A 72089-nucleotide genomic window follows, 5' to 3' on the forward strand; every position below is an offset into this window, starting at 1 on the left:
TTAATTTTGAGGTGAAAAGATGACAAGTGTCATTAGGAGTTATCGTTTCACATGAAGGAACCAAATCTGATCTACTGAGAAGAATAGCACAGACCACAGAAGCACTTACAAAACTCAAAACAATCTGGAAAAACAAAGGCATATACAGTTCTGTCGCAAGGTTACAAAATTTCAGCTTCCATTATTACGACTGCGTCGTTCTAAATAAGTGGCTAACGTCTTTGTTCATGGACCCCGCTCGCTACAAGCTGCCAGAGGCATTGCTGATCAACTCCAGCCACGGGATCTCTGATGACGGCTCCCAAAATTTAATCCTGTAATTATATATTCACTTAATGATGTATTGGAATGTAGATTTTCTTATACATTATTATATTATTTTATATTCTTTCTCTAAAACTTTTAAGAAATTAAATTGTAAAAGCTTTTCGAGGAAGTGTTCAATTCTACTTATCTTATCTTTGGCATTAGGAAACATAATCTTCTAGAGTTTCGGGAGGGGGGGGAGGGGGGAGAAGAAAGAGGAAGGGAAACTACACATTTGGCGCTATTAATTCTGACCAATGGAATTCTAAAATTTGTCACTATGGTAGCACAGCCTTGTTTTGGATTATTGGTGTATTTAAGCAAGATTTTTGCGTGAGGGTGAAGCTCCAAGTTAAAAAACAAACAACTTCAGATCTATACGATAAATTTATTACTTATCAACATATAGGAGAGCAATGTTTTATTTATTGACATCCCTAATAATAGCAAGTAAGTAGGTAACTTTTAAAGATTAGCTAAAATCTAGCTCTCTCTAATCCTCTCTCTCTCTCTCTCTCTCTCTCTCTCTCTCGTAAATTTATCTACGTTTCCATCTCTAGATCTCTAGCATTTATAAACGTGTATATGTACAAGAAGTCTTTAGACCAAATTTGTTGTTCAACATTGTGGATATTAAAATATTTTTAAAAATGCATTCATGTCCTTAATGTATTTCTTGTCTTCTGCCTGTATTTGTTCTGTACTATGTTGTACATTTAGTCTGTCCTGCTGTGGATGGTGCTACGTGTGTCACGAAGCCGACATGCGAACAGACTAGCTTCACATTATCAACATGCATCAGTGGTACCTGCAGCTGTCTCAACACTAGCTACGTACCCGTGCGCTCTGGTTGCGCTTGTAAGTAACTGTTTTGATAGAGTTTGGATGAATTAGGTCATAACTAAATTTTGTTTTATGTACGATTTCCATGAAAACAACAACAAAAACTAAAATAAATAATAATATTAATACTAATACTAATTATAAAAATAATAGAAATAAAGAAACATTTGCTATAAGACACATATAATCATTTCTAATGTATTTATCATCAAATTCATAGTAATTGTTTTTATTAATTACCAATTTGTAACAAATGTACACATTTCTTTGGTGTTTATTGACAACTCGAAATGCCAAGGTCCTAAAAAAAAATTGACGTTTCGCTATTTAATTGAGTCACGTTACAATTTCTCGAAATGTAGATATTTATTATAGAGGTGGTCGTTTATATTTTTATATTTTGTTTTTTGACTTAAGTTCTATTACCTGATAGCGGAAAATGTGCCTCTAAAATTATGGCTAATGCCGTGGTTGTTCACTGACCTATATTATATTGTGGGTGGAATGACTTATTGTTACTATGGTTTTGGCGTATGACAAAAGCCTATTGTAAGGCTAAAAATGATGACCCCCATATGCTATTGAGACCCGGGGATACTAAAATTGGCGAAGAACGAAGGGAATTCCTCTTTGTGTAGTTGAATAATTTAATTCTCTAAGTTGAATTTATATAACTAGAGAACACACATTGTATTTCATATAATAACACACATTGTAATCACAATTCAATAATACATTTACAGTTGTAGACTTAGCAGGAAGCTTGAAGTTTATTGATTCAATAAACTGATTGTCCATTAACACAAGCTTGTCTTATTTATTTGCCTTTTTTCCTACCTCAAAATCAAAAGTTTTTAAATTTCTGGTTACCGGAAATCGTCACCTCAGCTGAGGGTGGGCGGGCGCTGAGTGGTTAAGCGCTTGGCATCCGAACCTGGGTTCTTGGGTTTGAATCTCGGTGAAGACTGGGATTTTGAATTTCGGGATTTCTAGGACGCCCCTGAGTCCACCCAACTTTAATGTGTACCTGACTTTAGTTGAGTTAAGTATAAGGAGGTTGGTCGCTGTGTTGGTCACGTGGCTCTTTAACTTTTGGCCAAAGAAACAGATGACCTCCAATAGATGGCAAGGTCTGAAGGGGGAAACGTTACTTTTTACTACCTCAGCGTGGCGCCTCCCTGGAAACGTCTGAAAGCAGAATCGGACAGGCGAATAAAGAAACCGAACCTCCAGGGAGTTACCACAATACTTCTGGCGAACAAACATTGCATGTGGTGAAGATGTAATAATCGTTCACTAAACATACGTCACACCGTTCCCCATCGGGGTGATACGGTTGGCGATATTCCTCCCACGGAACGTGACGGTACATCTCCGTATCATGTCGTTAGTCGAACTAATAATACAACAGTACCGCAACACTTTCCACACGAGCACGTCTCATCTTTTTGAATGGATGGAAATAGAGTTGTAGTTGTTGATAGTTTCTGATATTCTTTCTGGAAACATTGAAACCTGCTTTTTTTTTTTTTTACCTTCCTGAGCGGACCACTTTGGGGGCTGGTGATCGAATACAATTCAGGTGGAATTGGGACTAGAGTGGAAATTGAGACCCCGGATACATATTCAATGGTTTGAGCCACTGTTTAGGCCAGTGTGACACAAATGGTTAATAATTATTTTCACTTTTATTGTCAAGGAGAATTAATTTCCTATAAGAAAGTGACAAGAGGGACAATAAGGGTAGCTCCTTTTTTTGTCAATAAGAGTTATTTCCCTTTAGTACTTGATTTAAGTCCCTGTTAACTGTTTACAATTGCCACTCTCTCTTTCTCTTGTGTCCTTGAGCTGACCAGTGTATTTTGAACTAAGTCCCCATAATGTGTAACTAATATTGTGTTGTTGTGCTCAAACTGTATTACTCAAGAGGAGTGTGTCACTGTTATGGGAAGAGTGTTTCGATAATGAGCTAAGTAGACTTGATTTATTTGTTATTAACAAGTTGATTTATGTAAATAGTATAGCCTACTTAGTCTCTTATCCACCCCTTTATATTTTGTTTTGTAAAAGACATATTTTGTTTTGACACGAGACTGTAGTGTGTCTCATGGATGATGTCATTTAATTGTCATGACATGTATTATATTATTGTAAATGTAAACATAGAGTTGAAGCTAGGTGCTGAAACAAATGATACATACATATATTAAACATAAATGAATGACAGCACCAAAACGATGGCTCTATCTAATTGTTTAATTTATCTAATGGGACCAAGTTTTTAAGAGAGAAAGTAGTGAATTGAAATGCTACGAAAATAAGGGCATGCGCCGACCGAGGCTCGACTTGGTCCCTGGTGCTGTCATTCATTTATGTTTAATATATGTATGTATCATTTGTTTCAGCACCTAGCTTCAACTCTATGTTTACATTTACAGCATTATTGCTCGTACCCACTGAAGCTTCTATATGTAATGTGTTTATGTTGTCCACTTGTCTTTGTGAGAGATAAACAATTAGATAGAGCCATCGTTTGTCTAATACATGCCTAACGGCTGTCTGTGTCGGCTCTATCGAAGTTGTTAGTGAACGGATGCTGCGAGGGTGGGGGAGGGGCTAGCTGGAGCTTGTGACCTTTGACCACTGGGGTGGTAATTTGCATACGGGCGAAATGACTCTGGATCAGAAGAATGTTTTTTTGGACATTCCGATGGTCTAGAGGCTAGTTTCGCTTGGTGCGTTATCGCTAGGCGGTGGTGTCGAATCCAGTGTCACAGGTTCGAGCCTCGGTCGGCGCATGCCCTTATTTTCGTAGCATTTTAATTCACTACTTTCTCTCTTAAAAACTTGGTCCCTGGTGCTGTCATTCATTTATGTTTAATATATGTATGTATTATATTATTGTAAACCATCGTTTTGGTTTTTGAGATGAGACACTATTGTTCCTCTGTGATGCTGGTTCTTTGATTATTTTGAACTGAACCTGTCCTACTATTTTGATTTGTTTCATTATTTCATTTTCTTTTGTTAGCCTTTATTTCCATTTATACATTCCATGATCTTTTCTTTTGTTTCTAAATAAACTCTTTTTTTTTTTGTTGCAACTGACATCTCAGTATTATTACTTGTCTGTCTCAGTAATTTTGTATATCTAGAGGCTATAGTTAATAGCCTAGATAATATAATTTGGGACCATAAAGTACCACTGGACTAACTTGCCAGTACAGCAGAAGTCACTGGTCTTATGACCTATCCTAATACTAGGTCACAAAGTCCATGTAGACTGTGGACCAGTCCCACTTTCTCCGTGAGTGTTGAGCAGATCACTAGACATTACTTTCGTCTTCTTGTTTTTTTTTACTTAAGTTGAGTTTTGTCAAACCTTTGCTTCAGATTATTTTCTTTCTATAACAAATGAGTTTACCTTAAGATCATTTAGTTTGGTATACTGCTGCAGATCGTTTCATTTTTAGGCCTATAAAGCATAAAGCTCTTTCTTATGTATTTGTTTTTAATATCCTTTTTGTAAACAAAATCCTTTATAATTTGTTAACGTGTGACTAGGATGAGTCAATTATTTGTATTGCCAGTTACTAGATAACAAATCAACCTAACTGATCTTAAGACCCAATATTAGCTTTAGGTTACATCATTCAGACAAACATCCATCATAAAGAGACGTCATTCGAAAGATACATAGAGGCACGCACGTTACATTCCATTCAGTAAACTTGACGTTCTGCTCATAAAATAGTTCACGAAATTTATTTTACATTTTACACATACAGTTAAAATGGACAAGCCAGTGATCACTTCTGGACAAGGACGGTCAAACGAAGTTCTTTTAGGCGAACGTTTGACACTGACTTGTTTTGTGGATGGAGCTGAATCATTCGAGTGGTACCTGGATGATAAGCTGCTAAATGGCTTTAATGAAATGTCGTACAATGAAGAAGCTAGCGCTTCTAATGTTGGATCATTTACGTAAGTTTTTCTAGACATTAAATCAATTAACTTGTGCATTGGCTATTTTCATACATGGAAGTAAAGTGACAGCCCAACCCTCAAGCTTAAAAGTGTATTCAGTTGACAAAACACGGAAGTTTTAATTTGTGAAGTATTTTTATAACTGGTATTATCACATCTTTAATTATTTCGCTTGTGGACAAAATAATGATAACTAGTCGACCCTCAGCGTAGCATACGCCGCTTCCTAATGGCCATGATCCAAAGGACCTCTAAATAGCAGGGGTATGGAGAGAGGTTGACCCGGATTGTAAACTAGAGGAGGGTCATGCGGACGTTCTCGGAAGTGTATAGTGATAGTAACGGGAAGTATTTAAGAAATCGCCACAATTTCAGTCTCGCCACAATAAACGCAGGAAGTATTCATGTAGGCAGCGTATTGTCGAGCAGAGTGTATGACTGTGCTTCCTTAAGAACAACGAACAAGGAGTCGCCATGGTTATCCCAATGTTTGCAAACAAAGCTTACAGCCATCTTGCGAAGTTCGAGAGCAAACGTTTCGTCGATGACATTTTTCTAGAAATATGCGACTGATAGAAATAAACAGTTACCTGGTGCAGGAATCTTGACTACATTGAAAGACCTGTTGACTGAACGAAGTATATTTAAAGCGGTGGCCATGATTAGGAAACGAATGGCAATACGAATGGGCAAAATTAAAACAAAGCTACAGAAAAAAACATGCTACTATTTTTTGACACCAGATATTGACCTGTGTAAAAAAAATACACACATAAATGTAGAAAAATATAGAATGTATAAAGAGAAAGATTATGAGCTCTATGTCGCCACGAAAGCTACATGGCTAACTCTAGTCTGACTTGCAGAAATAAAAGAGTTATCTTTTCATGACTTTTGGGACCAACCCACGGAGCCTCGCTCTCTGTTACCGCGAAAGTTACGTGGGGTAACTCTAGTCCGACTTGCAGAAATAACAGTGTTATCTTTCCATGACTTTTTCATCGTTGTGTACCCATGGTTGGGCCACGAAGATAATTATATATATAATATAATTTATTAGGCAATAGTCATCTTTCACTATGGAATCCTAAACATTGTTTATTTTTGTCAATTCACTCTAAAATCTTTCACAATGTTTTCATTTCCTAACGTCCTCCTGTAGTTCCCTTCACTAAGACTCCTAACTGAATTCCAGTGGTGCCAACTTAAAAGAAAGGATGGATCTATAACGCAAATAATATCTCAAAGCATAACTCTTATGGATACTTGACTTCAGTTGGGAAAAGTAAAGGCGGTTGGTCGTTGTGCAGGCCACGGTTTAACACCCTAGTCTTTAACCATTGGCCGCCAAAGAAACAGATAATCTTAGCATCATCTGCCCCATAGTTCACAAGGTCTGAAAGGGGAAACCATACTTACTTTTTTTAAATGATTCAATGTATGAATTTTATTCCTTCATTGGAAATCCCAATTTTGAATTAACTGCTAATCTTATTCTAGTTGCAGAGGAATTGGGTCAAAGGGTGACCTCAAGTCAGATAGAAGTGATGCATTTAACGTGGTGCTGTTGGGAACTGGTGAACAAGGTCAGCTAAATATTTTTTTTTTAACGAAAATGAACCTTTCACATATTTTCTATTGCTCTGTTAACAAAGATGGTGTGGACTTAAGGCTCTAAAAGAACATAAAAAATACATAAACACTAGAGGTATAAGGCAAACTAATCTAAAAAATAAGTCTTAGGTGGATGGGTCTTCGTTTACTATTTGTGTTGATAGTCTATGAATTTATAATACACATTAGACATGGGGTAAATAGCATGGTAAATAAACTGTAATAATATTAATGTTCGTCCTAGAGGCAAGTTCGTCTATTTGAAGCATTTTCTTTATCTAAACTATGAGTCGGACTTAGATAATTAGAGGTCCTAGGCGAAGTGAATTAGCTGGTCCAAAATGAAATAGAAAAATAAATAATAAACAACGAAAGAAATAAGTGTACAATAACAATGGGATCAAGTTTCGCTATTTCTTCACTTTCAAAAGTGTTTAAAGTGCTGTGCGAGGCCCACACCAATTAGAGGCCCTAGTCCGCTGCCTAGTTTACCAATGCTTAAACATGACTGTTAAACATGACTTTAAGAACTAATCAGCAAGTTAAATATTGAAATCGTTAACGTTTAGCGCTTTTGTAGTCGGATGTCCAAACATAGCGCGGCAGCATGTCAGAATTCAAAGCGAAATTGTTTCTTCAATATATATATTTCATCATGTTACCTGCTTTTAGAGCCTTAGAGAAATGTTACGGTTGGGGTGACGAATGGTTGTTTCATATAAGAAAACTATTAAAAAGTTAACTTTCTCAACCAAAGGACCTCGATATTCTTCACTGGAAAGACAACCCTGCATTTATAATCAAATATTTGCTTTTAATGAAACTAGAACGTAGAATATATACCTACTTAAATAAGACACCAAGAAAAAATGTGCGGACATTTTGATAGAAATGAGCTAAAGAAATGAGAACACTACAATGTGGGTATTGCCTTATTTAAAAATGTAAATAGAAATATAATGCTAAGAGCGGATACAATGAAGAGATCCCACCCCCCCTATACATATATATGATACGGCCAAAACCTATAACGAGGAGCAATTGTATGCATACTGCAAAAAATATCAATTATCGCTTCACATTGGCCGGCTAATGTGAATAATCTCGATGCCAAGAAATATTACACATGAATCTACAGCAATGATTCCCAAAGTGGTCTATATAGACCCCAAGGGGTCTACGAAGACTTCCAAGGGGTCTACGAAAGTTAAAAAGGGAATTGGGGGTCTATGAGATGTGCAAGGGGGTATACGATAAAGTATCTCAATTCAACATGTCTTGACTTTAATTTTGACAATTGGAATTTTTTTCATACACACATTTATGATTTGTACCTTAGAAAATCCTCAAAATTTTTATCCTACTGATTTAATGAAAAAAAATGTTTTATTTAATTTAATAACTATATTTAAATAGTGTAGTTATGTCAAGTTATAACTTTAACAAAAAGAAATGTATAACTGTACAGCGTTAAGTATTTGAAATTGAACTTCATTACTTCCTTGTCAATCAAGCGAGTGTTAATGTGCCTTTTTTATGATGCTATGAAACCAATTAAGCTGGAGGATCATTTGAGATGATGCCACCCTGATAAAAAGATAAAAGTTTGCAAAACTTTCAAACACTCAAAGATAAAGTTCAGAATACACCCACAAATCTCTCTTAGACCTGACATTGACAAGATGATTGTAGTAAAATACTGACAACCTGACACGATAGGAAATTATTGAGTTTACCACCCGTTGAAGAAATAGTAAAAACTCTTACACACGCTTATATCATTAAAAGAATTTCACGTTTGGGTTCTGTGGCCGGTGTCTTGTTTTGGGCCTCTTGATGAAGAATGCAATTTTGAAGACATGGTCGGCATTCTCTGATGACACTCCAAAAGGACAAATTTAAACGGTCCGAATTTTGAGCTTCCGGAACATATGTTTTCTCTTTATGATGTGTACGGTTCTGATGTGAAAAATTATAGGTGGTCGTATCGGGATAGTTTATTATAGGTGTCATCTTTCTTGTATATCGAATGAGAGCTTGTCCATTTCTTGTTTTTATAATTCACTATTAGTTTCGTCATTTTTTCCTGATAGAGTGCTATGTTCAAGTGTGTATTTGTTTTCTCACATTTGGCAAGTCAGTCAGCCTTCTATTTCCTTCTATTTAAACACTGGAGAACAGTGTTCTTGCTGTTGTTGAGCTTTACAAGGTCACACAGTATGTTTTGTACAAAATCTTTTGGATGTTCCTTCAGATTATGTGGATAAATAGCCCAAATCTCCCGACGGGAGATACGAGCAGGCAAGGTGACCACCGAACGTCAGTCCAGCATCATGAGTTGTTTATTTAGGAGGCATCAGAGTTTGTAAAGCTTTAAAGGACCATTTTTATATTGGTCAAGAAAAAATATAACTGTTTGGTGAATTTGGCTGATTGGCTAGCATGTTTGCTGTTAGCTCCAGTGCTCCTATTTCTTCTCTGTGGTTGTCATAGAGCTCATTAGTTACAATGAACTTATTTTTTAAATTATTTTTTCTCCATTGGGCCATTAAATGTGTATTCCAGCTCCTCCGTTTGTGGGGGCTTTCTGAGGACCATCCATGCAAACTCTGACTCATTGGTTGTTAGGGCAATGTATTTGTAGATTTCACTAAATTCTTGAGCTCTGTTGGAATGTAGTCAAATATTTCTTTCTTCTTTTGGAAGTCTTTGCAAACGACATATTTCTACAAACAACATATTTCTAGATACTGCTGGCTGAGTCAACCTTGTCTGGTAATGATGTATTTTTGTATTCAAATTATTGTGGCTAAAGAAATCCACGAAAAACTGCTCTTTGTGAAAACTTTTACAATGATACTTAAGGCACATTAATATTTAATGTTTTGAAGAACTACTTCATAAAATAACAAATCCCTATATGAAACATAATCTCCGTAGCACCCTTGTACCTTTAAAAACATAAAGTTTCCAATGTGTTTAGTGATTGTATGCTGTACGTGTTAACTGTGTTGAAATATGAATTTTGTTAATAAAAAAATATTTAAAAAAATATTTCAACTTAAAATGTAGTTTTAAATTACTTTTTCACTCCTCGTGTCACTGGTTAGAAATTATTTTAAAACAAAATGTGTAATTTGAAATTGGTGAATTTTCAAAAATTCAGTATAACTTAAGCAGGGGGTCTACGGAAAACCAGAAAATATGTCAAGGGGTCTACGAGACAAAAAAGTTTGGGAACCACTGATCTACAGCTACACCGCTTACCATGCACACCTGGCATCGGCCAGGGATCCCTTGACATTTCGTGGCTAGGCCGGCCAAAGTAGAATAAACAATTTTAATTTCATATACTTCGGATATTGGCCACACGGCCATGCCTTTTGGCGAAGGCTTTAGCCGTAACATATTCGTATATCAAAGCAGCACTAAAGAAACAGAGAGGGGCCATGGGGAACTTTTTTTTTTTCTATAATATTCTCTGTAATAAAAAAGTTGAAGCTAAGACATGGAGCCATAGGTGGCAAGCAACTTGCACCCCCCTCCCCCTGCAAAAAATCCTGCGGGCGCCCATGCAGACTTTTCACTTTTGAACTAATAAGCCTTCGTCAGTTTATGGATTAATCTAAACAGTAAACTTCATATAATCTGTGGGAGAGCTCTTACAACAATGTTAGCAATTTACATTTCAGCACAGTCTACTGAAAGTCCAAAAATTACAGTGCCAACGACTGCAGTATTCAGTGGATCATCTATTACACTATCCTGCGACAACATTCCCATGGGGTATCCAGAAGGATTAATTACATATACGGTTTGAACTTAAAGAGATATAGATTTGTTTATACTGTAAATTTTATACATTTTATAACATTATAATTAAAAATGCAAAAATCTTGTGTTTAAATAAAATTAAGCAATGATCTAATTGTATTGTCATCCCAAACGGGATCAATGGTCTAAAATTTACTTCTGATGTGTATCTATCTGTCTATCTATCTATCTATCTATCTATCTATCTATCTATCTATCTATCTATCTATCTATCTATCTATCTATCTATATCTATCTATCTATCTATCTATCTATCTATCTATCTATCTATCTATCTATCTATCTATCTATCTATCTATCTATCTATCTATCTGTCTGACTGATTAACTGTCTGTCTGTATGTCTGTCTGACTGTCTATCTATCTATAAAGAAAGAAAGAAAGACTGTCTAGAGGTTAAGTTCGCTTAGTGCGTTATCGCTAGGCGGTGGTGTCGGATCCAGAGTCACAGGTTCGAGCCTCGGTCTGCGCTATCCCTTATTTTCGTAGCATTTTCTCTCTCTCTCTCTTATTTTAACATCACATAGAAATATAGACACGTGTTGCCCCCCCCCCCTTCCCACCCCCACTATGCGTCTGCATAGCCCACAGACTTCATTTTTAAGTTCTTTAACATTCCATACATGAAACATCTTTTGTGTCAGCTTGCAAATACAAGCTGTCTTTCATGTATTATAACACCTAGGTATTTTGCGTTTTTAGTCTGTGTTACTTTGTTAGATGAATAAGGTATGTGGAATTAATTTAGCTTTTTTGTTACTCGTTTGTTTAGGTTGACGATAAATACTTATCTTATTCAAGAGTAACAATTGATGAGTCTACTGCTGGGAAAAACGTTGCATGCAATTTGACTAGTCCACATTTAGGTGTTACTTTTTCATACCCCACAAGTGCTGTCGGCAAACTGCCATCAATAGTCGGTAAGTAACTGTACAAATGTGAAATTTAGCAGTTAAATAATTCTCTGCTGCATAAAAAAGGTATCTGAGGGTGCTTTTTAAAATTATGTTTCCATGATTTTCGGAGTTACTGTCAAAGCTAGACTAGACTAGACTTAAATATGCATTGTCAGTGTACAAAGAAACTCTCCTCCCTTCTTTCTCTCTCTCTGTCACACACACACACACACACACAAATACACGCACTCTTTATATAGTAACAAAATAATGTTTTCCCTTTCGATTACTTACGTAGTGGATAGCTCAAAGTTGAAAATATAAATCTTCTCTTTGTTTCTACTTTGATTAGTATTCTCTCTAGCTCAGTGATGCTCCAAATATGGATCACGAAGCGAATCGTGGTGTTGTCTTGCCAGCCGAAGCATCATCAGACCAAAATGTAGAAAATCAAACAAGACAGGTCGATAAAATGTATCTATCCCTATGTTAGGGCTGTCAATCTTTCTACCTTGGATTTCATTCTATGCCATTCTTATATTCATTTTATTGATCTGTTCTCGTAAATAATAAAAGTGAATGTTTTAATTTGTACGTGACAGGAATCTACGGTTATATTTATCCTGTGAAATGTCCGCCGTGTCTTTAACTCTTTCTCTCCGTAATTATTTTTCCACGTTCCGATGGAATTTTTCATTTTGCTCATTTGTGTTTCACTACCCTGTTATGATTAAGCTTCAATAACTTTTTTGTTTGTTATCAGAAAATGTTATATTTGGTATTGAATTATAGGAGAATGCCTGCTCTTTTTATATAACAAAAATTAAAGTTTGTAAAACCAAAAATTAATTTCATTTAATGGGGTCAAATCAACGTTGGTATCGTCAGTTAGGAGAGAAAGAGTTAACGTAAAAAAAAAAGGTGCTTGCTATCAGTAATGGAAGAAATGTGTCAGGAAAAGAAGAATGCTGTTGAAGTCGTCACACTTTCTCGCTACACAATTAGAGGGCGCAAAAAAAAAATATAACAATAAAAAATATCCATTGAAAACTTACATCCATAACGTTTTCTGTTACCTCCGACACATATCTCTCAACTCTTTGAGCGGCACAAACATCAAGTTTTAAATCACAACAGTGCTGAGAGTACATAGTGGGTCCACCACTGGTGAACACCTGTTCAAAAAAAGTTTAATTCATCATTTGAGGATCTTTTTTTTCTTTGCGAGAAATTAGTGGGAGTGACCAATGAAGCTGTCAGAAATGTGGTGGGATGACACAGCGAACAGGCAGCAAGAGTTTAGAAAAGTTGCCAGTTCATTTCCTGTGGTAATGTGCTGAGGTTTTTGAAGTTCCCATTAAAGTTGATTTTCACTTCTGATAGAATTTCATTCTTATATTCTTCTGTAAATATTGAAACCTGCTTTTTTACCTGCCTGGGTGGACCACCTCGGGTGCCGATTTTGAGTTTGTGTTTAGACACAACCTATCTTAGTATCGTTGTTTTATTGTTATTTTTGCTGTTAGTATTATTAGTTATTGTTTATTAGTTAGTGATGAACTGTTTCATTTTGTTAAACTTGGTATTACATGACTTTTAAAGAGACATTTTGATACGATGTTTATACTTTGACAGATAGAATACAATATGTAACTGTTACTGGCAACGGTAATTATTTGGTATGCTCCACGACGCCAAAAATTGATTATGGACAAGCGTCTCATACCTACGCCTGGTTTGTAAGTTGCTTTTTTTCCTCTTAAACAAAACAGTAGACAAACTTATTGATTTCTTAATACAGTGTTTATCAAACTGGGGAATGCACAAGGGGCTGGGGGAGATTGACTTCATGCAAGGAGCGGGGTGAGAGGCCGGTCGATTCATTTAAATGTTTTATTGTTATTTTAACAATGAATCAATGTATTTTTAAAAAATCTAATGCAATGGCATTATTACACATATTTTTAAAAAATGCAGATATTTTTAGTTAGAAACGTTCTTTCATCTTCTAAAAAAGGACCTAATAAAATGTGTAAAGCTTGTCTTTTTTTTAGAGAGGTATCTACAACAATAATGACCCGGAGCTTTTTGAATTAGAAAAAAAGTTTGCCTTTCACTGGGACAGACCGAGGGCCTTTGTTCACTAGAAAATCATATTTGCTGTGTATTGATTCTTGTTTGTAAGTTAGCTGATACAAGGCAAAGTTAAGTCAATAAGAAAAACATTTTAAAAAAACATACTTTTTAAAACAACAAAGCTTTAATTAAGCGTTGTTTGGATCTGTCATGTCATTAAATTTGTAACAGATCAAGACAAACAATATTCAATCTTCGCGATTACAAATATTTTTACCAATTGTTTATGTTTAGCTAAATTTCATGCTTTTAGCTTTCTCAATACGGTGTGATCCTAATTACATGGCAGGAGCAGTTGGAGGGGGGGGGGGAAGAAGTGGGTATATGGGTGATTACTTCTTAACTATTCAGATGCATTTATTTTAAAAAGGTGACCTGAATTTGAACTCGAGGTCTAAGGCCTCCTCAGCTTCATCACGTCAATATTCCTCACCACTGTGCCAGGGAAATCGCCTATGAAAATAGTAGATTTTATAGTTATCTAATGTTTGTTTCAAACTTTTCTCTCTACAAAGTACAAAGGGGACAAATTCAACTGATACCTCTTGATCATTCAAGTACAATTTTTTTAATTGTTCGAGATACCAAACAAAATAAATAATTACCATTAGTTAATTAACTAATTGGTTAAATTGTTTTATTCTTGTGTTGTCAAGTAAAAGAAACAATTGTGCATAATTTCAGCTTGATCCGAGATTGGGTGCTGGAGAAATAAAGTGTACAAAACGTTTACCACATAGACAGACAAAATACAGACAGACAGAGTGAGTTAATATAAGTTTTGTATAAAGAATGTATAAGAGTCATCCAATTTACTTTTCAGGCAGATGGTCAAGTGCTTCTAGGTCAAACTAGCTCTAGCTACTCACCAGACTCCCAAGGAACTTCCATCTCGTGTTCTGTTCAACTATCTGGACAGCGGGCTGTTTCTTCTATCAATAAAATTATATCCATTGGTCAGTAGATTTTGTGATTCCTACAATGAGAAAAAAAAAAGCGATACAAAAAAATATAATTATAGGAGCCTAATAAAAAAAATGTAAAGATATATTTACATAAAATGAACGATCCTCGCATTGGAGGTAGTAGTTTAAAACATTATTTATCTACTTCCCTTGTCAAGCCAGGTCTTAGATGCGCAAAAATAAATAAAAATGTAAGAACTATAAATATTACATTACAAATGATAAAGAAGATTACAAAGAGACTAGGCTTATATCAAGTTTAGATCTAGACTATAGACTTATATATTATATCTAGACTGGAAACCGGAAATAAATTCTTATCCGCGATTGATAGATTCACAGACCTATACATTTATAGATTTTTATGTACGTAAACTTTTTTCAGGTTCTAAGGGGAGTCGCCCCAATCAAACTTTTCTGTCTTAGAAACGTAATGATCTTTTTTTTTAAAGTTTAGAAATAATGCAAAATCATTTCTTTTATATATATATATATGAAACAAAGCCATTTCCTGTTTGTTTCCATTAAGATAATGTTTCAAAATTCCTAGATGGAAATAATTCATGTTGATTTAAATCATCTTATGTACATTTAAATAGATGGATTACCTAGATCTTTCTAAATTATGTATCTAAAAATTTCAAAATAATAATTATGAAACGAGAGTACTCTTAATAGGGTTTGTTGGACTAGTCCGTTTCGTTTCTTTGATTAAAAAGTATTGGGCCGGAAGACGCTTTTTCCCTATATATCTTTGTATTTTTCAGTTCTCTTTTTTAATTAAACTGACATTATTATGCTATAATTTTAAGTGTACCTGATAGAGAAAAAAATTCTGCACAAAAATACGGGTAGTTGTGATCAAACCCGATAGAGGCTATAAAAAGAAAAGACCTGAAACTAGCGCGTGAAACTACACATTTACAGTACTTTATTTGATGAGTATTTTACCCAAGATCTGTGTTGTTTTTTTTAGGACTAGCTTATTTCATGTACCCGGCATTTTCCGATACACAATTTCATACACAAAATAATTGTTGAAAAAAAGTGTAGTGATTTTAAACTTTAAATGATTACTTAAAAAGGTGTTACTCTAATCAATTTTGAATATTGTTTTGTTATGAATGTCACTGTTTATTTTGTGTCTGTTCTAGTTTCTTAAATTTTTCTTGAGTAAAGGGGTCGTTTTTCTCCTAATGGGTATATCTGATTTCTCCAAGCAGCCTTTGTAAAATATTGGTCCTAAATAATGCTATGTTTATAAACGAAAAATCGCATGGCTGCATTGTGATGAATGTACGTGTTAGTTAAATATATTTTATATTACTAGGTAACTATAAATAACCGCATAAATAGACGTAAGTTTAATTTTTTTTCTGTTAGATAAAGTCAAATTTTTGTTTATATCCTAATTCTAAAAAGGAATAATAATAGAATTATACAGTAAAAATAATCACTAAGTTTTTCTTTTAATAGTTTTGAAAGTCTAAATGAGTTTGTGTTTTTGCAGATGCACACAAGCTACACTATGAGTCAGTCCATCTCTTCTAATTGTTTAGAAATTAGTGTAAAAATGTGGGCTTCGATATTTTTAGCCTGAATTTAAGAAGTTACAAACTTCAAACAACTAATATATTGCCTTCCATAAAACTTTGTACTTATAAAATAAATTTATCCAATGCTCGAAATCCTGCTTGTATACTTATGCCCTATTTAAACCGATCCGGTATCAATGTATTAAGTAGCAATAAAAAATTAAATGAAAGAAGATTGAGATATACATATATTTTTGTGACGGTACGCACCGGTACGGGTAACCGGCACCTTTTATTAATGTCGGGAAAAATGAGTACTTATCTTGTAATTCAACGTTAATTGTTAATTTATTATTAGTTGAAAGTTAGGCTATCTATCACTGAGTACCGAAGCCTCTTTTTTATTTTTACAAAAAAAAAAAAAAGCACTTTATATACTTTCAGCCGACATGCCGTATTATTAAAAACACCTCTATGTGAACTTCTCAATCATCTAGAGTCTTAGACAGTCATTATTTTAGACTAGATTTAAGTAGAGTCTAGATCTAGATTTAGTAGGCTTATTATTATAAAAAAAATAATTAGTCATTATAGACATCATTTTATTATTAGGTCTAGGCATTGAAAAGTAATTCTATTAATAAACTATAATGGATCTAAGTCTAAGTACTAACTTATTAAATAAGTCATTATAAGTAGAAGTATTATAATGAATATTGTATAGATCTAGATTATAGATAGATCTATAGATATATCTCTAGTTTAGTAGATTAAGTATAGAGTATAGTAAACGTATCATGGGCGTAGCCAGGATTTTTTTTCGGGGAGGGTTTTGGGGGGGGGGAATTCCCCATCCCGACCCCCCCCCTTCAGCGGAAAAAATTATATATATATATATATATATATATGTGTGTGTGTGTGTACATGATTAATCTTTATTACATTCTGACCCTTTCGGAAGACGTTTATTGTTTATTGTAGACTCCCCACCCTTGCTAGCAAGGGGGTCTGGGGGAGTTCGCAGCCCTCCCCCAGCGCGGGGCGAAGCCCCGCCGCCGAGCACTATTTCTGGTATTGAAAGCCAACAAAATGCATATTCTGAGGTATCTACAGTGCATTATCTTGCTATTAAAAAATTTTATTTCAAAAACCTAATGTGCTATTCTCACTGACTTAGAGCCTCTCGCGCCGTTCGGCGCATTTTCCGGCAAGCTGTTTCCGCAACTCTTATTTTGCGTAATTCATTTTGTGTGAGAACATGTCCCGCAAAAACCTCATGCGACGCTCTGTCACAACCTTACTAAGGATTCGACTCCCAGTTCGGCATATGATTTCTTTGATTTAGACCCGATCTCTATGACTGACTCCTAAAATCTGTCTTAGCCATCTTTGTTGAGACTATTCACACTTTATTAATGGAGCCCAAGCCACTGGTAGAAATTTGTAACCTTTCTTGACTACGCTCTTGGAATTACATGCCTGTATTTCGCTTTAGATTTTATATCGAAAAGGAAAGTTTTTTCGTCAAATCATCTGTTGAGGGGTTTTAAACTAAGAAATCTCTGGAGTTTTTTTGTTTTGTTTTTAATTCAAAACCCCATTTAGCTACGATCTTAGAATTTGGTGACTGTAGTTTGCTTTAAAATAATATTGAAGAGAGAGGTTTTCAACTCTAAACGCTCTGTATGGGAATTTTAAACTCAAAACCATCTGGAGGGGTTTTAAACCCCAACTGGAGGGGGTGGGGGGTTTAAACTCAAAACCCCTTTGGCTACGCTCATAGAATTTTGAGTGTGTAATTTGCTTTTTTTATATTGAAGATGGGGTTTATCGTAAATTTTGTAGGGGGTTTTTAAACTCAAAGCCCCCTGGTAGAGGGATTTGTATCTCAAAACCCCCTGATAGGGTTTTTTAAAATCTCAAAACCCCCTGGTAGGGGAATTTCAAATCAAAACCCCCTGGTAGAGGGTTTGTAACTCAAAACTGCATCGGCTGTGCTGTGGTAAGTGATGATTTAGTATTAAAATCTCACATAAAATAAACAAATGAAAGCAAAAATCAGTCACTTAATTCCGTCTCCCCCCCCCCTGAGGGGGGGGGATTTCATTTCGGGGGGGGTTTGAACCCCAAGAACCCCCCCCCCCCCTGGCTACGCCCATGAAACGTATTACAGTATTATTAGATCTATGTCTTATGTCTATATCTAATAATCTAATAATTAAAAAAACTTTAGTCTTTATTAATATCTAGACTTTTTTTCTAATAAAAACTGACTATAGGCATAGCATTGGCTAGACTCGGCAATCTAGTCTCAAGATAGAATCTATACTATTACTAGATCTATTCGATTTTTATATATGGATCTAGACTAGAATTAGATTATAGATCTAAATATACTAATGGAGAGATGATATGAGGTGTTAGATAATAGCGTTGCACAAGAAACAAACCTGGGTTTTTCTAAACTCTAATACTTGGTATGTAATAGTAAAACAGCACCTACCTAAATAAATCGTAACTAGCAATCAAAAACCTATATTTGTTGTAGTATATATAGGTCTGTGGTTGTATTTTATATAGCCTTCGTAACTTTTTCTATAGAGAAATGACTTTTGTAATTTCTTTTACTGAAAATTGGGCTATTCGCGTCTGACACATATGTAATTTTTATGTTCAGCAACAAACCCTATTTTGATGTTCAATTACTAGATCTAGATCTAAAAATTAAATTATATGTTACATAGGTTAGGGTTGAAAAAAACAACAACTTCACTTCTTATAACTACTTGACAAAACAACGCTTTGTTTCAACTTTAAAAAAAAAAGGTAAATTTTTTGTAGTGTTAAAGGAACCCTATGCACAGTCTAAATATAAGTATGTATAAGTCTATGCTCTATTCATTTAAGAGTTTAATAAATTAATGGTCAAGAACATTTTGCACATCATCATCTAAGTTTAGATCTAAGCTAAGCTATTATTAGGATGTTTAGTAGATTTATTCATTTGCTTAATGTGTGCGATAGGAAATATCTTTATTAATTGATTTCGTTTTGCGCAACTTTCTGGCTTAGAAAATGTGCTTATATTCCTTCAGGTAGGGCTGTGATTTCAACCAATATTAGAAAACCCTTAGTAAGCCAGCGTGTCATACTGACCTGTGCTGGCGTTAATTCTGGAACTGTCACATACAGATGGGAGAAAGACTCCAAACCTATTCCTCGTCAGTTTGACAGGAAACTTCAACTTGACAATATTCAAAAGGAAGAAAGTGGATATTACAGTTGTTATGCTAACAAGGATAATTACTATTCGTATAGCTCCTTATATATAGGTGTTTCAGGTAAGCATATTTATAAATAATTGCATTTTAGTTTTATAACAATATTTTAAAATTTGATAAAGATAAGACATTTATCAACAGTATGTAGTAAAAAAAAAACAACCTGCGATTCAAACTTTATTTTGACATTTTATTCTCTAAAACCAAGATATTGATGACATGATTTAATTCATTATATAAACAAACAACACATATAGATTTAAAAAAATGTTACATTAAATAACTCAAAGAATTTTAATTTGAAAACTCAAACAGCATGAAAACGTTAATTTTAAAGTTTCAAAAAATTAATTAAAACAAATAATTAAGTTTGGCTATTGATCTCATGTACTACGATTCTATAGGAAACATTTTTTTAAAGCAATTCATTTAGTGTAGAGTTCAATAAGTCAAAAAATTATTTTATTTTAGTTGTTTGTCTTCTGTTAATATATCTTAGATTCTATCACAAAACCAATTATCAATGTCATTGGCGAGTTTGGAACTGTCAATAGACTAGGTGAGAATGGCAACTATTGGCTAGCATGTTACAGTGAGTCTGCTTCCGACGGAATGACCTATGAGTGGACAGTGTAAGTAATGTCAGTTTGTATTTAAGTAGTAATCAGACATATTTTGGATAAAGAAATTACAATGTATTTTGTTTTGAGTATTTCGGATGTTCCTACAGACTTAAAGATAATTACATTCTAGCCCAAATCTCCCGCTTGACGGCGGAGGGGGGAGGGGATGGCGGCGGTCAATGCTCAATCACGGGACCATTGTGACCAGTCTAGCGCATATCACAAGACAGATAGAACATTAAAAAATGTTCAGATTTTAGCAGGAATGTTCTAATCACGGAGTGTTTACTACTAATAATTAATTAAACTTTTAAACATAATAAAAGGATATTTAAATTCAACTTATTCTATATTTAGGGTCAGGGCCGGTCCTAACAATTGCGGGGCCCTATGCGAAACTGATTGCGCGGGGCCTAGTCTGGGTGGGAATAAGGATAATAAGTGAAAATTAAGATTTTGTATTAGAACAAAATTCGACTTTGCATTTTATTCATTGTTTACTAAGTACAAAAATTGCGATCAAATTAACTTTACTTTACGAACCTTGCAACCTATGGCATATTTATTATATTTATATGCCATTGACTATAAAAGTAAATAAGGCATTGAAACTTTCGGTTTAGGTGAAAACTCGTCCGATTATTACATTTTATTACATAAAAACTGACGATTCCCTTTTTTTTATCGCACGTAGCATTGGCGTTTTCCGTAATAAATGACACCCACAAATGACAATTTTGTCAATTTTCAGGAGATTTTTATGAGTTTTCAGGAGATTTTAATAAATGCAGGACATTTCTAGGAATATTTCGTATATATTTTGCAATTTAATAATTACACAATGAATTAGCGCGGGACCTATGAAAGCGCGGGGCCCACAGCGAACGCATACGTTGCAATGGCGTAAGACCGGCCCTGTTTAGGGTCAAACTTTTACCTGCAATATATGTAGACTAAGCCTGTATTTACATTGGAAACAAAAAATGAAGCTCTGTTCATAAATTTGTTTTTCTTGTGAATTATATGACATTTGATTTTGAATGCAACTCTTAATTAAGACCTTTTTCCCCATTTCATTGATATTCTGAATGATCAAGTGATACACGTTTTCGATTTTGTATAGTAACGGAATAAAATCTTCCGTCACGGACAAGTTTTACAGCCTACCATCAGTATCTAGCTCTGACAACGGTGACTACGTGTGCAAAGCTAAATACAAATCTTTGACGAGTGATGACAGTGATCCCAAAACACTGACTGTCACAGGTACTTTGATGAAACTTCCAGATTATATCAAAGCTCATATTAACTCTGTCTGTCTGGTAAATCAAGCTGAAATTTTGCACAATTATTTATTTTATCTGAAAACACAAGAATACATAAACAATTTTAACGATTCGGTTAATTAACTATTGGTAATAAATTATTATGTTTGTATACCCGCCACATCAAATAGCTCAACTCCTTCCATTTACGCTGTCTAAGGTGCATTGGTCTGACCACATAGCAGATACTGAAATCCTACACTTGTCTAACATGATGAAAAGTATCCAAGCCACAGTAAAAAGATCACGCTTTTGCTGGATGGGATATAGAAGTGAAGCTAGGTGCTGAAACAAATGATGATATATACATATTAAACATAAATGAACAGCAGCACCAGGGACCAAGTTTTTAAATGACAGAAAGTAGTGAATTAAAATTAAAATGCGACAAAATTAAGGGACTGCGCCTACCAAGGCTCGAACCAGTGGCCCTGTAAACGACAACACTGCCTAGCGATAACGCACTAAGCGAACTTAACCTCTAGACCATCGGAATGTCCAAATAAAATTTTTCTGGTCCAGAGTCATTTAACTCGTATGCAAATTACCACCCCAATGGTCAATTGTCACATGCCCTAGCTAGCTCCTCCCCCACCTCACCACATCTGTTCACCAACAACTTCAATAGAGCCGACATAGACAGCCGTTAGGCATGTATTAGACAAACAATGGCTCTATTAAATGGTGTATCTCTCATAATGACATAACATTGCATTATGCAGGAAAGCGCTTCCAGGGGGGTCAATACAAGTGATATAAAGACACTCTGACCGAGCTCCTTCAAGGAGTGTGATATTGACATTTAAATTAGATTCTTTGTAGGTAGATAGCTGACGTCCTCTACTTAGTAAGAAAGTATTTCTTTGTTTCACTTTAAAAAGTTACAAAGTAACGTGATTGGTTTCAGCCCCTGGTATACTGTGTTATGAAGACAGTTTTTGCCTTTTCCCCTATGGTGGCTATACAGGCAAATGCGACGAAACTGAGAGATGTGAGTGCTCCGATGGCTACTCAAAGCGAGGGAACTTGTGTTCAGGTAACGCTAACTTTATTACCAATAAAAAGTATATGTAAGGGTTATGTCAAGACTTGTCAGTCAGTTGCTTATTAGATTTAAAATTAAATCATCAAATAGAGAGCTAAAATTAAGTCAACCCGCTAACCAAGCAACAAAAAATTAAAATATTTAGATGATAATAAAGACAGTAAGATTCAGGGCTGGTCTTTGGCCGATTTGACCGATTGCTCCAAAATTGGACACTGTTATCAGCACTGTCTGTCTGTCTGGTAAAAAGAAGGAACATGTTTTTTACTTCCATTTCCTATTCTCAGATCAGGTTAAAACTTTGCACAATGATTCAATAAACCTGACACAAAATAAATCAATAAAAAATTAATTAACTACTTAATTATTACCTAATTATTGGTGTTTACTTAATGAGAAATGTGGATGTATATATGGATTTAACCCCATTTTATGTTTTGACACGTTTTTTCTCCCACTTCCCATTTTAGTTTGAGTTAGTAGGTCTACTTATTAATTAATTTTATTTTATATAGTAGAAAGGGAGCTAAACCCTGTAATTTTCAGATAAATGATAGCAATAAGCTTTGTTTAAAAAATTATTTTTTTTCTATTGCTTGTTTTTATTTTTGAAGCTCGTATCCTTCTGTTGAACTCTGGTAAGGGTTCGAGTCTCACACACATAAAATAATGACAGCACCATGGACCTAAGTTTTGTGTCACCTTTGAAAAAAAAATATAGTAGGCCTATAATAAAAGTAATAAAGAGTTTGTCGCATAATTATTGAAAATACTTGTTGACAATACAGAAGAAATTTGTCTGATATATAACAAATTAAATTGTACTTTTTTTTTCTTTTCCAGAAGCTTCTGTGACAGTTATAAGTTCCACGGTTCTCATTGCAGTGGGAGTTCTTTACTCCAGATTTGTGGATCTATAAAGTAGAAAAAAGATTCGCCTATCACATGCTCATGTTGACATCTTTCTACTACAGTTATATCAGATGATAAGTACCAATTATAGGGCTTTTAAAGACAAAGTAAACCGACAACCTTGACATCAACAACTCTAAAAACTTGTGGTTTTCAAAAATTAGAAATTATGTATATTCAGCCTTTCTCCATTACTGTTTACTAATAAAAGTAAACAGTTTTTGTAACCTTTGCATTCAAACGGACTTACAATAAATAAACATTAACAAGAAAGAAAGAAACAGTGTCAAACCTTGTTCAAGCTGAAAGCAATACAAATACTTCAATTTAGAAAATGTTTAATTAATTAATCCGTCAAATGTGTACATTTTATTTCTTAACTTTTGCACCATATAGACTAGATTTACGACATTGATGTTATTGAGCCGTATACTTTTTAAAAACACAATTATATAACGTGTTATAAGCCTAGGTAGTAAACATGTTGATAAGTTCTAAATGAAAGAAGTTATGTATGGCGTGATTAAGCTGTATGTATTTAAAATCTGGCACATGATTTCAGCGGGTACGAGCAATAATGCTGTAAATGTAAACAGAGTTGAAGCTAGGTGCTGAAACAAATAATAACATAACAAATAACAGCACCAGGGACCAAGTTTTTAAGAGAGAAAGTAGTGAATTAAAATGCTACGAAAATAAGGGCATGCGCCGACCGAGGCTCAAACATTTATTTTAAAATATATTTATTGCCTTTTTTTATTACTAATATTCCATCGGTATTTTTTAATCTCATTTAGTGTTATCAGCCTCTTAAGTTTTATTCAACATTCGACTTTTAAATATTTTATTGACATCTGCTCAAATTATACATTTATGACTAAATGCTAAAGAAGGCAACATAGATGGTATTTGTGTATAATGATAATAGATCTTAAGTAGTTTTTATATCCTTTTTTTATTGAACATACTCCTTCGTGATAATTCATCCTGAAATCTCATCTTTTTTATATTCAATAACCATTATATAATAGAAATGATTTTTTTTTAGCTTTGCGAAAAAGTAAATGTAATATTTTTAAATATTATGTGTTAATTTGAAAATCAATATATCAGAGTTTTAAAAGATTGTTTTCTTTATTATACTCTTTCGTAATATGTTTTTTTTCCTTCTGTTACATTGAAATTCATTATCAGAAACGCTACCAACACCTTCTGTTTTTATTCTAATACCATAGTGTAGTTTGTTTCTATGGCCCACTGTTAGAGTTACATAGAGTGTCCGTGTGACCAAACATCTTCTACTTTCCCCATTACAGCTGGGTAGACTCACAGGTCTCTTAAAGATCTCGAAAAAAAAATCGTCTTCACAAGAATTCGAACCCGACACCACTCGGCTCTGTACCACTCGACCACCGCGCCTCCAGAGTAGAGTGGGAAAAAATCCACGAAATCAATCATGTGAAAAACAAAATAAAGTTAAAATTAACTGAATTGATTATGTCCCTTGCACCGGTATAATACAGCTTAACAATCAAGAGTAACATCAAGAAAACATCATATGTGATATTACAAAAAGATATCAGTAGTTACTTCCCTTTGTCTATTTAAATTAGATTTTTTTTCCTTTTATTTTAACAATAAATATTTTCACATACCAAGAACTTGTTAACACATTAATTCACGAATTTAAACTTCTGAACTCTGTTATAATATATATCCATAAATATGTGTCAGCTTTAAAGTCAAATGATTATTAATCGTAAAATTTTTGCATAGAGTTTTTTAAACAAGAGAGGATGAAGATCAGAGGCGGACTGGCTATATGGGCAAACGGGCCGGTCTGGTCGCGACCAAAGAATTTTTTTTTCAATGCAGACAACTTAAAAAAAATGGCAGCAGCAAGACACAAGTTTCTCGAACAAGTTTTTTTTTACATATAATTTTGTTTGAAATTCAATAAGAATACATAAAAATACACTATACACTGTACGTATTATCATTTGCAAATCATTAGATCGTACTTTTGGCTATGTACGAGCGGCATGGTCTTCAACACTGCTTTGATGTCCTCGAGGTTGTGTTTGGCCTAATTATTTTGCTGGTCGGCATGGTATCACATACAGCCGCAAAATTGCAAACCACACAACTTATTCAATGGATATAGAGTTCCACTTTCTGTGATTGGTAGAGAAATAGCAAACACTCTTATATGTTTATTTTCAATAACACAGATATAAAAATACTACACTTAAACTTACGAAAAAAAAAAGCAGAAAGAAACATAAAGAAGCTTTAGCCACAGTTATACCTGATATCAGTACCTCAACCAGCCAGACAGATCAAGACATCGTTGAGTTTGCGGTCAAAGCCTGTTGCTTTTGACATTATAGACCCCTGTCTGCCAGTACCTACGAGGGGGGAAACTTGATCTCTTTACCCAGGCGTTTAACCTGAACTGAACATGTAGAACCTTGTAGGAGGATAGCGAATGCCATAAAATCCACTAACAAGCAGACGACTTTCCAGCTGCCAAGACCAGAGAAGCCCTGTGATGGTTAAGAAAACTTAGTAAAATCTGAAGAGGAAGGGACCGACCTGAATTCGAACTCATGGCTCACGACTCCTCGTGACGACGTGCTAACCATTCTGCTAGTGAAGTACTTATTTCTAGAGAAGATTGTATTGTTATATATTGTTTGTTTCCATTTAGAGCGGCGACCTTTAAAGGGGACTAGTTTCGCTTATACCACCAGTTCAGTCAAGTATAATTTCTTTTCCTTGTTCCAGATACCAAACAAAATAATAAAAAAATAAAATAATTAATTACTAATTGGTTAATTCTTTTATTGATTTTTGTGTTATCAGGTAAAAGAGATAACCGCGCGAAATTTTAGCTTGATCCGAGAATGGGTGTCGGAGATTTAAGATGAGCAAACCTTTTACCATACAGACCGAGTGAGTCGATATAAGCTTTGTAAAAAAGGTGTCTACATTTAGTCCTCCCTTGTCTACACACTCATTTCCCTAGGGAATAGCTCCACTCCTTCCATCTACGCTGTCTAAGATTCATTGGTCTGACCACATAGCAGATACTGAAATCCTACACTTGTCTAACATGATGAAAAGTATCCATGTCACAGTACAAACATCACGCTTTCGTTGGACGGGACACGTATTCCGTATGCCGGACAATCGCCTTCCCAAACGACTTCTGTACGGGAAGTTGTGTGCAGGAAAGCGCTCCCAGGGGGGTCAAGACAAGCGATATAAAGACACTCTGAAGAGCTACTTCAATCAGTGTGATATTGACATTTAAATTAGATTCTTTGTAGGTAGATAGCTGACGTCCTCTACTTTTTAAGAACGTATTTCTTTGTTTCACTTTAAAAAGTTACAGAGTAACGTGATTGTTTTCAGCCCCTGGTATACTGTGTTATGAAGACACTGTCTGCCTTTTCCCCTATGGTGGCTATACAGGCAAATGCGAAGAAACTGATGTGAGTGCTCCGATGGCTACTCGTGGTTCTGAAGAAAGCTGGATAAGATGGTGTTAAAAAAGTAGATAAGAATGACCTCACATAGAATGTGTATCGCGTTACGTTTTATTGTCATATTTTTAATATAATTGACTTCTAGAACGAGACTGTAAGAGAGAGGGGGAGAGAGAAAGACAAAGATTGAGAGAGTGTGGGAGAACGAATCAGGATAAAAGGAAGTAGGTGAGACGAGAAGGCGCGATACAGAAGAGCCAGAGTCTGAAGAGGAAATGAGGTAAGAAGGAAATAGAAAAGAAGAGAGACTTATATAGAAGGAAAAAGATAAGGAGATGGAAAGAGAGATGAGGAATTAGGGAACTGGAAAATGGAGAGAAAGCCAAAGAGGGGAAAGAGATACAGATGAGAAAGCTGTTGAAAGAGTAGGAAGAAATAGAGAGGTATAGACAAACGACGATATAGGGAGAGACATGGGCGTAGCTTGGAATTCTCCATCACTTAGGGTCCCGAGTGGCATGACCTCTTTGGGGGCTCCTGCATTTTGCATAATATTTAATGTAAAAAGAAAACACTCATTTGGGGACCTCCCTCAAGTGGGGACCCGGGGGAATTTTCGAATTCTCCCCCTCCGCCCCCCACCCGAGCTACGCCACTAGGAGTAGAAAAATAGAGTGAGCGGGTAGTCTACTTCCTTAAATATTTTTTTTTAAGTTTAAAAATTTGTCGTAAGCAATACACATCGGTAACATAGCTAGACTTGTAATGTTATCCATGCTTCATCAATCATCACATTCTATTCCTCCCCAGCGCGACTCTCTCACCTTCCCACACTCCCACACACCAGTTACACCCTGAAAGTCAACAGATCTCTTGACTTATCCCCTGAGCGTGTCCTAGAAAGAAAAACCAGAGCATTATGAGTTTTTTATTTTTTTAAATTTGTGTTTATTCAACCGTGACATTGGGAAATACCTGGTTTCTATGTTCTTTTGTGTGTGTGTGTATGTATGTGTGTGTGTATTTTGTGTATGTACCTTTTGATAAAGCGTGTACAAAAGAGGTTTAAAAAAAAAGCCTTGTTTCCGTTTCCTGATATTGCACATTTCACATTAGGTCAAGGTGTTGCGTGACGTCTCAATGTTCAACGAAAAAAAAAAAAACAACAACTAAAAAATAACAGGTAACAGTTCTAAGCACACAAAGAAGATGTTTATATTTAAATTATTGCTTCATCTAACTTTAATAATATACAGTAAGGACCAATCGCTGTTTACTGTCTTGTTTTATCTAAAACATACACTTAGCATATAGAAAGAGAGGAGAAAGAAATAGAGAAAGAGAGTGAGAGAGAAAGAATTAGGTTTGACATCTAGGTTTAGGCACCACCTCTATTGTTAATTGTGACGATTATCAGTTTTTGAGTGTTTCGATGTGAAGATGTCTTGGTGTTACGATGAGATTGTGTTGATCAGACAATGCGTTATACTATAACTTAGTGTAGATTTATATTTTAAACAATTTACAGAACACTCGAATAAGATCATCATGCCGGAGATTCAAATAACTTGGAATCACTTGAATAAAATACACACTGTACAACAAACTTAAACAAGTTTACTACCTTCATTCAAGCTCATAACTACAACTAGATTTACAAATGGTTCAGATTCTACAACTCAAACTACAACTGACTTTTTCTTTATTCTTCCACAACTTTTTATCGGCGAACAAGCCACGCCTTTCACCCCGCTAAATCTACGCTTCATTTGTGTTCTTTGAATCCCTTCTTTTCCAAGAAAGCTGCAAGATCCCGTCGGCAATCAACCATAACGTTGCTATGGAGTAATGGAGATGGTAGCAGAAAACTAAAAATAAACTAGGCTGGTTTATTCTACGTGACTGTAATTAATTATTATTAATCGTACTAGACAGCTGTGGTTGCTGAATTAATCCCCTTGTGGTCTTGAGCCCTGAGTGAATATTTTCTAAGCATTAAAAAAAAACGATAATGTAAACATTCACCAAGATACCTCCCTTCTTCCCTGCCACTTTCAAAACTGGTCCAGACAAAGAATAAGATCATAGCGCATTGAGAAAAGTGAAGAAAAACAATTGGTAAAAATATTTCTAACCTCAAAGATTTATTATGTCTTGGTCAATCATACATATTATTGCACGACTAAGTCAAGCTGATACAATTAAACTTCGTGTAAGCTATGTGTTTTAAAAAAAGTATTTTTATGTTTTTCTTCTTTTATTCTTGTAAATGTTTTCGGCCATGCTCTGATACCAGCAAAAGTAAATGATACACTCTCTATAAGTTGTTCCATAATCTAAAGGAGCTGTTACAAAACTTATATCAACTCACTCTATTTGTCTGTCTGTCTGTCTATGTGTCTGTTTGTCTGGTAAAAAGGTTGAAAATGTTTTTCTCCCTTTACCCATTTTCGGATGAGGTTAAAACTTTGCACATTCATTCATTGAACCAGGCAAGGCAATCTAAAAAAGATAAACAATTAGTAAATTAATTAATTATTGGTGATACATTATTATTTTATAGCGGTCCCGAAAGATGAAAAGTCGCTATTAGTTTTGTGTGGAATGTCTGTCCATACGTCTGTCTCGTACACTAGAAAAGATAGTGAAAATCCGACATCATAATATTTTAGTCCATTCAAAGTTCTGATGCAACTGCTACTTTTTTCTTTTCTAAAATCGAAATAAATATTTTTTTAAATTACTTACAGTTTTTTTTCATAAAAATACACCACTTTTACAACTATTCACTATTAATAGTAACAAACACAGGGGGCTCTATATAGACTCTAAAGTCAAAAAAAAATTTTTGTTTTTATATTTGTATTGCTAAGTTATGTAAGTTCTGTCACACTACATTTACACAAAATAAATGTTTATTTGTTAAAGAAAAAAAACTTTTAAGTATGCATAAAAGTTGGACTTATATTTAACAACAATTAATAAGTAGTTTTTCATCTTATCGCGTTAATTGCAAAGTGATGATATACAATTATATCGCTAAACTAAAGGCCTTTTTTTTACGGAAATGTTTTTATCTTAAGCATTTGAATAAGAGATTGACCCTTTACAAAACAATTAGATCAATTAGATATTCATTATAAGACATCACTTAGGCCAGGTTCACATCTAGCCTCACATCCACTTTCACCTATCCTTTGGTCTGCTGAACTGCTATGGCACTACACAAGATCTGTCAACCTTCTTCTTCCATTCTGTTGTGTCATTTGTCTTTGATAGAATTTCTTTCTGATGTTCTTTCTGAAAATATTGAAACCTGCCTTTTTACCTGCCAGGGTGGACTACTTCGGGGGCTGGTTTTGAGTTTGTGTTTCCACACAAACTGTCTTCTCAACAAGAGAAATAATTGCTATCAAATGAGAGCTTTGGATGTATATATGGATTTAATCACATCATGAATTTGTGATAAGCTTTTTCTCCCAATTCCCATTCTCGAATCAAGGTGAAATTTTGGATAATTATTCATAGTTGATGACAATACATGAATTAGTACAAAAATGAACAAATTAAATAATCAATTAGTACTAAGTAATTAATTTTGTTTTATATAGCAGAAAAGGAGCTAACATCTGCCATTTTTAGATTAATATCAGTAATTAGCGTTTTTTTTCTCTTAGATAAGCTTTGTATTTTTAAAACGTTATCTTTCTTTTTCTATTGCTTTCTTTTGCTTTCAATGGTTTTGAATGTTTTGTTCAGAATATAAAGGTATAAAATTCTAGACCCTATTCACGTAGGACGGTGGGGGGGGGGGACGGCAGTAGACAGGGTTCCAACCAGGGACTATCAAGAAGATAGTTTAGGGCGCATACAACACGACCAGGCAGCCTGCCAATTACACGTTAACATATCATTTAAATATATTTCATTAATCTCCTTTCTGTAATATTCTTACTCTTAAGAATGAGTATCGAATAAATAAATAATCACAATTTCTCCGATTCTCAATGAATGCAGTGTTTTGAATGACTACGCAAACCAACATTCTAGCTGCATATTTGGCCAAAGTACTAAAACATTCACATTGAGTCCACAGTCTTTGAGTTGGCAATTTTTTCGTTATGGTGCATTGTTAAAGGTTAGCAACAACATACACATTTAAATTTAGAAGCTTTTATTGTTTATTCCGACACTATCCTAGAGATCCATGGTAACAATGTAAACAGCAACATAAAAAGTTTTCAGTAACTGTAAAGAGTTTTTACAATAAGGAAACAAAGCACTAACTTCCACTTTATACAGTACTAAAAGGGTTGTTAGCTCAGGAAGACATTTAGGTCACTACTTTAAGTTCGTTCGTTTTGTCAAGTACTTTATTCAAAAAGTCTTGACTTTTTATGTTCTGCAGTAGCAGCGATCAAACAAAACATCCCAGCGGCTGGGTTACCTGATAATAGTCTTAGCTATTCAAGTATTGTTTTCCCTTCAAAGTGGGTTTATGAAGAGAGACAACTCTTACTTTTTTTATAGCAAATAAGGACAGATTATCTTTCTTTGTGTTCAGTATGAAAACGACTTGATCGTTTGGTTTGAGTTCATGTTGAAGCGAGATTTGGTGCAAATTAGGAATTCAAAATTCCCGCCTCACATCAGACGTCTTCAGAATAACAGCACGAGATGTGGCGTTCTTGTTTTTCAAGTGTGACTCTAAATACTGACACGAAATGATAGCCCTATATTAAATCACTATTTTGAAATAATGCTTAAGTAAAAGTTTCTTTTCAGACCTTGCCATCGATATCAACGAGGGTGTCATGTGGCCAGCCTTTACTTTTCCCCCAACTATTGTCAGGTACCAACTATTGTCAGCTGGGTGGATTCAGAGGCGTCCAATTATTCCGAAACAAATAATCCCAGTCTTCAACAGGATTCGAACCCGGGAATTCTTGTTCAGAATCCAAGCGCTTTACCTCTCAGCCACCGCGTCTCCTATTCATCTCAATAGGATAATGAAAAGTTGTTAAAATAAACAGTTCAGAAGTTTCTTAGTTTTGTACATGAGGACAGTGTGAGCTAATAGTGGGTATAGGAAACAAAATACAAGAACAAAATCATAAGAGGATAGCACCAATGAAAGGAGAAGCTTAACGCAACACAACACTATAGATTCGGCAATTTGTACAACGAATGGCAGAACTCTAGTCCATCGCTGGCTTCAGTGTAGACTCAATCTATAAATACAATCTCATCACTAGCCCGCAGCTGGCTCCAGTGTAGACTCAATCTATAAATACAATCTCATCACTAGCCCACAGCTGGCTCCAGTGTAGACTCAATCTATAAATACAATCTCATCACTAGCCAGCAGCTGGCTCCAAAGTTCAGTGTAGACTCAATCTACAAATACATCTCATCACTAGCCAGCAGCTGGCTCCAAAGTCCAGTGTAGACTCAATCTATAAATACAATCTCATCACTAGTCAGCAGCTGGCTCCAAAGTTCAGTGTAGACTCAATCTACAAATACAATCTCATCACTAGCCCGCAACTGGCTCCATTGTAGTCTCAATGTACAAATACAATCACATCACTAGCCTCCTATAGAGATGCAAGAAAGACAGCTTGGAAGATCTAATCTACCAAACTGTGGCAGTAAAACAAATGGGAAAAGCAGTAATGCTCTAGTTGCTAAACAGGGGTAAAGAGACCAATCGCAAAGAATCATTTATTAAACACTGAACCAAAATCTTCAAATACAAAAACAAAACCTAATAAGATCCTCAAAAAGACACAAAGATAAATGCACATTCCTGGTTCCATATGCTGGGACAAATATGTAGAAATGCTCATTCTTCCCTAGTGCATGAAATGGGTTGCCTGAGCCAGCCAGGAAAACCAGTGACTTGGCAGAATTTAAGTCATTAGTTAACATGCATGACTAGATGCATGAATCCTAGGACTTTATCATCTTCGTTTTGGAAGTAACGTCTGTATTATATAAGATAAGATAAGAAACACAGAGACAACACAATCAATATCAGCTTAATGAAAGAGGCTTCATTAACTAAAAATACAAATGAAACAACGAAGATGCGTTCGAAAATGGTGCACATATCACAAAACATGATTGGAACAAGAAAATATTTGGAACACATGCGACACAATTTAAAATTCCGCAACAGAATGATTCTTAGGATATGCGACCAACTATATTGAAGCATCAATTTCAGGATCTGTAATTTTTTAGATTAACCGAAAAATACGTTTTAATATTCTAGAAAAAAAACTCCACAAAAGATATAAATGATTTCATTGCAAAGATTGAGTTAAAAAATTGTTCTTTGTCATATGACTGGAGATATCAGCAGGTCAAGCATGTTTAATTTGTCTCCCTTGCTTTGAAAGAATCGTGGTGCGATTTTAAATTCATTAAACTGCTCCCACCCCACCCACTGGTCATCTAGGCTACACTACTACTGGGTGGACGCACATGCTTTAACTGGGCGAAATCGTATTGGGATGATCTTGACCTTAATCTGAGTGTGTAGGTCACAAACATTTTTTTTCTACTTCCTGGACTGGCCAGTTAATGTGTAAATCAACTGACCTCATAGCGAGTATGGCTGGTAGATATTCAGTTTGATATTGATAGAACCTTATCTCAAGATTGTGAAATGGTACGCTGTTAAAGCAACCTTTTTGTTCAACTTCTTCGGGTATTGTGTTTAGTGTAGACTTTGTTGACATAATATAGGATTCTACACAAGAGTTACTCAAAGTCTTTTGTTTATCATGTCCTAGTTAGTATCACACATTGGAAACATGACATGTCTGTTCGGCCTCACGATGACCTGCTTTCCACAGTTACAAAATGCAAATTAAAACTAAAAACATATCACAATGTTCTAAGGGATCGCGAAGACCTTTCTTCAGGGAACAGTACCAGGAAAAAGAAGAAGAGGCAGACAGAGAAAGCGTTTGGAAGACAATATTAAAGAATGCACGGGCCTGCCATTGAAAGAGTATAACCAAGGCAAATGACAGGAATGGAGAACCAGGGTTGACAGATCATGTGTGGTGCCCGAACTGTTCAAAAGATTAAGGCACAAATAAAGTGAGTATATTTACCCTCAATCTAGAATCGTCTCCATATTATCTTTAGCTTCTGACTGAATGCTTAGTTGTCGCCTAGAGACTTCATACTTAGATCTTATCATCTTATCTAATTTTATAGCTTCAGCTTCTATAAAATTATATGAAATACCAAAAGTTTCACATAGCTATTGAACATCAAGTTTAGTACTTGATCTACTCCTGTAATTTATTAAATAAATCTTACTAAAGTACTTCTACTTAAAGACAGTATTTAGGGGATGGGTGAGCCTAATAAGGCTTAAAACAACACAATTCCAAACTGCCGCCGTCTTCAAATGCCTTTAACCTCAACAACAATTGAGTAGTTACTAGAGCTATCAGTATAATGTTTGAAATGTCTTTTAATACTAAGTAATTATATATTGCCTCACACCGGCTAATTGAACTATTAACGCGAATAGGGAAAAAAATGCCGTTAAATACAAAATTTTGACAGATGACCTGCTAATTAGAAATCTATAAGTCCCGCCATGTTTTCTCACAAGCAGAAAGTAAATCTCTTTATAAAGACTTTCTTCATTTACTACTGCATGATTGAAATGTTGAGATTGTGTCCACTAAGTCTTAACGTTCATTTTCAACCTCCAAGTAGTTCAGAACCAGTTTTTTTTTTGTTTGATACGTAACTGTGTTTGCCCAGCTCTTAGATTCAATCTAATACAATCTTCTAAGCAACAATCATTGCATTCTATCTCTAATGAACACAAAAGTATTGATAGAAGCTGTAATGGCAATGTCTTCGATTCCAATGGTTAAAGATGTGTGCAGTGTTTCACATGACTACGCAAACCCAGTTTCGACCTGCATTTTTTTCTGCATCTCGTGCAGTCAAAGCCGTTGTCCGCCGGCGGTTTAAGTTTTTTTTCCGTCTTCTGCGTCTGTCTTCAAGAAGGGCTTCCCTTTGGGTCTCCAATGTGTGTCCCGCAGCCTTTGTGAGAGCTCTCCAACTCTTTCAGATAAAAACTGTCTGGCTAAACAAATAGTTCTTGACAATTGGGTTATTAGGGTAGGGGCATAAGTCTTTGGGTAGGTGGGAACAAAATACCATATAGCAGTACCAAAACTTTTAAGATTGTGTACAATATGGTACAATAAGTGTTTCAGTATATGTAGTGGGGTGGGGATCAGTAGGTAGAAGAGCTTTGCTTAGATTACACTGTTTTGACTAAGCGCCCTGGAAAGCGTTACCAACGGAGAACAAACTAGTTTTAAACAAATCTTGTCTCTATAGTAGCGATATCACGAGAAAGGATCTACCATATAAAACAGGGCGCTAGTGATGCCTCCTTTCACTGTTCCACACTAGCCTCTGTTCAAGTTTCTGTGATTTCAGACCTTAAGAAATGTTTTCAGCAATTCTTATTTTCCTGTTGACCACATTAGTTGGTAATACATTTTAATAATTATTTCTCAGATATTGGGAATTGCATCATTGGACTTCAATTAGTATTTAACTATTCAAAGTTAGTTATGCATCATCTTTGTTTATTAGGATCTTAGGATAATATTCTATTGACACATTTCTAAAAGTAGATCATAATGGACAGAAATTGGGAAAATGTATTTGTATGTCTTTTGTATTACATTAGAATTGATCATTATTGCATCTGGCAGGACAGATAGAGGAGGCATTAGGCTCGTTTTCAATTCGGAGCAGGTGTTGGTAGTCCAAAGCGCATAACACAAAATCAGGCAGTCCTCTTTGAACGAGCTGCTATATAGATACATGAAAACCAGAGGACGTTTGAGAGACGTCCTTTCCCTGTCACTAAGAAAGGCTTAAAATTAAGCTGACCATATCTTTTCTCAAGTGTAATTGTTTTGATTTTGAAATAATTCAATAAGAAATCCAAGCTTTCAGAAATATGCATACCGCAGGACATCTGTAACTTATAAGTAGCAATGGCAGAACATTTTTGGAATATATTTATCCTTTGTCAAGCGCAATAATGATTTCGATATTTCCCTGGAGCTAATTGGACTTAACGAAGCTATTTCAGAAACCAGAGTTGATTATAAAATTAACGGACTTTGTTGAAGTGTTACTGGTTTTAAATTCAATGCGAGTGCTTGATATATCTAATGATAATCCGATGATGATACCAAGAATCAAAACACACAACAGATTCAAGTAAATAAGACTTTATAGAAGGGTACAGTCCAACGTCGCTTGTTATTAGAAAAAACACGTCTTATCCAGCAGTACTGCAATGGGTCTCTTGTCCGTGACTTTGTCTCTAATCTATTTACTTTCTACTTTTACAACTCCACGATTATTCCAAACTTCTAAGCTTCTAACTGTTGAGTCATTACAACATATCTCCACACAACTCATGCAGCCTAACGTGGCATCTAGCACTAAGTCTTGCAGGTCCGTGAAAATCAACTCTGAACCGTCATTTTGACATTTCCACGTTGTAAACTGAGAACCATTAGACCCTCTTGGTCGTTGAGTTAATATTAGGTCTTCTATACATAAAGAGATAAACATTTTTTTACATGTATATGTTCTTAAATCGCACCTTATGAGATTGTGTATATTCACAAACAGATAACTGACAAAAAAAGTTCAAAAGCTTTAATAGTTGCAACTTTTTCATGTAGGCGCTTTGTTTTTTTCAGGCTCACCAGGTGTAGAAGGCGCCACGTGTACAACAGTGACCACATGCCAGGCCACAGACTTCACGTTGTCCACGTGTACTGGAGGCACGTGTGGTTGTCTCAACTCATCCTTTGTCGCCATACGTTCAGGATGTGCCTGTAAGTACATCTCAGTGTCAATAGAGAATCAAATAGGAAAATCAAAATTTGGGTCAACTGTGTAAAAGGTAGTGGTCTTGCAAGGAGGAGAAAAATGAAAGAAAACCTAGAGATATTGTAGAATGATCTCTTGGAGCTTAACCGTCTATTTAGCGCCTAGTTACATCATACATTTTTCATCAATTTAATAAGCTTCTATAGCTAGCATTTTGAAATGTCTGGTGTACACAATTTAAAACGTGTAGCTACTCTATGTACATGTATGTTAACAAGTTCAAGATAAACGTTTGTGCACATTGTTATACTGTTCAATCTCAATTTCAAACTCTAACGCCTGTAGCTCAAACTCATTTAAAGTATTTATCTGGCAACATGATCTATTGTGTCTACGTAAAAAACGAAAATAATTTCTGTGTTTTAAAACGTATCGTGAAAAAATCCCAATGTCGGGTATCTATTTAAACCAGTGGTTCCCAAACTTTTTAATCTCGTAGATCCCTTGTCATGATTTTCGAAATTTTTATCTTTTTATCAGGATGGCATCGTCTCATATAGTAATTAGTAATGTAATAAGTTTCATATGGCCATAAAAAGGCACTTAGACAGGCGCTTGTTTGACAAGGAAGGAATGAATCCCAATTTTAAATTATGAACGCTGTACAGTCTAGATTTTTTTTTTTGTTGAACATTAGTTACATGTTGACAAAATTAAGCTATTAAATATTTTTATTTATCTATTTATAAGTGTATGAAATAGTTAAATTAATGGGGTGTAAAAATTAAAATCATGACCTGCTTAAATGAAGTCCACTATCGTAGACCGCCATGGACATCTCAGAGACCCCCAATTTATTCTTTCACTTTCGTAGACCCCTTGGAAGTTTTCGTAGTCCCCTGGGGGTCTGTATAGAACACTTTGGGAATCACTGATTTAAACGAAGACTAAGAAGACGGGGAGGGTGCGTCTTAAAAATTCTGGAACTCATTCCCTTCTTATAATTTACCAGGCTTCGAACTCGAGCTCATATAGTTTAGTAATTAAGCGCTTTATCACTGGGCCACAAGTATGTTATAAGGTTAATGTGAATAGGACTTGTTATGAAAGTTTGACTATTTCCCAATATCATGACGAGTGGGCTCTAATGATAGTGATGCAAAGAACATTTCCTAGACGTGTTGTCCTTGTGTACTTGTGAAGAAATTGTTTCCAATTATAAATTGACTTCAGTGACTTTAACCAAACAACTCAGATGCTTACAAATATTATTAGCAACAATTTATATATATATATATAAAATATGTCCTCCTTTTTTTTTTCAAATAATATATAGTAATTGAAATTTTTAACCCATTGCATCCAATCAATAGAGAAACACTGACATCTTCAAAGCATTCTTTTTAGGACACATTTCTCTATTACAGCTAGCAAATTTTATTTTTATAGCAATAAGTTCCGTCGGTAGCTTGCCTTTACCAACGACTCGCTTTCTTGTCTCTACTTTGGGTCCGATTTCTAGATGTAAATAAACAATCTTTTTAATTTTCGCGTCTCAAATCAAGAATGCCTCTACACTTGTGTATTTGCTTTGGTTTCATAGGGTCATTACGTTCTTTCCAAACAGCCATACGTTACAAATCAAACATGGTGACTTATCATCATGCTCCACACACACTCACACAAATTTAGATCTGACCATTTTTTCTTGAAGTTTCAAACTGCAGAAGTGATGCCATGAGTCCAAATCACATAATGACATGGATACAAGCCCCAAGGACTTAAAATAACTCAGCTGACGTCAGCCCAAAATATAAAGTTTTTATTACAGAAAAACAACAAATAATTAAAATGCCATAGAATGAAATCCATCGAAAAAGGTTGACAAGCTCAACGGGAAATATATATTTTCGTATCCTTTCTAGGGGTTTTCTACACTATGTGCGAACGTTTCGGCGTGCCGAATAGCAAAGCATCGCTAGCCGGAATAGGCCCGCGGGCCATAGTTTGGGCATGCTGTTATGTCCCATTTAAAAAAATAAATAAAATTGACCATTCGCGTTAATAGTGCGACGCTCTATCACCTGGGGTATCCAGCCAGACTACGTTGAACAATTTATTTTAGCTTTAAGTAATTATTTTTTTTTTACAAAGCTTCATTCAACTCACTCTGTCTGTCTGTCTGTCTGTCTGGAAAAATATCTTGGCATGTTTTTTCTCCCATTTCCCATTCTCGGATCAAGTTAACACTTTGCACAATAATTTAGTGAGCCTGACCAAGACATAAGTGAAAAATAAATAAATTAGTTAATTAATTGTTGGTGATTAACTATTTTGTTTGATTTTGAAATAAGTGCAATAAATGCTACTTAATGAGAGATTTGAATACGGATTTAGTCTTCTTATTAAATTTTCACTCGTTCTATCTTCCCACTTCCCATTCTCTGATCAAGCTGAACTGTTGCATAATTATTCATAGTCAATAACAATACACAAAAAAATGTAATTAAAAAATTAACCAGTTAGTTAATCACTCACAACTAATTAATTAATTTTCATGTTTTTCGTTAACGCAGTACAACTGGAGAAGCCTGTGATCACGCCGATAGCAGGACGCACTAACCAGGTTATGGATGGCCAACCATTTACCTTGACATGCGCTGTATCTGGAGCTGCGACCTACGAATGGTACAAAGGCAGTACAAATTTAGCTACCGCAACGAGCACATACACAGCAACTGCTAGCTCCACGACGGTTGGATCGTTTACGTAAGAGTAGCTCTATGGTGCTTGCATTGAAAACCACGTACTGACTAGCTTCTAAGAAGTTATCAAAGTATTGAATATTTAGGTCTAATGGAGTAGAGAAGAATAGCATAAAATCAAGTAAAATTAAAAAAAAACTTAAAAAAAAACAAGCTTATATAAGGGGTAGAACTGTATATTTATAGTCATATCTATCAGCACTGTAATGTATTTCCCTTTATCAATATCAAACTAAATGAACTGATGACAAGTAAAGTACATCTTTCAAACCTTGCGATCTATTGGGCAGATGATGTAAAGGTTGACCCATGGTTAACGAGGGTGTCATGTGGCCAACACAATGACAAACAACATTCAATTATCCCCTACTGATGTCAGGTACCCATTAGAGCTGGGGGAGGGGGGGGGTTCAGAGGCATCCTTAAGATCCCGAAATTAAAAATCCCAGTCTTCATCTGCATTCAAACGTGAGACCCTCTCCCCCCGGTTCAGAAACCAAATGCTTTACCACTCAGCCTTCTGGACTTCCAATTAACTCTATAATGAATTAAATGGTTACTTTTGTTATTGATTGTCTACTTTGTTATCTTAATGAATAACTGTGCAAAGTTTTAACTAATTCCGAGAAGCGTAAAAAAATTGTAGCAGACAAGAGTTTGATATAGGCTTTGTCAAAAGTGATGGACCTTATTCACCAAACGTAAACAAACATTTAGCCACGTTATTCTCTATATCACGTGGCTAAATGTTGTTTGTTTACGATGGCTGAGTGAGGTCCATTATCTCTATCATCATCATCATCATCAAACTCCATTAGAGTGAGGGCTTGAGAGGCTCAAATCCTCTCTTGCAAAAGCCCTGGACAGAAAACCTGCTGTCTTGCGTAGTGCATGAATGTCGCCATACAGGTCGAGAATTTTGGGTTTCCCAGACCTGTCGAGACGGAGATCAGCAGTCAAACAGAATATGAGGCACGGTTTCCTCTTCTTCCCCGCAGCGGGGGCACAGTAAATCAAAATTTGGCCATAGCCGCGAAAAATATGAGCCAACAGGACAGTGGCCTGTCCTGCACTGTGCTATAATAGCTTGCTCAGGCCTGGACAGCCTCCACCACGGGTAAGTGCGGTCATGCGCTCCCAGACTCCACAGGCTTTTTGGGACTTGTCCCAGCACTCAAACCACTTTTCCATTTCTGTTTTTTGTATTATAGTCAGGGCTTGATGAAAGCTTACAGCCTGTTCACTGGGTGGAATTTGCCCTCCCTGGTAGGCCAAGGAGTCTGCAATAGTGTTTATAGAAAGAGACTAAATTGACGGCATGCACGTGTAGACACACTTTTGACTTCTGGTTGTAGCACAATTCCCTAGATCTGTTTCTGTTTTACTTGTCAACCCTGATCGCCCTACTTTGGAAAGTTAACTTACGGTTGGAGAATGAATGTGGATATATTGGAATGCTTTTATTTTGAAATTTTAAGAAACCTTTACTTAGTGACTTATTGTTTCTTCCTTGTCTAGATGTAAAGGTATCGGGTCTGATACAGTTTTTACATCGCCAATGAGTGACGCCTTCACCGTAGTCTTATTGGGCGCCTCCTCAACGTCAGCTGTGCAGCCAGTGTTAACACTGAGTGTAACAACACCTGTATTAGCTTCATCCAATGCGATCACTCTGTCTTGTACCAATATACCCATGGGATACAGTGATACTATAACGTATAAGGTAAATACTTTTATATGCATTTTTATGAAAGCATAAACAAATCATAAAACTAACCTTTTTTTTCAAATTCTCTTAACTTCAGATGAGGGTTATAGTCATAGAAATTACCTTGCGTGACTTCATAAACAACAAATTATTGTCATAATGTTTTCGGAACTCACTATTTTTTTAAATTTACATTACGTGTATTTCTAATGTAATAGGGTCAATAACAAAGATTAATTTTACCTTAAAAAGACTAGAGATCAACTGTTTTAGTTTTAGGGCTGTCTGGTCGTTTCGATGGTCCTTGGTTCATAACCTGCCCGCTGCCATCAACCGTCGTCCTGCGGGAGGTTTTGACTTGGATGATGATTTTCTTTGACTCTGAAAGGGCATCAAAAATATGAAAAAGATTTTACAAACAATTTTACAATATTCAAACATATCCAAATTTCAAAAAAAATCTTCCCAGTTATTTTTTTAAAGAATGAAACTACCATAGCTTCTACAAAAAATGTCGAAATAATTTAATGACTTTATAAGATCATAACGGTTAAGTACATTCATTGACCTAGAAACCATGAAGCGGATATGTCCCTCGTGCAATCAATAATTGGAGCCTTTAGCCTTTAGAGGTCAGAGTTTCTTGGGGATACATTCACAATTATATTCTTGAACCGGGACGTAAGTCTAACTTGCTATTTATTATAGTAAAGCTAATAGATCAGTATTTGGTCTACGTTTTTTTTATAAAAAATTTAGTATTCAGCGCCTGCCTACGCTACAAAGTAGAGTTAAAGGTAGTACTGAGCTTAGTAAGCAAATTCTAAGCTTCAAACACAACTAGACCACTTTATGGAATTTTAAAAAAAATACTTTGAGTAAAGATGGTCACGTCTGGTCTGGAGCTGTGATGCCATATTTGAATGGAAGCCATTTGCTTCGCTTTTTAAATATCCATTATTATGGCATTGATATTGTAAAGAACAATTATTCAAACAAAATACAATCTTACAATTTTCAGGTCAACGCTGTAGCGATTACAAGTACTGTGACTATAGACTCCTCCAATGCAGGTAAAGATGCTAGTTGTGAACTGACCACTCCATCTTCGACTGTCACTTTTTCCAGCCCAACCAGTGCTGCTGTCAAACTACCAACATTAGTCAGTAAGTATAAAAAAAAAAAAGAATGGATTACTAAAAGAAAATGTATAAACATTTCTTGAGACCATTTCCTTTTTACTGACCTGGATTCCAAATTTTATATACCTACAAAAAAAATGGAGGTGCAGTCTTAATGTATTTAGACGTAATAAAGATTGGGGGGCGGGGACTTTTACAAAATAGTTGTGCCGCAAAAACAAAAGCTCTTATCTTACTGTTTACACTTATACAATAATCTTATACTTATTCACCCCACGATACATAGTGATAAACAGATTTAGCGGATCGAGAGGATTTTGTGAGTAGCTTCATTGGCATTGAGACGAGGTGGCTGAGTGGTAAGGCGCTTGGCTTCCGAACCAGGGGTCCCAGGTTCGAATCAGTGTGAAGACTGATTTTTTTTTTACTTTCAGGATCATTAGGGCGCCTCATGGTCCACACACAGCTGGGAGAAAGTAAAGGCGGTTAGTTGTTGTACTTGCCACATGGCACTCTCGTTAACTTTGGTCTAGATAAACAGATGACCTTTACATCATCAGCCCCATACATCACATGCTTTGAAAGGGGCACTTTACTTTTTTTTATCAGTGGCATAGAAGCCATGGACAAAGGGGGTTCATTGCCCCCGGGCCTTTGAATAATACGAGCCAATAAGGGCCATGGAAAGATTGTCGTTTATTTAAATCTTTTAAGAGAAGTTAACATACCAGAACGATAAGTGACATTGACTATGAGAAGGGATCTAAGGAAGAATGTGTCAGATTGAACTTTGGATCGAATGAATTGTCTGCTGTGCAACTCAAGGAATGCAAGGAACAGATTATTGTCTTATCTTCTTTAAAAAAAACTGTCTTCACTAACACTTTCAATTTTTTTTCCATGACTCAACACAACACTAATTGTATTATTATTTTTTTTAGCCAATATTCAGACTGTGACTGTCACCGCAGCAAGCCAGACAGTGACAGAGGTGCTCGCAGGCCCTTCCGTAACACTCACATGTTCCCACATACCTGCAGTTGGTTACCTAGGCGGTCCCACTGTGACTCCAACCTACGCCTGGCAGGTAGGTCTTACTGCGATTTATTATCCTTTCGGGGAAATGTCTTCTAATTGCTCTCAACAGCTAATGCTTCAAAAAGGTTTAAAATGTACTATAAGAGCCCCTCCCACTCAGTGTCATTAACATAATACTTCTCCCATCTGTACAACTGTGACAATTAATAATAATAATAATAATACTCGCCACAAGAGGTTGTCGAGTCTACTGATCATCTGCTGTACTGGGATAGGCCTGTTTTAACCTACAAAACGGTAAATTTTAATCACCCTGATCTGCTGTTTATTAATAAAAAAGGAAAAATAAACGCTACCATTATTGACATCACCGTACCACTGTCTCATAAATAAAGATTAACTGAATTGGAAAAACAACGAAAATATGAGAAACTAGGCTTGGAGATTAAGCTTTTATGGAAGTTATCCAAAATAACAATATACCCTATTGTTATATCAACAGATAGGATAATAACAACTGATCTCACAGACACCTTCAAGGCCCTTAACATTCCTAAGAACATTCGGGTTGCCTATCTGAGGATGGTACTGCTGCAGACCTGCCACATCACCAGAAAATTGCTCAGTGAAAACTGTTAAAGGCACTTCGATAAATTTTGTTTCTCTTTAACGAAGCTCGACCCTGGCAGCACCAGAGAATGAATACTTCTTCGTCTCTAACCTAATAATAATAATAATAACATTCAGAGCCGCGCATCCCTTAGACAAATTCGTAGACGTGCTCATTCTTTCCTAAAGCTAACAGAGCATAGAGCGGGTTGCCTGAATCAGTCATAAAAACCAAAGAATTTGCAAAGTTTAAGTATCTAATTAATAAGCATGACTAGATTTGACGTAAATCTTTCCTATTCTGTAATGTATAAGATATGGATAAAGGGCTGTAGATCTCTAATAACTGCTACGTTCATGAAGATACATTACTTCACATGTAATGATACTCACATTTAAACACGCATCACAAACGAAGAGGGTTACTACAGCGATTGGATCCCATGATGACCTGCTAACCATTGCAAAAACAACGGAAACTTATAACAGTATATAAAGTTGAAATATATTGTAAGATTTTGTATGGAGAATTAAAATATTAAATTCATTGTAATTATATCTTTTCAGAAAGACGGGTCTACTATCACTTCTGAAACAGGCGATACATTGTCAGTCTCTGCGTCTGGGTCTTACTCATGCACAGCACAGCTAGCAAGTCAGACAACCGTGTCCTCAACCAATAAAGTCAAAGTGACCATTGGTAACTTACACTTTAAAAAATCCTTTGTAATCCTTTAAGGCTTGGTTTATATTGGTTGAGAAAACCATATTTTCTATTTATTAAAAAAAAAAAGTCGTCACTGGAGAACTTTGCTAAATAATTTGGAATATTTGGGAACTTAATGGTATTTTGGGATACACTCGATGTGAAGATTAGCTTTAATTGCCTAATATTTAAAGATTCACCATTGTAGGCTATAATAACAGAAATGTATTACATATTTTTTTTAGCATTAATGAATATCACATTTAAAGTTGGTCTACAATGACTGTGCATTTAAAAAAGTTACAAAACATTCACTAAGATCATTGTTGCATGGGCATTTAGTTAATTCCATGTACCACACTCTACACAAATGTAGATATGGCCTTATGTAAGTAACAAGTTGTTGCTTCATTAGATTATTAGAGACGAGGCATGGTGTCCTCTGACAAGAGCTCCTTAAATTTAAGCGTATTTTTTCAGGACATTTTTTTTCAGAAACATTCTTGATAGCACTTAAAATGAGATCTAAGAAAATATAACCGTGAAGCTAGAAGCTGAAACAAATGAATAATACATACATACTAAACATAAATGAACAGCTAATCAACACCCCTGTGGTCAATGGTCACATGCCCCCAGCCAGTCGCACCGCACCAGTTCTATCAGTTCCAAGACTAGTTGTATCTTCGAATTTGTTTCTGAGCTCCATGCAGTGGTTGAGGATGTGTTCTACTGTCTCGCCTTCAGTGTGACAGTGTCCACATCTGGGATAGTGGTTCTCTCGGATCCTAGCAAAGAAGCTCCTATCGGAAAGTGTAGCGTGCAAAAACATGCCAAATTACCTGATCCTTGCTGTCTAGCTGGCGCCATTTGTCCTTCCTGTTTTGGCGTTTGAGAACCTTCCAGACTTCCCGTCCCGTGCTACAATGATCCCAGCTATTGTACCACTTGGACTTGACCCATTCACAAATCCTTGCTTTTGCACTCTCGTATTTTTGCGCCTCCTCTGGTGAGTCTAAAAGCGTTCCTAGCTTGAGACTTTTATAGCACAATTTTTTTTTCAAGAAACTTCTAATAAGAAACAATATTTTAATACACATAATAAAAACAATAGTCCAGATTCTCTAAATTGTATATTCTACAATAGACAGCAATATTCTGGATGCCAGTGCGAATAGACCCATCAAGGGAGGACGTGTCATTCTTACCTGTGGAGACATACGAACTGACAATCCCATCTACACCTGGACCAAAGACACAACTGTCATTTCTCGTCAGCTTGACCGTAAGCTTCACCTTGACAACGTTGACTCTACCACAGATGATGGAGCTTACACGTGCACAGCAGTCGGCAATCAATTTTATCTCAGTTCAAAACCAGTAACTCTGGCAGTACAAAGTGAGTAACAACCAAGATTTATCGAATGGTTTGTGTTAGAAATATATATATATATATGTACTAGCCATATGTTATCCGACGCCATCGGGTCTTAATTTGCGTATCACTGTCGATATAGTCACTGAGAGTGTTTTATAAACAATTAAACGAAAAATTAATGTTATAAGTAAAGCGAATGCGTGAATTCCGTGAATGTAAAAATAGTATGAATGGAGTTATCAAAATAGCTAATCGACTTACATCCATTTTTTAAAAATAAAAACATTTGCCTGTAATCCTACATATATTTGATTAAAATATGAAATGAATAGACTTTATTTTGTATGTTATGTGTTAAAGTATAAAGTAGATCTATCATCTTTGAGTTAGATCTTGAGTTAGAGATAGCCTAGATCTAGACTAATCTAGAGATAAATATTGGCTTGGATAGAGTTCTTTTTGCGCGTGCGAGGAGGCTTCGCTCTGCGCATGCGTGACCTTTTGTGTTAGATGTACGCGACTCATGAATGGAATTATTAAAATGTATATCAATACGTCTTAGCAGCTATAGTGAACTAATGTATAAAAAATGCTTATATATATATGAGAATAAACAAGGTTACAAAGACAGTTCAGGCTTCAATATTTTCAGAAAGAACATTCGAATGAAATTATATCAAAGACAAATGTGAGATAAGAATGGTTGACAGATCTTGTGTAGTGCCCCAACGGTCCCGCAGATCAAATGATAGGTGCAAGTGAATGCAAAGTTAGATGTGAACCGCCTAACTAGTTCCACTTTCAGACCTTGTGGTCTATAGGGCAGATGATGTAAAGTTAATCTGTTTTTGTGGCCTACGCATTACGAGGGTGTCATGTATACAGCACAACGACCAACGCCTTTACTTTTCCCCAACTAATGTCAGGTACCCATTAGAGCTGGGTGGACTCAGAGGTGCCCAAGGATTCCGAAGTTGAAAATCCCAGTCTTCACCAGGATTCGAACCCGGGGCCCCGGTTCGGAATTCAAGCGCTTTACCGCTCAGCCACCATGCATCCCCTGGCCTAACTGAAGTCTTATAATTGATGTAATTGTTTTGAAAAGGCTCAATCTCTTGTTCCTGTACGTATCATATTTTCTTTCAAGAAAATGCAGTTTACAAAATCGCTATTCTTTTTAAATTAGGTCTAACTAATAATGCATACTAAATAGCTTTTTCCATTTAAAAAACTGCTTGCATAAGTGATTTTAAAAATTAGATTTTTTCAGAAAAAAAAAAGTATCCCTTGCATCAGAACTTTGAATGGTCTAAAATATTGTGATGTCAGATTTTCACTATCTTTTCTAGTTTACGAGATCTAAACAGGACGGACGGACAGACGGACAGACATTTCACACAAAACTGATAGCGTCTTTTCCCCTTTCGGGGGCAGCTAAAAAAGCAGTATTTCTCAACCTTCGTCGAAAAAAAACAAATACAGTCATATTTAGACTTTTCTCTTGCAAGCTTGTGGGTCTGGGGGAGCGCTGTAAGCTTCTCTGTTGGGGTTCGTGGCAATGCGTTTTCTTGCATTTTTCACTGGAGAAACGCATTCTCCTGACAACTACAGCTCATTATCCACCAGTGGACGATGGCAAAACCGTTTTCTTGCATTCTTCATCGCAAAAAAGCATTCTCCTGACATCTACAGCTTATTATTAATCATTGGGGTTCGGGGCGAAGCCCCGACGCCCATAGCATTCTTCACTGAAGAAACGCATTCTCCTGACCTAAAGCTCATTATTCATCCTATTTAAAAAGGACCTTTTGAATAATGTTGTACTTGAAAAATATTCTTATATGAATTTATAGGCCCTTAATGCATTTCAAATAAAACCAATTTGTTCCTTGAAAAGATAAGATACCCCACATATTTAGATTTAGGCTTTAAGGATTGCCTCCGAAAAAAATTATTCGATAAATAATATTCAATAAAATTGAAGTATAAATTGTGAGTTATAGTCCCAAATTTATTTAACTAGATTGAGTAAAGTTGGAAAAAGGCAACTAGGAAAATATTATCAATGTTTAGAACTCATCTCATTCGTGACTTTTATGCTGAAAAATTTCGTTTGAATTATAACTTTTCCAAAACAAAGTCTTTCTTAAAATAATGATGATAAATCCATGTGAAATTACACAAACTCTGTCTAGAAAGGTGAAGGGCGGTAGAATGAAAACTATTAATTCTCGCTCCTATTTATAATTTCTGCTAATGATTGCATTTGGCATTATAGAATAAGGGAGGGGCGACTCGATATAAGAATTTAATTTATAGCATATATAAATTATATTACTGACTAATTTTTTTTGTAATTTCTTAACTATAATACAAGAAGAAAAAGTATTGGTTTGTCCGATAAAGGAAAGGCGATTGCATGTATCGCCCCTCCCACTTGGTACAACCCTTTTTCATTTTATATTTACTAATCATACAAGTACATGCAATCGTTTACCCCCCCCCCCCCCCACCCCACCGAATCGGCCAAGATACCAGAAAGGGAGCGACATAATATAAAGATAGTTAAAATATCAATAAGTTTTAATCATGTAGATATTTAATTGATTCTGTTAGCAAGCTTTGATTTCTACACATAAATTGGACCGCCCCCCCCACTCGAAAGTTTATGGGAGGGGAGCGGGATTGATGCCATCGCCCCTTTTCGACCCTACAAATCGGCCAACATACTAGAGGGGGGGGGGCGAAATAATCTAAAAATAGGTTGAAATATAAATAATTACTATATATTATTAACATAAGTAAAAAAATTCGTATACAAATAGTGTAAATTCTATACTAAAATTCGTCCGCCTCCCCCCCTTCGGGGGGGGGGGATCGGCCTAGTGGATGGGGGGCGATCCGACAGTGACCGGAGTCTTTAAAAAATATAGTCACGCTAAGCGTTTCATTTATTCTTGTTTTTAAATAAATTCCAGCCAAAATAGACACGCCAACCATTATTGTAGAATGTTCAAGGCATTATGGTGAGAATGGAGACTTCACACTTGGCTGTAATACCAATTCTGAGACCATCGGTATGACCTACGAGTGGACAGTGTAAGTATATGCATGGGACATCCATAATTTAAAACACAAACTCCTTCTAATGAGATATATGAAAAATTTGATCTTGTGTAATATGTATGTGAAATTATGTCTGGAGTATATATTGGCTGGTGTACGACTAGACCTTCAATAAGTTTCACTTGAGTTCATTAACAAACAGTAATTGTTACTAGATAAAGTCACTCCAATTATAGACGTTAGAAAAGCATGAAGTCCGATGCTGTTCAATTTCCCAACTTGATTGAGTCCTAGTCTTCTGTCCCATGTCTAAATGTTGTCGTTATCAGATCTTGGAGATACCTGTCAGCGTATTGCATGTTTCCTTATTACCCTTTTTTGTAACCACGTCACATTTTACGACGTTACGTTTAATGTCGGCCTTTGTGATTGTCCGTTAAAGGTCGATCTTACGCTCACAACCCTTGACCAGTTGGGGAGGATTATTACCCAGAGGCCAGGAATGAAAGATGGCTCTTCACCGATCTCTGTCCGGAGGTCTCCCATTAACTAGATGAACGTTTAAGCACATCCGTCGTCGTAAGCTCCCATACCAGTGAGGCCCGAGGCCGAGCTTATGAGAGATTCCATCGTAATATTTTAATGCTGCCCTTTTATTGCTCGTGAAATAGCAACCCCCAAAAGTGTACGGCCCTCATTGAGTAACGGCGTGGCAGATGGGACAGCCCTTCATTCTCCCCACTTGAAATGCTTGTTGGTTAGAACGTGCTCTGGGACGCCACTGGAGGAAGTTTTCCATCCCTGTTTGCCTTTCTGTCTACCATAAAAGACGCCACGATGAGGCCTGGAATCAGATCTTGGATATTTGGATGCCTAGGCGAAGTGAAATTTGGTTGGCTTTAATAAAATAAAATAAAAAAAAACAACGAAAAAGAAATTTCGCAATTTATTGAAAACCTGCCCATCTATATCTAAATCGATAAATAACCTTTGACCGCAGCTATGTATCAAGGATTGGCCTCTTAGTCACACAAGAAGTTGCAAAGGGAGAAGATAGTCTCTCGAGACGTAAAATGCCACAGAACAGAATATGATATAAATACGTTAATTTATCTTGTTTACTTAGAATGACGTTCAAATATATACTTTTTCGTCAGAATAAAATTTGATACATAACATTGTTTCTTGTGGTCAGTAAGGGCGTGGTTTCATCAGTCACCACCAAGTTCTACAGTCTGAAAGCCATCACCAGTGCCAATAACGGCGATTACATCTGTAAAGCCAAGTTTGGAAGTGCAACGAGTGACCCCAGTCCAGCTGAAACAGTGACTGTGACGAGTAAGTTGAGTGACCAGTTCATTTACCGACGAAACTAAGTACCAAGCATATGACTTAGTGAGGGCGCGGTAGTAGAGTGGTTTCCGAACCTGGTGACCTGGATTTGAATCTTGGTGAACACCGTGATTTTGAATTTCAGGATTAGGGAATCCTTGAGTCCACCCAACTCTAATGGGTACCTGACTTAAGTTTGGGAAAATGAAAGCGGTTGGTCGTTGTCCTGGCCACTTTACGCCATGCTGGTTAACCAAAGATGACCTCAATATCGTTGTCACGAGTCGAGTCTGTGACCTATTTCGACCAGTTTCTAGAAGTTCGAGGTCAAACTAGTGCAAGTTTCCAGCGTAAACAAGTTAATTTTAGGTATCCAATCAAAGAAAAAGGTTAAGGAAAAAAAATAGCACACGTCAGCTTCTAGAAGGTCAAAGTTACTAAAATAATTAGGGGAGAAGTTTCCATGATTCTGGAATGTACGATTAAGAAAGGTATAAATTAAGGGAAAGTTAGTCGGGGTCCTCGCTCAGTCCTCTATTAGATATGGTTATAAGTTTTGTGATATTAGCGGGTCCAATAGTTAAAGTTTTATTAGTTGAAGTTGAAGTTATACTTGGTGAAGTTTTATGTATCTTTAAAGTTTTATTTATGAAGTATCAAGTCAAGTTGTTATTGAATTGAGAAGTTAATTTGATGAGAAAGTTGAAGAAGTATTATTAAAGAAGTTTTAAGAAAATACAGACAGATGTTTCTTTCTTCATTTCATTGAATTGTCAAGTTTGATAATATAATCCCCGGCAAGTGTGTTCGTCACAATCGTATGCCCAAATAGATCGCATGGTCTCAAAGGGGAACTTTACTTGACTACATTACTTAGTAAAGTACAAAAACAAAGAAAACAAGAAAGAAACAATTCTAAAGGGAAACTATCATTGTTTGGTTCACCAATTGTAATGATGTGGAAACTCATTTTAGCTCAGAAAAGTGAATAAAATGTGTACATGTTGTTTAAATGTACAACGGGTCTACCGTTTATACGATTGTCTTGGTTAAATGCAAAAGTTCAGCTCGTACTCTAGATTTGCAATTAAGACCAATTGAAAACTTAATGAAAGATACTGAACATGTTCTTTTTTTTAATGTCTGCTAATGTTTTATAACAGATTATGTAGATGTGTTACGGAGCAGTATTAACTTCTTGCTTAACTTAGTAAGCATCGTGATTCTCAAACCAAATTTCACCGCAAACCTGAATTGTGTTTCTCGAGCGTCTAAATTTAGCCCAGAGGACATCCAGCTATCTCTTCCCATACCATGAGACCAGACTACTCAGACCGAGCTTTATGGACACTGGGACGTGCTATCTTATGATGCTACCTGTGTGCCCGCAGATTCATTCAGGTGTCTCTCTTCTTGACGAGTCTCTCCATTTTATCCCCATGTCTTGCCCATCTGTTTGGCGTCTGCATCGAAATCCTCTCTACTTTTAACGTCAATGTATCTAAAGCAGCAAAACATGTAGGTCTCTAGCGAGTCTATTTAGCCATGTGAAATACTGCACTCCTCTGGCGAGTCTATTTAGCCATGTGAAATACTGCACTCCTCTGGCCATTTTCATTGTGATGGACACACAATACCCTGTTAAACGTTAGGATAGATACATAACTGAACATTATTTGCTTCATTACATTCAAGAAGAACATTATCGAGAGTGGCAGAACCGATGGGAGGCTGAGACTCACAGTAAACTCGGGCAGATTGTGACGGATGTCAGGTGGCGGCCCACATCTAAGGGTCTAACAAGGCGTGGTAACACGACCATGTCCAGACTTAGGATTGGCCACACCTACATCACGCACTCTTTTGTACTGAAGAGAGAGGTGCCCCCACTTTGTGAGTACTGTGACTCTCGCCTCACCGTGGAACATATCCTCGTTGATTGCCCCAGATACCAGGATGTCAGGGAGAAATATTTTAGAGCCACTAATTTAAAAACACTATTTGATAATGTCGATCCTGGGAAGGTACTGGGCTTTATCCCGGAAGTGGGGCTATCTACGAAGATCTGATTTATGAATTTGTGAACATGTACTATTTACATTAGTTTTTTACCAAATATTTAAATTTTTACTACCTTTACTATTTTAACTGTGAATAGACCTTGATTTTAATGATATGACTGTATAGAATCTGGCCCTCGTTGTTTAGAGAGAGAGTAGTCCTTAAGGGACTGCAGGCACGACATTGCCTAAATTGTGCCGATGTGCCTCAAATCAAAAATCAAAAATAAAAAAATCAAGAAGAACATTAAGACCTATCTGTTTCGGACTTCGCTAGATTAGTTTGTCGTTTTAGCTGTTATGATTATGTTTGCTGTAATGTTATTACAGCGGCTTGAGCCTACATCATGTTTTTTTAACAATGCTCTATAAATTAAATTATTATCATTAATATTATTTACATAATGGAACAGAAAATCTCGAAGGAGACTCTTTTTTAATGATGATGATTTTGGTCTTCAAACTCTAGAACCTGGTTTGCTCTGTTACCATGACAACGTGTGCATTGCTGCCAAGACTGGCTACTCCGGCAAATGTGACGTCAATGACAGATGCACGTGCTCTGATGGCTACTCCCAGAAAGGAGAAGTGTGCACAAGTAAGTAGCGTTGATACGATAAAGGAGATGTGGTGGCTGAGTGGTAAAGCGCTTGTCTACTGAACCGTTGGGGGGGGGGAGGAGTCCCCTAGTTCGATTCTTTGTGAAGACAGGGATTTTTAAGCATTTTCGGACTCTTTAGGGCGTCCCTAAGTCTATCCAGATTTGACGTAAGCTGGGGAAAAGTAAAGTCTTGTTGTGCAGGCCACATGACACCCTCGTTAACTGTTGGCCACATAAACATATGACCTTTACATCATCTGCCCTACAGTCCTAAGTCTAATAGGGGAACTACGAAACAGGTTATTCCTAAAGGCTATTCTTATTGTTTGTTGTATGAAAACTTCATGATGCTACGGGCATAGTCTACTTTCTTGTAATCTCTAATTTTCCCTTTCTTTTAAAGAACTTTACTATTTTCTTCATACAGACGGCGTTGTTCAAGTTGTCAGCTCATTGGCCATCATCTTGCTCACCCTCGTCATCACCAAATTTTTATAGAATGGACTGACCCACAGATACACATAAAGAATTTGCTTTTCTGAGAACAATTTTAAAGGGACTAACTTAATATAAGTTAATAAATTACCTATTAGATATGACTTATTATTCTTGTCTATAATAGTACCATTATTTTTTTTTTTATTACTTTCTTAGTTTTTTTTTTTTTTTTAAATTAACGCGTAAGAAGAAGCTAAATTACCGTGAAATCTTATGCAACAAAATATAATGTTATAGCTTTGGCAATCGGGCATTATTTAAACTAATTTCTATTAAGACAATATTAAAGAAACATACACAAATGACGACAATATATTGATATTAAATTCTTGAAATATATACATAAATTTACTGTGATAACTGTGATTAGTTGGTCATGTTAATTTTTTTTTAAAGAATGTAAACATGTATTCAATGTATTGTGTAATGTATTTTAAGATTTAAAAATGTATCGGCATGTATTATGTACATTTTAAAAACGTATTGTTTCTAAATATTTAGTTTCTACGTTGCCAGATTGAGCGCATATATGTGGAAACAAAATGTGGGATAAAAAAAAGTCTTCAAGAAATGACGCTTGTTAAATTGAAACACTACTTTTTTTGTGTTAAATTGACGTCAAACTTTCAACTTTAGCTCGGCTTTAACTCTGGTTACGTTATGAGTCATAATGATAATTTGGCTGGTCGCTAATTGATAGCCATTTTAGATGTGACATTGTAGAAAAGGAAAAAACTGAAATGTTAAAGCCAGATAGAATATTTGTAATAGCGAAACTCTATGGAATGACTGTCTAATGATCAATATGTAACACTAAATTGTTACAGTGCTTATATACATAAATAGCATTTTGCTATTGCTAACTCTAGTTTTAGAAGCTTTAATTAATAGAAATACTTTTCAATGCTGCAATTTTTTAAATAATTTATTAAGTAGTATTGTATATGCGCTCTCTGATTGTTGTACAAAATATATTGTAAGAAAAAATAAATAAAGATCATATTTGACTTTGTTGTGTTGTGATTTGTATATGTCATTTGTATATGTGATTTGTATATGTGATTTGTATATGTGATTTGTCGGCATCCCATTTGGTGATACATCCTAAACATAGTTATCTCCTCTTTGTTGAACTATCGATTTTTAACATCCGGTCAACAATTTTCTAGCATTAACATACAGAACTAGTCGAAAGAAGGGTCAAGTTCATCGAACAATGTGTGTGCGTTATAAAGAACTTGAAGAAAAATTAAATAAAGGAAAAGGTGGGGGGAGAGAGGGATGATTTTTGAAATAAATAGCTAAAGTAAACAAGGTCAAGGACGCTATAATAAGCTCACTGTTGCTCAGAAATGTAATGTCTTCAGATTAGAAATGTGATTTTCGAGAGATAAATAGTTCACAATACTCAGGCTGACAATAGCAAACGCATCGGATACGCCAAAAAATAGCCATTTAAACTTTCCATTTCTCTCTCTCTCTCTCTCTCTCTCTCTCAAGGTCATCTGGTCTTTGAGGTCACACATACGACTACGCCTAAACACTTGTAGAAAGTAAAACTTTTGTAACTGTTCAAATCTTTTGATAAGTTTGTATTTTGAGCTGTTTTCTTTTACCTCGCTTATATCAACTTATATCCGTCTGTCTGTCTGTCTGGTACAAATATTTTCTACGTTATTTCTCCCACTTCCCATTCTCCGATCGTGTTGAAATTTTGCAAGGTGGCACAGTGTTCCTAAAAAAAAATAACAATCAATAAAAAAAATTAACCAGTTCGTTAATTTATTAGTGGTCATTGATTAATGTAGTTTGATATTGTTTAAGATAAATACATCTTCCAGTATTGGTATATATATATATATATATTTATGGCTATAAATATGCAGTTCTTCTCCCTAGACAAGTTATTAAAATATTTTTTGAGAATGAAGGTTACATTCTGTTTCTTTACATTTAACTTGTTTTCTGTGAAGTTCTGAAACGTAGGGTTAGGTGAACAGCGCTGTGAATATATTATCGTATTACACGTGACTTGATCACGCTGCTACTATTGAGTCTAGGGCTGCTTAAGTGAAACAAGAGCAACAAATTAAACTCATTTCCCTTGCTGTCTCCGACCAAACCTGAAACTTACATAACAAGAGAAGAGTTTGCAAAACAGAAATACTCGCTCAAAAGGGTCGGCTCAGAATCTTACACATCCTCCGACAACGAATCTTGCGTTTGCTTGTTCAAGTCCACTGGATGGAGAAAGAACGTAGCCCCAAAGTCAGTATCTATGGGGCGAATAGCGTAGGGCCCAGAAAAAAATGGTCCCCTCAGTTTCAATTTGAGAACGGAAACAAACGAGATCTCAAAGCATCGATGTTGACTATTGGGAAGACGAATTACTTCTCCGCATTATTTGGTGCAAAGAGAACTACAAACAAATTGTTTTTGGACTGGAATGTATCTTCAGACTTTGTCTCTCACAGAAAATAAGTGCTCCAATAGATGAACATTAAGTCGTCTATGACAGAAGGAGGTTAGCGAAAAATAAATTATCACTAGAATAATACTATAAACTGTGATACTGTAACAGATGTTTAAAAGTTAGTAAAATATTACCTTATGTAATTAAAATATAAATTAAAAATAATGCTTGGAGATTAAGACAAACAAAGGGTTTACGGTGATGTCTAAATTAAGTACTACGCGTATACACAACATCATTATTATTATTAAATTGTATTTGAGTGAAGGCTTGAGAGGTTGAAACTCTCTATTGAGAGCATACAGATCTAGTGTCTGAATGTGTCAAGGCTAAAACATCGCTTGCTAGAAAAGTAAACACTAAAAAATGTCAATACAGTTTTTTCATTTTAAAAACACAGAATAATGGTTGTCAAACTTGTTACCTCTGGGTCCATAGCAAAGACTCATTCTGAAAAAAAAAACTTGTTCTACAAGCTGATATTTGATTGAACGTGTCTCTATCTTATAACTGAAGAGAACCCGTGCTCACAAGTTTGAGAAACACAGCGAGGTATTTGTTAATAGAAATAGTATTTGCTTTTTTTTTATAACATTGTATGAATAGCACATGTGCTTGGATTAGCAATATTTCTTGGTAACATCTAACGTAGCTGTTTTTTTTTGCAGAATCACTTTTTAATTTCTGATAGTACGAAAAGATTTGCACAGAAGAGGTTACTAACATCAGCTAGAAGAACTGATTAGAATGTTATTCCCCCTAGCGTTTGCATATCTTTTATTTTTAGTGGGTAAGTATGTTGTTGTTTTTTTATTATAAAAAAATTTTTTTCATGACCTTTCTACAATATAATTTATATTTTAAATATTAATAATACTTTTTAAGCTACTAAACTTGGTATTCAAATAAAAAATTCCCTTAAGGTATTCAAGGGCGCTTTATATTAGCAATACTTTTTGAAAATTGTATACCTTGAATCTCTAACAGGAAAGTTTATAGTCGTTAAGAGAATATCAAAGAGGAATTTATTACAAAGTTGGTGCTTTTGTTAGCTCCTTTAGATCTTGTGTGAAGATCAAAAGCTGGTGAATTAGTTTCACAGCTTGGTTAAGAGACCTGGATTAAAAGATTTTGACAAAACTGGACAATTCACTCGCCTTTATTTACTTACGACATTTGCCAATAACACCTTCTTTACAAAAAGAATACAATTTTCATTATTTTTTAGAATTACAGAAAACCTTTTGTAGCGAGGTATAGGTGTCCAGTTTGTTTTTAAACTGGATGTAAGCCTTGTTGCCATGTATCAATGTAGGAAACGTTCCTGACAGTAGGGACGACTTGTTCATTCATTAGAAATATCCTGACTCCTGACTCCAAACCAATGAGTAATTTTTCAATTTTCAATGTGTGAATTCAGAATTGAATTGGCCAATGAATAGTAGTTGAATGCAATTTTTTTTTCGTAATTTTATAATGTATATCCGGCACAATAAAAATGCGTATCATTCCACGGCCTCCATTGCATTCTACCTGCATGGGCAGCGTACAGCCTTAGGGCGAATGACTAGGAGAACAGTCAACGAAGTTTGGTTAATGTTTTCTATCAGTCTGTTTTTACTATACAGGTCAGTATTATTCACATTTCTGAAAAGTTTAATGTGGGATCAGTTGATTCTAGTGATAACGTTCAATTTAGTAATTTGTTATGGATGGCACATGGTTTTTCTTTGATTGTACTTGTGATAGTAAGTGTATGTGTTTTGCGTGGCTGGTAGTGCAGTGTATGTTCCTGTGTATGAAATGACCAGTGGACCTTGAGTGTACATGCTTGAGTGAACAGCGGTGTGTCAGGACTGTGTGTGTTAAAGGAAGTCAGTTTAGAGAACAAGTGGCTGGAATAAAGAACATAAATAGAGACTAATAAAATCATTGTGTTTATTGAAGCTCGTGTGGTTTTAGTCTATTACAGTACTCGGAAAGAAAGTACTTTTTAAATTCTTCTAATAGCCATCTAATAAATTCAAAGCTATGTTGTAGAGTTTAATTCCTCAATGCCTATATATTTTGTCTTCTCTTATAGCGTATGATTTACGAGTCCATCTAGTCATGCATGTTAATCAGTTCTTCCTCGTTTTTGTTAATAAGTGATTTAAACTCTAGTATGTCATTGGTTTTCATGGCTGACTCAGGCAACCCATTCCGAATTTAAAAAAAAATATTATTAACTACTTTCATTTTTAATAGGCTACTTATCTTATAATATGCTACTTGCTACACTTGTCAAGGCCAAAGTGAAGCTCTTTCTGTTTTAATACGGCAGGCAGCTTTTATTCTTTTCATCCAATGGCTGCCTGGTCGTGCTGTTTGCGCGCTGGACTGTCGTTCGGATTCATCGACGGTCGAGGGTTCAAACCCTGCCCGCTCCCGTCGTCCTACGGGAGGTTTGGACTAGGAAGTAAACTATCTTAAACTCTGAAGGAACATCCGAAACATATAAAACATTTTACAAACATTCGTGTACAGTTCATGAGAAATATTTAAGACCCTGAAACCACGCTTTGTAGCATGGGACATTTCGGATAATTGATTAACTGTAAGTCTTAACTCTTACGTTGATGGAGACCAACACGGAATGATACTTTTCATAGACGGAGAGAGCTCCAATTGTTAGTATTTATATAATTCTTTTTCTAGGTGTTTAAACAGATGTTAGCAAGCTTTTAACTCTTTAACTGATTCTCAACATTTTTTTAATAGACAAACTTAAATCTTCCCGCGCCGTTCGGTGCATAGAGCGGCAAGCTGTCTCCATAAAGATCTGTCCCTGGCAAAGTCTAATAGACAGTCATGCAGAACTGAATCACAACCTTTTTTTTCTAGTCATTTGAAAGCATGTGTACATTTCTTTTTACTGCTTGTAATGTAGCCAACTATTCTCTCAACTCCTCAATGTCCTCAAGCAAGATTGAAAGTAGGAATATTTTTTTAATGTAGCACCACAGAACAGTTGCTGTTCTCTGAGCTTAAAAAAAAGTTTTATTTTGTTAGTTAACAAAATACTTTCCACTTCACACACACACAGACACACACACGCGCGCGCTTGCGATATTACATTCAAATCGGTTTCAAGTTATTTCCTTTTTAGAATTCCTCCTATCAGCTTGCACATTCATGGAGAATGGCCACTTCATGGCCACTGATATCAAAAAACGGCCTTAACTATTTTCCTAGAAATTTGACAATTTATGTCTTTCAGAAATGGTTTTCGCTGACTGGCCAGACATTTTGAAATGTATTAACCATTCCCGGTTGTTTAGTCCTCTACTAGAGATGTTCCTACATGGCGGGAAATCTATAAATAGCTAGCATTTGGGTGTATCCGGTGTACAAACTCAAGAACGTGTTTATAACGTGTTTATAACGTGTTTATAACGTGTTTATAACGTGTTTATAACGTGTTTAGAACGTGTTTATAACGTGTTTATAACGTGTTTAGAACGTGTTTAGAACGTGTTTATAACGTGTTTAGAACGTGTTTAGAACGTGTTTAGAACGTGTTTATAACCTGTTTAGAACGTGTTTATAACGTTGTTGTTTTAAAGCTTGATGATGATAATGTGTGTCTCAGTTTTTAGCACGTAAAATCACATTTTCTAAGCTTTGCGGTTTCTAGAACGAACTTCTTTCAACATGGACGAAGTATTCAACTTTCATTCAAGGACTTAAAACTCAGTTTAAACATAATAGGTTAACTATTTAGCGGTAATAATGGGGACTCGATGCCAGTGGCAAGGCTAGAGTGGGGGAGAAAGGGGGAGACTTTGAAAATCACCCCGGGACCCACTTGAGGGGAGCCCCCAAATGAGTGGTGTTTTTACATAAAAAATTGAATATTACGCAAAATGCAGGGGCCCCCAAAGAGGAGGTCAAGCCCCCCGGGCCTCCAAACGATGGAAAATTCCTAGCTACGCCCCTGCTCGATGCTGAGATAAATGTAGACGCCTTGAGATATTGTTAAAACTACAGCTCAATTCTTCTTTTTATCTAGTTGGCAAAAGTAAAAGTTAAATTCAGTGTCTTTGACATTTGGGTTAGTTTTTCCCAACACGTCTGCAATAAATGACACCTTGCGGTGTTCAGGGAAGACAACCCGTAGTTGCAAATGAAGACCACAATATTTGATATGTCTAAATTCACTGCTTTGTTGAACATGGCTTTGCAACTTTTAAATTCCTCTTATGTTATGCAAGGCAGTATTTACTTTATTAATGCTGAGACTCAAAAGTAAAACCATTATTGAAGACAGGCGTTGAAGAAGGAAAAAAATTTTTAATAAACCGCTAACAGACAGAGGGTTTGTCTGCATGAGATGCGGGAAAATATGTAGGTCACAACTGGGTCTGTATAGTAATGTGAACCACTGCAACCATCCTTGATGTTCGGAATTGAAGACATTGCTATTGTTATTATTATTATTATTGCTGCATCTCCAGATATTCAAGGTGTAGATGGCGCCACGTGTACCACAACGACAACTTGCCTGGCGACAGACTTCACTTTGCCCACGTGCACCAATGGCATTTGTCAATGTCTCAACTCGTCTTTTGTTCCCGTACGGTCAGGCTGTGCACGTAAGTAATCATCGTCATCATCATCAAACTCCATATACGTGAGAGTGTGAGAGTATCCGAGCCTCTCTTTACTCATAACAAGTATTAATTTAACAAGTATTATTTTAACATGTATTATTTTAATAATAATTATTTTAACAAGTATTATCTTAACAAGTATTATTTTAACAAGTAACAACAATAAGTAAAAAAAAAAGTAAAGTTCCCCTTTCAGATCTTGTGGTCTATAGGGCAGATGATGTAAAGGTCATCTGTTTCTGTGGCCTACGGTTAATGAGGGTGTCATGTGGCCAGCACAACGACCAACCGCCTTTACTTTTCTCCAACTAATGTCAGCTACCCATTAGAGCTGGGTGGACTCGGAGGCGCCCAAGGATCCCGAAATAAAAACCCCAGTCTTCACCAGGATTTTAACCCGGGACCCCCGGTTCAGAAACCAAGCTCAGCCACCGCGCCTCCTACAACAATAAGTACTAAGACAATACTCCTTTACGAAGCAGTTGACTTTTTGCAAAAGCGATTACTTTGCTCCTAGCATGACAACGTTAAAAGACAGATTCTAGAGTGGTGGCTAGGCCTCGAGATCTTAGATGAGGTGCGCAAAATGTTCCTGAATGTCCATTTATTTATTTCACTCTTTAATGGAAGACTTGCAGGAATTCCCTCTTACGTGTGTTCAAGATAAAATGGTCTGGAAATCCATGTCAAATTTAATTATTAGATTATTAGACTTCAAACAATTATAAAGGTCTAACCAGAATAATTCTTTTTTTTTTTTTTTTTTTTTTGCAAAGATGTACATAAACTGTTAAATCTCTTGGAAAATCGATAGATCCGTTTTCTGGAACCCTGTCCACTTTCCTAATTTGTTGTGTTTTTTTTTGACCCGATGAAGAATTTGCAAGCTGATAAGAAGAATTGTAAAAGGAATATCCCTAAATAAAAACCTGTGAGGAATGTACGCATGTTTCTCTACAAGTCAAGTGCCTTCCCAGAGATATCGAATAGGAATCCGGCTTCTCTTGGGCAGTCAAAAAGAATGTGACACTGTTTTTCTATCCGCAGAGGTGACACCAGTAGTCAAATTGACCTGAAACGTGCGGAACTGACCCATAAACGTTGTCATAAGCCTTGTCAAACAAATTCCTTGATATTTAGTTGTAACTTAAAATTGGCTTAGAAATTAATTTGTAGTCAGATTATACCAGAGTTTTAAATTATGCTTTGGAAGCTCGAATTACTGAGATAAATTACTAAAGTAAAGTAAAGTTCCCCTTTCAGACCTTGTGATCTACAGGACAGATGATGTAAAACTCATCTGCTTCTGTTGACCACGGTTAAGGATGGTGTCATGTGGCCTGCACAACGGCCTTCCGCCTTTACTTTCTCTATCTAATGTCAGTTGGGTTTGCATCATACGAAAGTTCCTCGTTGGTTACAAGGAACTAAAATGAATTTCATTTCTCGTGAACTTTTTGGAATACAATTCATCTTTGAATATATGAAATTAATTTACTGTATGCTTTTATATTGTCCAGGGCAGGAAACAAAAGACTGCGAAAGAAGCTAAAAAAAAACGAAGACTTAAAAGTATGTTTTTATTAATTGCAAAAAAAAAAAAATCTGGTTTGTGATGTCAGAGGCGAAAAATGCTATGGGTTTTTCTTCGGTTTTCGATTTGATTGCTCTTCAGAAAAAGAAAATCAGTTAAAGATCAGTACTTGAATCAGACTGGTAGACTCAGTAAATTCGAAAGAGTACAAGTGGCGGAACTGTTTTGATTGTTTCTTATTTTATAATTGGAAACTTGTTTTTGCAGTGCAGCTGGACAAGCCTCAGTTGACAGGTCCTGAGAGAAACAGCAACGAGGTGCTACTTGGTCAAAACTTCACTCTGAGATGTTTTGTCAACGGTGCAGAGAGCTACGAGTGGTATAAGGGTGGTACTAGGATCTCCACATCAAGTTACTTATATACTGATATAGCAAGTCCCAGCACAGTTGGAGCCTTCACGTACGTTTTTATTCTGAATAATTAATAAAAATCTTCAACGTGTAGATAAGCATTTTAGATTGGTATTGTTACGATTTTCTCGATCAGTCCTTCTGTAAACACTGCTAAACACAAAAGCACATCGAACACATATTTGCGTGTACTAGCAGTAATGTCCCTTGTTCAACAGCAGTTGACCCGTTGACCTGTGTAATTGGCCTGAGTCGTGTGTATCAGTAGGTCGCACACACATTAACTTTTTTTGTGTTAGTGTAGTGTATACATTAAAGCAAATAGTGTGCTTATGTAGTATTGTTATAAAGCTGTACCTTTTATATGGTATTCATAGGGAACATAATAGACATTATATTTGTATATAGGCCTAAGGACTTGGTTAAACTCGAATATAAACGTTTATTTACAAGTTCAGTAGCGCGTTGTTTTTAACAAAACCTCTATTCAAGTCACTCCTTCATGGAGCCTGAGTGGGTGGGCAGACAGCTGACCTCAAAAACTGCTCTAACGATTTTACTCGAAATTTAACCGTTGATGTATATCGCTGAGAACAAAAAATGACTAGCTTGTTGGCAGAACGCGGAAAACTCTACTTAATCCGTTATAATTTTTTTTCAATGTAGAAAAATACATCAATGTAAATTGGCTAGATGTTATATCTAGGTCTAGAGCAAACGATTCTTCTCGGTCAGCCGTATTACCATAAATGCGATAACTGAGTAAATTTAAAGTTGCTTCAATTGTATTGAAGTTTATAAGCGTTGCCAATATTTTTGAGGTCAAGCTAGATTGAAGCAGTTTTAGACTACATCCTAAGAGTTCTAAATTAAAACTTTAGGTCTAGTGCTGCATCTAGATGGCCATATAATGAACATAGTAATGCCTTTCTTGTTTTAAGAAGTCTTTCTTTCGAGTGTACATACGAGTCTTCTAATTTCTGCGTCACTAAATCCACTAGATATTTCTGAAGGTCATTCTTAAAGGAAGAATTTTGTGCTACAGTAAAAAAACATTTATTTAGATGGCTACAATAATTTATTGTATGGGAAAACATTCGGTTGGCGAACCAGGTTTCCCGAGTTTGTACCTTAAGTGAAATATGATGAATTTTAATTTGGAGACTGTAGGATTTCTCGATCTCAAATACATTTCTGTCACTTGTAGAGACCGATAATGTTTGCAGAGATTGTAGAGATAAGGTACAGATAATATATAGATAAGCTACAGATAGTGTTATAGATAAGCTACAGATATTGTATAGATAAGCGACAGATATTGTATAGATAAGCTACAGATAGTGTAAACTAAGTAGACCCACTTGTCACTACAGAAGTAAAAAGCTAAATCTTTCGGCCCACTGATAGTAAGAACTTTTTGAACGTTTCATGTCGATTTGGTTACATAAAGCTACAGCTCCTGGCTACCAAACAGATTGTTTTTTTTTCTATTATATTGCAATGTTGCCTCTTTGGTTATAAAGTGCATTAGCATGAGGTTACCACTTCAAGATGTTCTATACAGTTGAGCTCCTTGATTAGAATTTGATGTCTTTCGGACTTCACCCTGCTTTACGCTAAGATTTATATGTTGAATGGAAGAACATCTAACTGTTAATCACCAGCACACAATTCACCCTGTCAACTTTTATGTCAAGAAAATGTCTATACAAAAATACTTTACACAATCCAACTAGAAGATTGAATTTAAAAAAATACATCAGAATTTAGAACAAAAAAAAAACAAAATCGAAGACATTAGCATTCATTTAATTGAATGTTTGTTACCAATGTGTTTTCAGTTGTAAAGGCATTGGATCAGAAACGGTCGTGGTGTCCCCCTTGAGTGACACGTACACTGTATACCTGTTAGGCACTGGTGGCTCAAGTAAGTACATGTTTACTTTCTGCTGCTTGTAAGGGAATATCCCTAATGTTATAATGACACTGTCATAGAGAAGATGACGCGGGTAGGTTACGTTCACGTTCTCTTTCAAGGTGTGAAGTTTAATGAAATTAGCAAGTAATGTTTTCCAACTTTGACTATCACTTATACTATATGGAGTTAAAGATAATCTACTTCCAAGTCCAAACTTCCAGCAGGACGACGGGGGATGGCTGCCTGGTCGTGTGGAATGAGCGCTGGACTATCTTGTGGTCGTCTCAATGATCCCAGGTTCATACCCTGCTCACTCCCCTCCCCATCGTACTGCCGGAAGTTTCGACTAGTAACTAGACTCTCTTTAACTCTGAATGAATATGTACAACATTTTACAACAAAAAAAACATGAATCCATCTTAGACTTGGCCTTCCTGTCTTATTTTAGCAACATCGAGTGTGCAGCCCAGAATAACTGTAGATGTGACATCGCCTGTTTTCATTGCTGCTACGATCACTCTGTTTTGTACTAACATTCCGATGGGATATGATGGACCTGTAACATTCAAGGTAAACATCGATAAGCATTTCTCGCTAAAATAGTGCTCGTTAGATCTTAAGTTTAATCTCATCGGATTCAATGTTCCAAGCGCCAGACAACTATGCAAGGCTATCTCAAATATAAGTAGTTTTTAGCAGTCTCTCTTAACTCAATAAAAACTTAGTTATATTTACAAAGTACTTATAATTTACAGATCTTTTTTTAAATTATTTTTTAAACAACTTAGGTCAATGGGGTAGGCCTAAATATTGATAACCCCACTTATGTGACTATTGATAGTACCAATACTGGTAAAGAGGCAACGTGTAGTATAGCCAGCTCATATTCTTCTGTGACTTTCTCCAAACCAACCAGCGCTCCAGTGATTCTACCATCTCTAGTCAGTAAGTAGCTTACACATTATACATTCTATCAACAAATTATATTTAAAGAAAACATAACTTTTTAGTTTGCCCTATCAATAAGTTATAATGGTCGCTGGATTAATGCTAGACAAGTTCCCCTTTCAGACCTTGCGATCTATAGGGCAGAGGATAAGATCTTCTGTTTCTTTGGCAAACGAATAGCAGGCAGGGTGTCATGTAGCCAGCACAACGACCAATAGCTTTTACTTCCCCCAACTAAAGTCAGGTACTCATTAGAGTTGAGAGAACTCAGGTGCGCCCTAAAAATACAGAAATTCATAATCCCAGTCTTCACCCAGATTCGAGCACAGGACGCCACGTTTGGAAGCCTAACGCTTAACCACTCAGCCACCGTGCCCCATAAAAATGCTAAAAATGTAAAATACATATCGTGGGTAAAAGACGCTACAGTATTCTCATAAATTAAATAGATTCTACATAGTTTTTGCTAAGTTAAAATAATTAATTGGTGCTTATTTGTCCTAATTATTAACATCTTTTATTTGTATATCTTTTATTATTATATAATAATGTAGTTCAATAGATAAAGTATAATTCAATTGTAATGAATAACTCCAGCAGTTTGGTGCACTATTGTAGTACAGCTTGCCTTGCTGTAGATCAGAGCATAAACACTGGAAATTTAGCACCAAATCGTGGTACAACTCTCACGCATAAAACTTTTGTTTTGATCAGGCACTATACAGTCTGTCAGTGTCACGATGTACGAGAGGATTTTAAAGGAAGTGATAGTTCCATCAGCATTTACTCTGACATGTTCCACTACTCCTAACGATGTCTACATTGGTAACAATACTCTGTTATACACCTGGCAGGTAAAAATGTATTTCTTTTATGTCATTATTTTCTTATCAAACTGTTTTGTGATCTAAGGTCTCAAACACTTCAGAATTTGTCCTTTCAATCCATTTTTATTTCAATTTTATTTGCCCTGGACTCTTTTTACTAGGGAGGAATATTTCGCTGTAGACCCTTAGAAAATTGAAGTAGAATGAGGGTAAAGAAAGGGGCTCCGCCTCGGACCCCACTGTAATTGAAAACATATGAATTGTTACCGTTCATGGTAACCTGAGAAACTTAACCAGACTTAATGAGACGTAGTGTTAGGATGTCCATGTGAGGTTTAGAAGACTGTAAAGTAAAGTAAAGTAAAATCCACTTTTTTTTGTTATATCGTAAATGTCAACTCTTATTATCTGATGATAAATTGAATATCTAGAATAAATGTATACTATATGCATCAAATCCAGAGAGTCCTTGGGTTTTTGAAAGTTAATATTTTAAACATTGTTTACATTCAAAACATGCTGATACTTATCGAAGTTGTTAAAATTGATAAGACTTATCGAATTATACTTATGTGTTTGACACTTCAAGAAATGTCTTGATTTCAGCGAGACGGATCAGTCATCAACAATGCTACACTTATGAGATACACAGCTACAGAATCTGGAACTTACTCATGCGCAGCTAAGCTTGGAAGTCAGTCAGCTGTGACTTCACTGAACCAGATCAAAGTGAGAATTGGTAAGTTATCTTCCAAGCAAGTCATGCATCCGTAATAAACATCTTTTGATTCCCTGGAGTCATCAACAGCCATGAGAGTGTTATATTCTCAACACCTTTTTTGTGGTTCTGTTTGGAATTAAATGAGCACAGTTTCTTGGCCAGCTGATCAAAGTTCTCTGTCTGACTTCTCAAAGTAATAGCTGTACAGACACTATAGTGCATCGCAAGAGTACTGGCATAAAAATATTTTAGTATTTATCAATGTAGTAAATAAACCACAATTCTCTCTTTTCTTTCAATACGTATAAAGTATCCTCATTACTTTAGTTTTGGTCGAAGATAATATTGTTGATATGGGAATAATGAAATTAATTCACGAAGCGAAGTTCAGTTTAAGAGATATAGTTTAAGTATGTGTATAATTTTTTTTTGTTCATAAGCGTATTCCATTAAAGATATAACATTACATTATTTCATATTGGTTATCTTTAAGGCCTTCTATTTAAATTATTTCATACTGTTTATCTTTAAGGCCTTCTATTTATGGTCTATCCATCAGAGGTAGCCAAGTGTTACATATTGTATGCTAACGCGTGGTTGACACTTCTAAAAACTAGATGCCTATATGTAAACACGGTTCATGTGTGAATTGACAATAGCTTGTATTAATCTGAAAATGTTTAAGGACTTAAAATATGTAATATAATGGGTGAATATTAAATACCATAGAGAATTCTTTGTTATTGTTTGGAAATCTACTGCTTTAAATTAATCTTATTGATTTAGTTCGGTTTCCTCTTCCATATTCATGCTTATTGGCATTCGCTTTCACTAAATAATGCCTTTGTTTGTTTTTCTTTAGCTTCTTCCAAAGTATTTAGTTTCAAATGTAACGTCTTTGGCTAAGTCTATGAATACTTTAAGAAATATTTCAAAGTATTAATAGCCAAAAATCTTATTCAAATTTTTTCATTCACCGAATAGAGGACTTGCTATATATTAGTTCAAGTCAACCAATCAGAGGTGGACGTGTCACACTGACCTGTGGAGATATTCGTACAGACAATGTCAAGTACACGTGGACGCAAAACAATAAGGTCATTTCAGGCCAGTTTGACCGGAAGCTTCAACTGGACAACGTGCAGATGAATGACAGTGCTGCCTACAAGTGTGGTGTATCAGTCAATCAAGTGTATCTTGCTTCAAGTTCACAGGATGTCAGCGTACAAAGTGAGTACTCGCTAGCATTATCTGGTTTAGGGTTGTTATGGAGTGTGTGTGTGTGTGTGTATCGGGACAGTGGGAAGAAATAAACGATTGGTTGTGAATGATGCAAGAAAAACGGTATTTTCATCAGTGGTCCTAGATAGGAGAGACGGCTCCAGAGGGGCAGACTGAAAAGATGTGTCTTTTGTAGTGACTTAGATTTTGTTTAGAATATCATTTTACAATATGACTATATTCTATTGCATTTATTCATTAATTTCATTTTAAATTGACTTTGTTGATATTGTAATAAAAGTTATATTTAGTATTGTTCACAAAAGAAGTTATTCAAGTTATTTAAAGTTTTATAAGTTCAAATATACACCTACAGCGGTTTAGTTGTCTACCAGAAGTTTGGTGCCACAAGTCAACGTCCGTTAACAAGGAGGGTGTCACGTTGTACTAAGTGTCAAAAATTGATTTTCTAAGCAATAGACATCATCGATTAGCGACGATCACGTCTATTTCAGACGCACGTGGATAATAGTATTGACCAGAGCTTCCTGACATGCGTATTGGCAAGACACACGACACACCCTTATTTTCATTCAACTTCATTTTCGACATGAACTCTCTTACTAATAGAAATAGTGCGTCAACATGGAGAATGAAATTCTGAAGCTCAGAAAAAAAAGACAAACTCTTGGCTTGTACTTCCCAAGATCCTGTTTGTTGGTTGGAGATGGAAACTGCAGCCTCTCCTTTTCTACTTTCAAAAAGATTTTTTTAAAGTATATAAAACACACATTACCTACTAATGATAAATAATAACTTTTTCCGCTAAAAAAAAAAGGATTAATCTAGACATTTATTACGTAAATTTGGATTTCAAACGTATTGAAAAATATATATGCACAGAACGAAAAGAAAAATTGTATAATTATATTTTTGTATTTTTCTTCTTTGTTTTCTTCTAAAACCCCGACGGACCCCACTGTGGGAGCTACGAGCCCCCAAATAGAGCCTAGCTGGTTTAGAGGGGCGCAATCGGAAAATGTTTTTTAGTTTTGGGAGTGAAGCCAGTGGTAAAAGTTTTAGAAACACTATAAAAAGGGAGGTATCATTGTATCGTCTATTGAGGTGACAAATCTTCAGCGATGCCAGACACTGTATCGTAACAAGAATCCTCTGTTTAGTTTCTGGATGAAGACAGATAGCTTTTTTCCTATCATAACTTAATTTAATATACACTAACATAGCATCAATAATGGATACAATTTATTTGACAAAAGATAATCAGAGGTAAATCACGTTCAATACTATCTCCACTGTTACCACATGAACTCTCACAAACTCGTATGCACTATGTTAAAATTGAAATGTATTACGCATTTTGTGATCTCAGATTATTTGCTTTTTAGCTACCATTGAAAGACCTTTAATCTCCACTGGTCTTGCAAGACATTTTGGTGAGAATGGGCACTTCACGCTTTGGTGTATTACACAGTCTTATACTGAGGGGATGACCTATGAGTGGAAAGTGTGAGTATATTCTAAGACTAAAGTCATCAAAATATTTAGAAAAGGTCCTCCTTTCAGACCATGCAGTTTATAGGGCAGATGATGTTACGGTCATGTGTTTCTTTGGCCTACGGTTAACGAGAGTGTCCTGTGGCCAGCACAACGACCAACCGCCTTAACTTTGCCCCAACTAAATTCGGGTACCCATTAAGGTTCCCGAAGTTTAAAATAAGTCTTCAGCGAGATTCGAACCCAGGAGTCCAGGTTCGGAAGCAAATCACTTAAGCACTCAGCCGACGCACCCTTATTAAAATATTGAAGGGAGGTAAATCTGCTAAGGTGACACTGTTGTCATTAACAAATAATGTTGTCGTTAACAAATAGTTTGTCATTAACAATGACCTCTTTAAGTCATGAAGCGATTACGGATCATATCATAAGAATGGGATAAAAGCCGAGTGTTAGAACACAATTAGGATATATTTTGAGCCTTGCACAATGTAAAACTAAGACGATAGGTAAAAATTGATTGGCCATTATTTTCATTGGAAGTGGAAGCAGATACGATTAAGGATTTGGCTCCAAAATTTATTTGTTTCAGTAAAACTGTAAAGTTTTGGCTTTGCGACAATGACGTGACAATTAAACAAGAAAATATTTTTTTAAATTCCTTATATAATTAACAAAGTTTTCATGACAAACAATGAATTTATGCGACAAACTATTTAAGAATGACTGATCCCCATGGCCCGCCTTTGAGTTCGTATATAACATGAACTTCTTTTATCGACTTGTTATCAGTAAAGGTGTAATATCACCAGTGACAAGCAAGTACTACAGTCTCCCAGCCATCACAAGTGTCAACAATGGGGAATACATCTGCAAGGCCAAGTTTAAAGATGTGACAAGCGACAACAGCCCTGTTCTAACAGTGACAGTCTCACGTAAGTATCATGCGATGATAATTTCGCTATAGGATTATAATGTAAACACTGTAGCATTAAACAGCTGTTGTCCTTGATGCAAAGACACTTTAAGATTTCTTTAACTTTTACAATATAATTCATTTTTAAAAGTGTCTTTAATTTCTTTAATTTGTAATCTTCTTATAATAGCATCTAATCTTTAATCTATACTCAGAATCTATAGCAACAAGTGGACCCTTTTTTTTTATAAAAACAAAACATCTCATCTTATGCATTCCTGACTGCGTGGTATGCGCTCTGAACTGTCTCACTGGTCCCGGATTTGAACCCTTCCCGCTGCCATCCCCTGTCGTCCATCGGGAGGTTTCACAATCGGACCATCCATCATCTCTGCATTTATTTTAATTACATAATTTCCTATAAAAAATGTATTTCTTTCAATGTGAATTCATTATGTATTCATTATTTAAATAAATTTGTCATTATTTAACAAGTTTAATAAAAATCAAATGTACGTGAATCTTTCATTCAAATAGGTGAAAATGTCTTTGAAAGTTTTTTAATGGCTTAGACTCTATAATGTACATTGATTACTGATTGGTGCAGAACCCGGATCGCTCTGTTACGAACACAATGATTGTAACTTCGACGAACCTGGCTACACAGGTAGATGTGGCTCCAACGACAGATGTGTATGCTCTGATGGATACTTCCCAAAGGGTGAGATGTGCACGCCAGTAAGCTCAAGTAAGTACATCAGACATCAGTACTCACATGGAAACTTTTGTTCATGGATACTTTAGTTGTTTTTTTTTACAAAACTTATATCAACTCACTGTGTCTGTCTGCATGTCTGTCTGTCTGGTAAAAACTTTGTAAACGTTATTTCTCCGACACTCCATCTTGGATCACGCTGAAATTTTGCACAATTAATTCTTTTACCTCACAACACAGGAACCAATAAATAAAATTAACAAACTAGTTAATTAACTATTAGTAATAAATGACTTTATTTGGTATCTCAGACAAGGGAATAAAAATGTATTTGACTGAAGTGGTGGTATAAGCTAAATTAGTCCACTTTCCATGTCGCCGCCTTAAATGAAATTTGAAACAAACAATCCATAATTATACAATCTTCTACAGTCATAAGCACCTTACTAGCTCAGTGGTTAGTATGTCGGCTTCAGTAGGCTCGAGCCATGAGTTCAAATTCAGGTTGTTCCCCTTTAAATCAAGTACGGTAAAATTCCTCAGATATCCCTCTCTTTCTCAATCCCTCCTTTTATCTTCCCGACTGGTCCATATCAGTGATAGGATCATAGCAGATTTGTTGTTTTCTTTAAAG

The 72089-nt window shown here is 35.8% G+C and overlaps 3 protein-coding genes across 3 annotated transcripts in view; all 3 read left to right on the forward strand.

The window, feature by feature from the left end:
* The first annotated feature begins 624 nt into the window (after positions 1–624).
* On the forward strand, positions 625–24152 carry LOC106065803 (cell adhesion molecule DSCAM-like). The gene is made up of 13 exons (XM_056044691.1): positions 625–756; positions 1027–1164; positions 4938–5133; positions 6637–6722; positions 10443–10564; positions 11356–11503; positions 13115–13218; positions 14439–14571; positions 19211–19456; positions 19896–20028; positions 21143–21285; positions 22252–22380; positions 23233–24152. Exons 1-13 carry the CDS (start codon positions 723–725, stop codon positions 23307–23309), a joined length of 1689 nt encoding a protein of 562 aa, XP_055900666.1. The 5' UTR covers positions 625–722; the 3' UTR covers positions 23310–24152.
* Positions 24153–45047: 20895 nt separating this feature from the next.
* On the forward strand, positions 45048–54126 carry LOC129928567 (carcinoembryonic antigen-related cell adhesion molecule 1-like). The gene is made up of 6 exons (XM_056043213.1): positions 45048–45057; positions 45817–46068; positions 49026–49146; positions 50309–50451; positions 52975–53103; positions 53534–54126. Exons 1-6 carry the CDS (start codon positions 45048–45050, stop codon positions 53602–53604), a joined length of 726 nt encoding a protein of 241 aa, XP_055899188.1. The 3' UTR covers positions 53605–54126.
* Positions 54127–56510: 2384 nt separating this feature from the next.
* The window catches only part of LOC106068205 (carcinoembryonic antigen-related cell adhesion molecule 5-like), a 16835-nt gene continuing 1256 nt past the window's right edge, over positions 56511–72089 (forward strand). Inside the window, exons 1-13 of the mRNA XM_056045385.1 lie at positions 56511–56629; positions 56746–56867; positions 60574–60711; positions 62531–62723; positions 64516–64601; positions 65041–65162; positions 65381–65537; positions 66255–66394; positions 66974–67106; positions 68073–68318; positions 69716–69836; positions 70617–70759; positions 71348–71488. Of these exons, the coding sequence (XP_055901360.1) occupies positions 56825–56867; positions 60574–60711; positions 62531–62723; positions 64516–64601; positions 65041–65162; positions 65381–65537; positions 66255–66394; positions 66974–67106; positions 68073–68318; positions 69716–69836; positions 70617–70759; positions 71348–71488 (1663 nt within the window). The 5' untranslated portion in view covers positions 56511–56629; positions 56746–56824. The remainder of the gene's footprint in view (positions 56630–56745; positions 56868–60573; positions 60712–62530; positions 62724–64515; positions 64602–65040; positions 65163–65380; positions 65538–66254; positions 66395–66973; positions 67107–68072; positions 68319–69715; positions 69837–70616; positions 70760–71347; positions 71489–72089) is intronic.

The sequence above is a fragment of the Biomphalaria glabrata genome, chromosome 10 (assembly GCF_947242115.1).
Source record: "Biomphalaria glabrata chromosome 10, xgBioGlab47.1, whole genome shotgun sequence".
In the NCBI taxonomy this organism is placed as follows: domain Eukaryota; kingdom Metazoa; phylum Mollusca; class Gastropoda; family Planorbidae; genus Biomphalaria; species Biomphalaria glabrata.

Coding starts and splice junctions, on each gene's coding strand:
- LOC106065803 (XM_056044691.1), top strand. CDS start 723: ATGTTTTATTTATTGACATCCCTAATAATAGCAA. Junction 6,723..10,442: donor GTTGGGAACTGGTGAACAAG/GTCAGCTAAATA, acceptor TTTACATTTCAG/CACAGTCTACTGAAAGTCCA. Junction 11,504..13,114: donor CAAACTGCCATCAATAGTCG/GTAAGTAACTGT, acceptor ATACTTTGACAG/ATAGAATACAATATGTAACT.
- LOC129928567 (XM_056043213.1), top strand. Junction 46,069..49,025: donor AGTAACTCTGGCAGTACAAA/GTGAGTAACAAC, acceptor AATAAATTCCAG/CCAAAATAGACACGCCAACC. Junction 49,147..50,308: donor ATGACCTACGAGTGGACAGT/GTAAGTATATGC, acceptor TCTTGTGGTCAG/TAAGGGCGTGGTTTCATCAG.